Source organism: Mobula birostris, chromosome 13, assembly GCF_030028105.1.
Source record: "Mobula birostris isolate sMobBir1 chromosome 13, sMobBir1.hap1, whole genome shotgun sequence".
NCBI classification, from domain to species: Eukaryota; Metazoa; Chordata; class Chondrichthyes; order Myliobatiformes; family Myliobatidae; genus Mobula; species Mobula birostris.
In genome coordinates, this window is record NC_092382.1 from 26683417 (window position 1) to 26755505 (window position 72089).

The 72089-nt window shown below is 46.9% G+C and overlaps 1 protein-coding gene across 1 annotated transcript; it reads right to left on the bottom strand.

The window, feature by feature from the left end:
• Nucleotides 1–9251: 9251 nt before the first annotated feature.
• Nucleotides 9252–43006, bottom strand: LOC140208634 (NACHT, LRR and PYD domains-containing protein 3-like). The gene is made up of 9 exons (XM_072277467.1): nucleotides 42998–43006; nucleotides 41058–41154; nucleotides 30838–31004; nucleotides 22679–22850; nucleotides 22515–22580; nucleotides 15119–16874; nucleotides 14553–14639; nucleotides 14234–14401; nucleotides 9252–14087 (listed from the first exon to the last, which is right to left on the bottom strand). The coding sequence occupies exons 2-9, from the start codon at nucleotides 41065–41067 to the stop codon at nucleotides 14000–14002; spliced, it is 2514 nt and encodes an 837-aa protein (XP_072133568.1). The 5' UTR covers nucleotides 41068–41154; nucleotides 42998–43006; the 3' UTR covers nucleotides 9252–13999.
• Nucleotides 43007–72089: the final 29083 nt, after the last annotated feature.

Here is a 72089-nt window from a genome sequence, read left to right on the forward strand (position 1 = left end):
AACAGTTTGAATCCCTTCCCACAGTCTGAGCAGGTGAACGGCCTCTCCCCAGTGTGAACTCGCTGATGTACCTTCAGATTAAATGAGCAAGTGTATCCCTTCCCACAGTCTGAGCAGGTGAATGGTCTCTCCCTGCTGTGAACTCGCTGGTGTACCTTCAGATGAGATGACTGAATGAATCCCTTCCCACAGTCTGAGCAGGTGAATGGCCTCTCCCCAGTGTGAACTCGCTGATGTACCTTCAGTGCAGATGACAGAGTGAATCCCTTCCCACAGTCTGAGCAGGTGAATGGCCACTCCCCGGTGTGAACTGACTGGTGTCTCAGTAACTGAGATGACACAGTAAATCCCTTCCCACAGTCTGAGCAGGTAAACGGCCGCTCCCCGGTGTGAACTCGCTGGTGAGCCATTAGGTCAGATAACCGAGTGAATCCTTCCCCACAAATTCAGCAGATGACCAGCCTCTGCTCGATGTGAACTGACTGGTCTGTCCACAGGTGGAAAGACCGACTGAATCCCTTCTCACACACAGAACAGGTGAATGGCCTTGTCCCAGTGTGAACTTGCTGATGTACCTTCAGTTGAGATGACCGACTGAATCCATTCCCACTGTCTGAGCAGATGAATGGGTTTCCCCTTTGTTGACATACAGCTGGGATTTTCTTTTATCTACTGTCAATTTAAAGTGCCACAGTTTTAAAGCCATAAAAACATCTTCTGCCCAGATGAATGGTTGGTCTGCACAGCTGTTAAAATGAATTAAATAAGTATTAGTATTATTTCATGTTCTTATCACAGAGTCATAGAAAAGTACAACACAGAAACAGGCCCTTTGGCCCATCTAGTTTATGTTGATCTATTTAAACTGTCTACCCCTGTACCCCTACCATCCAGGTACCTATACAAACCTCTTACATGTTGAAATTGAGCTCGCATGCACCAGTTGGGCTGTCTGCTCATTCCACACCTGGATGACCATCTGTGTGAAGAAGTTACCCCTCATGTTCCCCTTAATGTTTCACCTTTCACCCTTAATCCATGGCCTCTGGTTGTAGTCCCACACAATCTCAGTGGAAAAAGCCAGCTTGCATTTAGCCCATCTATAACCCTCATAATTTTGGCACACCTCCATCAAATCTCCCCTCGATCTTCTACATTCCAAGCAATAAAGCCCTGACCTGTTCAATCTCTCCTTATAACCCAAGTCCTCCAGATCTGGCAACATCCTTGTGAATTTTCTCTGAACTCTTTCAACCACTTTTACATCTTTCCAGTAGGTAGGTGATAAAACTGCACACAACACTCCAAATCAGGCCTCACCAATGTCTTGTGCAGTGTGAACATAACATCCATCTCCTGCACTCAGTACTTTGGTTCATGAAGGCCAATATGCCAAAATCTTTCTTTCCGTCCCTATTTAACTGTGTCACCACTTTCAGTGACTTATGGACATGTATTCCCAGATCCCTTCCTTCTACAGCACCCCTCAGTGCCCGACCATTCACTGTGTAAGACCCAGGTCCGACCAAAATGCAACACCTCACACTTGTCTCCATTAAATTCCATTTTGCATTTCTCCAGCTGGTCCAGATCACACTGCAAGCCATTATACCCTTCCTCACTGTCCACTACACCCCCATTCTTAGTGTCACCTAGAAATCTGCTGATCCAGTTAACCACACTATCATCCAGATTACTGATCTAGATGACAAACAACAACAGATCCAGCACCGATTCCTGTGGCAAACCACTAGTCACAGTCCTCCAGTCAGAGAGGCAACCATCGGCTTCTCCCAAAACCAGTGTCTCATGCAATTTACTATCTTATCTTGAATGCTGAGTGACTGAACCTTCTTGACCAACCTCCCATATCAGACTTTGTCAAGTGCCTTGCTAAAGTCCATGTAGACAACATTCACTGCCTTGCCTTCAACCACTTTCCTGACAACTTCCTCGAGAGACTCTATTAGATTGGATAGACATGACCTAGCATGCACGAAGCCATGCTGCCTATCCTTATCTATCTATCCAAATACTTACATATCTGGTTCCTGCACATATGTTCCAATGACTTTCCCACTACTGATGTCAAGCTCATTGACGTATAATTTCCTACTTTATTTTTAGAGCCTTTCTTGAACAGCGGAACAACATTGGCTGTCCTCCAATCCTCCAGTACCTCAACTGTCACTAAGGATTATTTAAATATCTGTGCTTGTGCCCCAACAATTTCTGCACTTGTTTTCCGCAGAGTCCCAGGGAACAACTTGTCAGGCCCTGGGGATTTATCCACACTAATTTGCCTTCAGACAGCAAACACCTCCACCCCTGCAATCTGTACAGGGTCCATGAAGTTGATGCCATTTTGCCTCACTTCTATAGACTCTGTGTCCATCTCCTGAGTAAATGTGGATGCAAAAAATAATATTTAAAATCTCCCCCATATATTTTGTCTCCTCATACAGATTACCATTCTGATCGTCCAGAGTGGGCATGTTTCTGTACTGAACTGGCCAAACGTGATTGGGAGGGGAAGCTGGAAGGAATGACGATGGAGCAGCAATGGCTGGAGTTTCTGGGAGCAATTCGGGAGCTGAGTGATCGATACATCCCAAAGAAGTGGAAGCATTAGAAAGGCAGGGGGACACAACCGTGGATGAAATGAGAAGCCAAAGCCAACATAAAAAGCAAAGAGAGGGCAAACAAAAGAGCAAAATCTATTGGGAAGCTTTTAGAAAGCAACAGAAGATGACTAAAAAAGATGTCAGATGAGTTCAGGGTGTGGAATTATGATATTGTAGTCATTAATGAGTCTTTGTAGCACCCAACAGTCTGAGGCATTCGGAGGAACAAAATATCCAGGGCCTCAATATCTCTTGAAAACCAAGGTTCGCTGCACCAGTTACCTTTCAACTTTTATTTTGACAGGCACATACAAACTCTACACCCTCAAAACTTCACTTCTGAAGAACTCCCACTTACCAAGTACTCCTTTGCCAGAAAACAGCCTGTCCACACTTGTCAGATCCATTCTGATACCATTAGAATTGACCTTTCTCCAATTTAGAATCTCGACCCATGGTTCAGTCCTTTCTTTTTCCATGTTAACTTGGAATCTCATGGCAATATGATCACTAGATGCAAAGTGTTCCCATACACTAATATTCTGTCACCAGCCCTGGATTATTTTCTAATAGCTTATTGCACATTTCTATGCTGGGAATTCTATGTGCTGATTAATGGCACATCTGACAAACTCTACCCCATCTAGTCCTTTTACATCTGGGAGTCACGTCAATCTATGGAAATTTAAAATCATTTAGTATATCAAGCATTGGCATAGTCTGCGATCTCTCTTGCTAATTTGTTCCTCCAAATTCCTCAGATTGTTGGGTGCAAACAAGTCCCAGTCATGTCAACAAGATCACAATTCCCTGCCCTGAGGTCTGAACAGCATTTGCCTGGTGTCAAGAAAACAACCTCTCCCTCACTGCCACAAAAACAAAGGAGCTGATTATGGACTACAGAAGGAATGGAGACAGGCTAACCCCTATTTACACCAATGGATCTGGGGTTGAGAGGGTGAACAGCTTTAAGTTCCTCGGCATAAACATCACCGAGGATCTCACATGGTCTGTACATACCGGCTGTGTGGTGAAAAAGGCACAGCAGTGCCTCCCTCACGTCAGACGGTTGAAGAAGTCTGAAATGGGGTCCCAAATCCTAAGAACTTTCTACAGAGTCACAATTGAGAGCATCCTGACTGGCTGCATCACTGCCTGGTATGGGAACTGTACTTCCCTTAATCACAGGAACCTGCAGAGAGTGGTGCGGACAGCCCAGCGCATCTGTAGTTGTGAACTGCCCATGATTCAGGACATTTACAGGGACAGGTGTGTAAAAGGGGCCCAGAGGACCACTGGGGACCCTACTCACCCGAACCACAGACTGTTCCAAGCTGCTACCATCCGGGAGACAGTACTGCAGCATAAAAGCCAGAACCAACAGGATTCTTCCATCAGGCCATCACACTGCTTAATTCATGCTGATACAACTGTATTTCTATGTTATATTGACTGTCCTGTTCTATTATAAATTACTATAAATTGCACATTGCACATTTAGATGGAGATGCAACACAGAGTTTTACTCCTCATGCATGTGAAGGATGTAAGTAAGAAAGTCAATTCAATTCACCCTCTCTATTACCTGGCATTCTGGCTCCCATTCCCTCTACAATTTTAGTTTAACACCACCCCCCCCACCCACCATACCAGCACAAGCAAGCCTTAACACTAGGATATCAGTCCCCTTCTAGTTCTGTTGCCGTAACTAGCAAATCCCCTATCACCCCTTTGACTTTCCTCTGCCACGTAATCTCCTCCCCCCAACAGTTTCTAAAGTGGTAGAATACATAGAACATAAAAAAACATAGAAAACCTACAGCACAAAACAGGCTCTTCAGCCCACAAAGCTGTGCCAAACATGTCCCTACCTTAGAGCTACCGAGGCTTACCCAGAGCCCTTTACTTTTCTAAGCTCCATGTACCCATCCAGGAGTCTCTTAAAATACGTTATTGTTTCTGCCTCCTCCACTGCCGCCGGCAGCCCATTCCACGCACTCACCACTCTCTGCATGAATAACTTATCCCCGACATCTCCTCTGTATTTACTTCCAAGCACCTTAAACCTATGCCCTCTCGTGCTAGCCATTTCAGCCCTGGGAAAAAGCCTCAGACTATCCACAGAATCAATGCCTTTCATTATCTCATACACCTCTATCAGGTCACCTCTCATCCTCCGTCACTACAAGGAAAAAAGGCCGAGTTCACTCAACATATTCTCATAAGTCACGCTCGCCTGTCGAGGCAAAGTCCTTATAAATCTCCTCTGCACCCTATCTATGGCCTACCTGTTGTTGTGGGGGATGGCCACAACAGTATTCTGCGATGGCTATTTAATCTCATTCCCCTTCCTCACTCTCACCCAGTTTCCTGCGTCCTGCACTTTGGGTGTAACTCACCTCTCTTTATCCCACCCCCTCCGACTCCCGGATGATACGGAATTCATCCATTTCCAGCCCCAACTCCTTAAAGTGGAGACACAACATGTGCACACTGAATTTTATATATAGAGGTACTCATTTTAACAGCTAGCAAATCACTGTCAGTAATAATTTTGATCTGCAATCTCACACAACGTATGTAACAGGTCTGTAGCAGGTAATGAAGGATTTTCTCACTGGAGCAATTGCACACTGTCCATATCTGATTTGCTTGCTAAATAATGCTATAAAAAGTCAGATTTTCAAATATCACTCCACTTCTTCCCACTTGCAAATTCTCCAGCAACTTTTGCGTCACCACAATACACACAGGTAACACCAGTTTCTGTATTGTATATAAATATTTCCCCTGAACCCTCCCCCAGGTGACTGACGGTGGTGAACTCAGTGATGGCAATGCCAATGAATATGAAGGGAAGGGCAGTAGTCTGTCTCATTGGAGTCTGGCACATTTGTGATGTGAAAGCTACTTGTTGCCAAGGGCAAAGGTGTTTGATATCATTATGTACCCAGAGAGAGTGGGACAAAACATGTTCTCACGGGTAGAAAGTCCAGAACAAGAGGGGGTGGAACCAGCAACAGACACAAAATGCTGGGGGAACTCAGCAGGCCAGGCAGCATCTATGGAAAAGAGTACTAATGCTGAGTTCCTCCAGCAATTTGTGTGTGTTGCTCGGATTTCCAGCATCTGCAGATTTTCTCTGGTTTGTGACTGGAGGCAGAACAAAGGTGATTTTCACAACAGCTGATGTAAAAGATTTTGTTCCCTTTCTCCGAGTTCCCGATCCTTGCATTTAGACAGCTGGAGCTCAGCTCTGTCTGAGAGACCCATCGGTTCCCATTCCCTCATCAGCCGGAAGCTCCCCGGGGCCCGTGTACGGATGGTGGGGCTGAGAGAGAGGGAAGAGAGCAGGACTGTCCCGGGATTGCGGGTCACGGAGTCCGGAGTCACAGCAACTACCCGAAGTCGGTGTTGAAAACGCCGCCCGGTGAGACCCCCAACCCGGAGACCCCTTCTCACCTCAACCGATCATCCGGGGCCTTTTGTGCCCCGCGCGCTGGTGAGCTCGAGCTTGGTCGGTTTAACGGCTGGGCTACTGATCACGTGAGCAGCCCCTCCCCCACCGCTGTCAACAGTGGAGTCATGCGCTGTGCTATTCCCATTGGTACGAAGCAGTGTCAATCACTGCTTCCAACCAATAGAGGAGGCAGGCCAGCCGAGGGGGCGTTACCCCGCTGACACCGTCTCCCGAACTTTCCGTCACGGCGGGACAACCGTCAAAGTAAATGTCCGCTTTCTGATTTATTTCCATTTCCCTCCGAGGGAAGTTGGGGCGTTTGTGAAGCGTCTCCTGCGGCCGGAGTCTGATGTGTCGCTGAGAGGTAGGAGGAGACCGCTCGGCCCGTCGGTTTGATGCCGGTTCCCCGGGGAGGGAGAGGATGAAGACGGTGAGAGAGGGGGCGGACAGGATGTTTGTCCCGGTGGGGACAGGAGGGGCTCATCTGTGGAAATGTCTGAGCCCACGGTGGTGGCGATTCACCACATTGGGGGGCAAACACCGGCAGACTGTTACCCTGCCAGCGGGGCCAATGGTCCGGGCAAAGTGGGGACGGGAGCGGCTTTGGGGGCCCGGGTCCGATTGAATGACAGGATGTGATAGAGGGGCCGAGTGGCCGGCTGCTGTTCCCGGTGTCCGTGTGTTTGGATACGAGGAATAACCAGACCCTTCCCGGGCCCGCAGGATGTCCCGGTCGGTCCCGGAGTGACTCTCCCCACCTCTGAACACATCTCCCTCTCCCTCACCCTCACCCCGACCCCCTCAATCCGCTCCCCGTCCCTCCCCACCGTCTCTACCCAAACCTTTACCTCCATAAACAGTACCTTCCTCTTTCTGTCCGGCCTCCGACCCCCCCATCTCTCTCTCTCTCTCCCTCTGAACACATCTCCCTCTCCCTCACCCCGACCCCCTCAATCCGCTCTCCGTCCCTCCCCACCATCACTACCCAAACCTTTCACCGCCATAAACAGTACCCTCCTCTTTCTGTCCGGCCTCCGTCCCCCCCATCTCTCTCTCTCTCTGAACACATCTCCCTCTCCCTCTCCCTCACCCCGACACCCTCAATCCGCTCTCCGTCCCTCCCCACCGTCTCTACCCAAACCTTTACCTCCATAAACAGTACCCTCCTCTTTCTGTCCAGCCTCCGTCCCCCCCATCTCTCTCTCTCTCTCTCTCTCCCTCTGAACACATCTCCCTCACCCTCACCCCGACCCCCTCAATCCGCTCCCCGTCCCTCCCCACCGTCTCTACCCAAACCTTTACCACCATAAACAGTACCCTCCTCTTTCTGTCCGGCCTCCGTCCCCCCATCTCTCTCTCTCTCTCCCTCTGAACACATCTCCCTCTCCCTCTCCCTCACCCCGACCCCCTCAATCCGCTCTCCGTCCCTCCCCACCGTCTCTACCCAAACCTTTCACCGCCATAAACAGTACCCTCCTCTTTCTGTCCGGCCTCCGTCCCCCCCATCTCTCTCTCTCCCTCTGAACACATCTCCCTCTCCCTCACCCCGACCCCCTCAATCCGCTCCCCGTCCCTCCCCACCGTCTCTACCCAAACCTTTCACCGCCATAAACAGTACCCTCCTCTTTCTGTCCGGCCTCCGTCCCCCCCATCTCTCTCTCTCCCTCTGAACACATCTCCCTCACCCTCACCCTCACCCCCTCAATCCGCTCCCCGTCCCTCCCCACCGTCTCTACCCAAACCTTTACCTCCATAAACAGTACCCTCCTCTTTCTGTCCGGCCTCCGTCCCCCCCATCTCTCTCTCTCTCTCTCTCTGAACACATCTCCCTCTCCCTCACCCCGACCCCCTCAATCCGCTCTCCGTCCCTCCCCACCGTCTCTACCCAAACCTTTCACCGCCATAAACAGTACCCTCCTCTTTCTGTCCAGCCTCCGTCCTCCCATCTCTCTCTCTCTCTCCCTCTGAACACATCTCCCTCTCCCTCACCTTCACCCCGACCCCCTCAATCCGCTCTCCGTCCCTCCCCACCGTCTCTACCCAAACCTTTACCTCCATAAACAGTACCCTCCTCTTTCTGCCCGGCCTCCGTCCCCCCCATCTCTCTCTCTCTCTCCCTCTGAACACATCTCCCTCTCCCTCTCCCTCACCCCGACCCCCTCAATCCGCTCTCCATCCCTCCCCACCGTCTCTACCCAAACCTTTACCTCCATAAACAGTACCCTCCTCTTTCTGTCCGGCCTCCGTCCCCCCCATCTCTCTCTCTCTCTCCCTCTGAACACATCTCCCTCACCCTCACCCCGACCCCCTCAATCCGCTCCCCGTCCCTCCCCACCATCTCTACCCAAACCTTTCACCGCCATAAACAGTACCCTCCTCTTTCTGTCCGGCCTCCGTCCCCCCATCTCTCTCTCCCTCTGAACACATCTCCCTCTCCCTCACCCCGACCCCCTCAATCCGCTCTCCGTCCCTCCCCACCGTCTCTACCCAAACCTTTCACCGCCCTAAACGGTACCCTCCTCTTTCTGTCCGGCCTCCGTCCCCCCCCCCCATCTCTCTCTCTCTCTCCCTCTGAACACATCTCCCTCTCCCTCTCCCTCACCCCGACCCCCTCAATCCGCTCTCCGTCCCTCCCCACCGTCTCTACCCAAACCTTTACCTCCATAAACAGTACCCTCCTCTTTCTGTCCGGCCTCCGTTCCCCCCCCCCCATTTCTCTCTCTCTCTCTGTCTCTGTCTCTCTCCCCTCACTATCAAAGTGAGCTCCTCGGGTTGTCCCATCGAGGGAACTTGGGGCGTTTGGGCGTTTCCCCATCCCATTACATCCTCTCACACCCGGTCCCATTAATTTCATTCCCTCACCGTCCCATCACTCCCGCTCCCTTCCTGTCGTTTCACTGCTCCTCACCCCGACTTTATCTTCTCCATGTCGGCCACCAGTTTGTGACAGGAACTGTCTCCTCCCCTTTTCGTCCCCTATTGAGTCAGTGACTTTGCCACGGTCACCGTCTCATCAGTCCACTCCTCGTCCCGTCACTGCTCTTCCTCCCAATCCCCTCCTCCCCAGAACCCACATGTATATGTGTTTGTGTGAATATCTGAGATATATACATAAGTTTATTCAATGACAACATTATTAGAATTAAAACATATATACAATGCCTAAGACTATATAAAACACAAATTAAAATACTGTTATTACAATCAATAACACACTCGATCCCGGGATTGTATCCACGGGCACCGCATGTTCCTTCGCCATAGATTCTGTGAGCGACAGAGGCCATTGTAAGTCGGTGTCTCACTCCATCCCTGGCGGCCACATGAACCAAGGATTCGCCATTTTAAATCAGCGCGTCCCTCCCTCTCTTGTGCTCACTTCTACCAAAGCCGTCACTCCCTCCCCAGCAGACATTTCCAGTGAAGCGTCGGCCATTTGAAGTCAACGTGTCCTTCACTCCTTCTCTGCCGCTCACTTTCACCAAGGCGTCGCTCCCTCCTTGGTCCCGTTTCAACCCGGCCGAACGGGGTCTCCTTCATTCACCACATCTCCCCCATTTTCTCAACAACATTAATGATGTTTTCAATCGGAGTCTCACCCCCTCCCTTCCTGGCGCTCACTTTAAACAAGGTATCATTAACCCTAAACTGCTCCGTCAGACAGTTTAAGCGAAGCAACTGCCATTTTATGTCAGATCGTCACTCTCTCCCAGTAGATCATTTTACATCGACCCATTACCCCCTCTCTCTTCTCAATGTACCACTGTCTCCATTTCGGCCATTTTACCCGGTGCGTCTCTCCCTCCCTGTTGGCCATTTGAAGTCTGTCCATCACTCTCTCCCTGCCGGCCATTGTAACACAGGAATCAGGGACTATTTCAGGTCGGGCCCCCACTCCCTCTGACTTGTCAGTGTCTTCCTGCCCCATTAGACATTTTTTTAGCGAATCAGCGTCCATTTTAGGTCAGTGCGTCATTCCCTCCGAGTCTATCTTCTTACATATCCCCATTAACCTCTATATAACCATATAGCAATTACAGCATGGAAACAGGCCATCTCGGCCCTTCTAGTCCGTGCTGAATGCTTACTCTCACCTAGTCCCACCGACCTGCACTCAGCCCATAAGCCTCCATTCCTTTCCCGTCCATATTGCTATCAAATTTTACTTTAAATGACAATATCGAACCTGCCTCAACCACTTCTGCTGGAAGCTCATTCCACACAGCTACCTCTCTCTGAGTTAAGAAGTTCTCCCTCATGTTACGTCTAAACTTTTTCCCTTTAACTCTCAACTCATGTCCTCTTTTTTCAATCTCCCCCACTCTCAATGAAAAACCTATCCCCGTCAACTCTATCTATCCCCCTCATAATTTTAAATACCTCTCTCAAGGCCCCCCTCAACCTTCTACGCTCCAAAGAATAAAGACCTAACTTGTTCAACCTTTCTCTGTAACTGAGGTGCTGAAACCCAGGTAACATTCCAGTAAATCATCTCTGTACTCTCTCTATTTTGTTGACATCTTTCCTATAATTCAGTGACCAGAACTGTACACAATACTCCAAATCTGGCCTCACCAATGCCTTGTACAATTTCAACATTGCATCCCAAGTCCTATACTCAATGCTCTGAAAATCTTTCGTCACCACCCTATCCATATGGGATTCCACCTTCAGGGAATGATGCACCATTATTCCTAGATCCCTCTGTTCTATTGCATTCTTCAATGCCCTACCATTTACCATGTATGTCCTATTTTGATTAGTCCCACCAAAATGTAGCACCTCACATTTATCAGCAATTAAACTCCATCTGCCATCTTTCAGCCCATGCTTCTAACTGGCCTAAGTCTCTCTGCAAGCTTTGAAAACCTGCTTCATTATCCACAACGCCACCTATCTTTTTTCTCTCGCCGGCCATGAGAAACAAGGTGACCACGTCCATCTTAATTCCGCCCATCGTCCCCTCCCTGGCGCCCATTGTCACTCAGCCCGTCACTATCTCCCCGGAGACCATTTTCAGTCAACCTTTCACTCCCTCCCCAGTGACCATTCTGAATCCTTCTGTCGTTCCCTCCCTGGTCACCATTTTCAATCAGGAGCCCCTCACAGGACAGACACTCTCGACCACCCTCCACTCGATCGCGCAGACTGTTTATCACAGATAATAAATATATCGCAAACAATAGAGACCGGTCCGACATCCTCATCTCCGGATCCTGTGAGTTATTACTCCAAGTGTCGTGGAGAGAGGAGGACACAGACACCAGGAAACGTGTGCGGTAATATTGCCGGTGTCGATACAGAGACCCGACACGGTGCGCGATAAAACTCTCGGTGCGGAGACAGAGATCGGGAACCGTGCCTGGCAAAATTCCCAGTGTGGGATATGGAGACTGGGAACTTTGGTCTGTATAACTTCCTGTGTGCTATGTGGACACCGGGAACCGGGCACAATGAATCTCCCGGCGTGGGGACACGGAAACCATAAACCTCTCTCAGCCCTCACCCCCACCCACACCATTGTCAGGAAGGCGTGCAGAAGTGCCTGAAATCTGATCATATCCACCGCCTCCGCCAGAATTTAGAACATCATCAGTTTTACGAAGTCGTCAGCATCCACACGGCCCTTGGCTTTCCTTGTAACTAATAAACCCATCGGCGATCTCGTCAAATTGCCTAAACGCAACCCTGAGTTCTGTCAAACAGGAAATTCCGGTGGGGAGGGATATTCACTCTATGTCTGACCCCGGGAGTGTGTGATGGGACGGTGTGGAGGGAGATTCACTCTGTGTCTGACCCCGGGAGTGTGTGATGGGTCGGTGCGGAGGGAGATTCACTCTGTGTCTGACCCCGGGAGTGTGTGATGGGACGGTGTGGACGGAGATTCACTCTGTGTTTGACCCCGGGAGTGTGTGATGGGACGGTGTGGAGAGAGATTCACTCTGTGTCTGTCCCCGGGAGTGTGTGATGGGACGGTGCGGAGGGAGATTCACTCTGTGTCTGACCCCGGGAGTGTGTGATGGGACGGTGTGGACGGAGATTCACTCTGTGTCTGACCCCGGGTGTGTGTGATCGGACGGTGTGGAGGGAGATTCACTCTGTGTCTGACCCCGGGAGTGTGTGATCGGACGGTGTGGAGGGAGATTCACTCTGTGTCTGACCCCGAGAATGTGAGATGGGACGGTGCGGAGGGAGATTCACTCTGTGTCTGACCCCGGGAGTGTGTGATGGGACGGTGCGGAGGGAGATTCACTCTGTGTCTGACCCCGGGAGTGTGTGATGGGACGGTGTGGAGGGAGATTCACTCTGTGTCTGACTCCGGGAGTGTGTGATGGGACAGTCAGGGCCCCAGACAGTCCTTCCAGGTGAGGTGACACATCACCTGTGAGTTGTCTGGGGTGATATACTGCGTTAGTGCTACCGGTGCGGCCTTCTATATATTGGTGAGACCATCTACGCTCTGTCTGCCAGAGAAAGCAGGATCTCTCAGTGGCCACACATTTTAATTACACGTCCCATTCCCATTCTGATATGTCTATCCACGGCCTCCTCTACAGTAAAGATGAAGCCACACTCAGGTTGGAAGAATAACATCTTATGTTCTGAGTGGGTAACGTCCAACCTGATGGCATGAACATTGACTTCTCTAACTTCCGCTAATGCCCCACCTCCCCTTTGCACCCCATCCGTTATTTATTTATTTGTTTGTTTGTTTGTTTGTTTATTTCATATTTTTTATTACCTTTGATGTTTTTCCCCGTGTTATTTTCTTTCTTTTTTCTCCCTCTGTCCCTCTCACTATAACTTCTTGCCAGCTCTCCACCCTCCGGCCTCCCCGCGACCCCCCCCTTTATTTCTCGCTTGGCCTCCCATCCCATGATCCTTTCGCTTCTCCAGCCTTGTATCCATTTTGACAATCATCTTTCCAGCTCTTAGCTCCATCCCTCCCCCTCCCCTACTTAAATCTTTTTAATACAGCGTCTCTTCTTTCAGTTAGCCCTGGCGAAGGGTCTCGGCCCGAAGTGTCGACTGTACCTCTTCCTATAGATGCTGCTTTGGCCTGCTGCGTTCACCAGCAGCTTTGATGTGTGTTGCTTCCAATTTCCTTTGTCGGTTTTGTCTGCGAGAGCAAGGAGAGCGCACAGGAAGGTGCGGGTCAGGATAGTGCGAGTATCTGGGGTATGAGGAAGCGGTGGTCAGCCTGAATGGGAATGGGGAGTGAAGAGATACTGGGGACCAGGCACCAGCAGTCTGACATCCGTCAGCCTGGAGCTGAGACGCTGCTGCACCAGTGTGAGAAGCTCAGACCCATTATTGCAGTTCACCGGGTGCGGGGGGCAGCAGTAAACCCAGGTCACCGTTTCTCCTCTAATGAGACTCAAGTCCGACACCAAGCCAAGAAGTTACAGCGGTTTGTTGATTTCACCATAACAAATGTAAATTAAACAATGTGTGAGCTGCTGACGTGCGGGAATAAATAAACTGCTCCCGATTCACTCACATTCACACACAATTAACTGATCGGCGAAAACGGGTGACCGGTTGAATAATCAGTCCCGTTTCTCACCGTCACTCTGCATCGGGGAACCGATGATCTTCCTGTCTGTGTAATTCCCCGGTGTCTCACGTGGGGGAGTCTCGAACCCGCACATCCGGCAGAAGCTGCGCCGCTGGACAGGAGGTGGAAATACGTCACTGCGGGACTGGGATCGCTCCCGATGTTGCGGGGCGCCAGACTGGAGCCAGTTTTGGTAAAACCGTTGGGAATTAAACCTGACGCGCGGCCTTTAGAAGTAAGGGCGGAAGTTAAAGCGGAGGGGAGAGTTAAATGGGAGGGCGGGAGTTAAAGGGGAGGGCGGGGAATCGACCAAACTGTCCCCATCCCGCGGGCGGGGATGTTCACGCATTCAGATGTTCACACGGTCACTGACAGACCGGGTCTGAATTCCTGCAGAGATTTCAGTTCCTTCTTTCCCGTCTCACTGAACTGATTACCGTGCAGCCTGAAACGGATGAAAGAATAAAGATGAAATAAACAGATTACACAACAGTGTCAGTAACAGGGGACAACACTCACAGACAAATATCACCAGAAAATCCGCGGATCCGCTGATATTTTATCACACTGAACATTAACAGAAACACTCACCCAATCAGCTCCAGACTCGGGAGGGTCAGTATGAGGCGGCGGAGAGCGGGGACAGATCGGTCTGTCAGCGAGTTTAATGTCAGATTCAGCTCCGTCAATGATGGGTTTGTACTGAGAGCGGAGACGAGATCCTCGACACCAGAATCTGTGAGACAGACAACCCCCAGCCTGCAGATGAGAGACAGGATGAAAAACACAGAGAGATAGGGGCTGGTACAAATCCCCAGTGTTTATCAGTAACACAATTACTGATGGCGTTAATGTTCAGTGTCAGACACCCAGTGACTGTAAACACAATCTCCCACAGTCTGGTACTTACCACAGTTTCTGTATTTTACACTCCGGGTTCCTCAGAGCCGCAGACACCAGTTTCACTCCTGAATCTCCCAGGTCATTATTCCCAAGTCTAAACACAAACAGACAAATTCGTGAACAAAGTGATTCAAACCGTGGGTCTGAGGTAATTTCTCTCACTCGGATATTTGAGGAAACATTAAACCCTTCAGTAAATCACTGATCGGAGTTCCCATCACTGTCAATGTCCCTCACTGACCAGCTCCAGCACATTCACCGAATGTCAGTAATTTAGTGTGTCGGTGTGACCCTGTAAACTTCACATATTCTGTCACACTCCCCGATGGCCAATCCTGTGATTTACTACTAGTAAACCAATGGCCGTTGTTCATTGATCTGATGAAGCCTCCAACATCCCTTCACAAGTGACCACAGAACCCTCCCGTTCTTGGGCAATTATTGACCGATCTCCTGCTCATTTGTCACAATTCCTCAGATTCTGATTCACTACAGTTTTACCCAAATCCCTTTACATTGCAATAACACAATTGAACAGCTTCGCATTTCAGAGTGAGAGATAAATCAAGTTACCTCAACTCCCGGCACTTGTGCAGCCCGGGGCCCAGCCGCTGGATTCCTTCACACTGAATGTGGCAGTTCACCAGGTCGAGGTGTTTTATTGTATCACAGAGTCCGATGACATGAGACAGGACCGCGCAGTCAATCGGAGTCAGTGATATTCCACTGAATGAAAGTGTTTCCGCAGATCGCAGTGCGGCCTGAGCCAGTCCACTATTCTGAGTCTCAAACAGGTAGTGCAATGTGTTCAGGAGGCTCCTTTTACCAACCTCACTCCATGTGTTTCCAATCTGGCTTTTAACTTCCTCCTTCACCCAGTCAATCACCCGGCAGGTCGTTTCATGAGGAAATCGACCCAGAAACTCCCCCAGGCCCCAAGCTGTCATTGGGGAGGAGAGACCAGCAACAAAACGGAGAAACACCTCAAATCGCCCATCTGTCGTGCTGTGGGCTTCAGTGAGGAATTTCTGGATTTTCCCAGGATGTAGAGTCAGGAATTGTGCGAGTGCAGCTACAAACTCTTGGATGGTGAGGTGTGGGAATGTGTACACCACGCTCCGGGCAGAATCCTCTCTCTCCAAAAGCTCCATCAGGAACCCGGACAGGAACTGGGAAGGCTGCAGATTGTAGTTGATTAAATCTCCATCTGTAAACACAATCTTCTTCTCTGACACTCCTCTGAAGGCCATCTGACCAACCCTGAGTAACACATCACGGGGGTTCTCAATCTCACGGCTGTGGTTTTTCAGGATGTTGTAAATATAGTAGGAGTACAGTTGGGTGATGGTCTTGGGAACTCGCTGCGGGTCCCTGACTCTTTGTGTGAAGAAGGGGCCCAGTGCCAGAGCGAGGATCCAGCAGTAGGAGGGGTTGTAGCTCATGGTGTACAGGATCTCGTTCTCCTTCACGTGTTTGAAAACAGCTGCTGCCACCGTCTGATCTTCAAAATACTTGAAGAAATATTCCTTCCGGTCCTCACCAACAAATCCCAGGATTTCAGCCCGGACACTGATCTGAGCTTCTTCTAGTAAATGTAACGCAGTGGGACGGTAGGTAACAAGAACTGAACACCCTGGGAGCAGCTTGCTCTGGATTAAACTGTACACAATGTCAGACACCTTGCACTTGAATTCAGGATCTGTGCATGTGGACCGAGGTTCTGTGTCTCTCCGACTACTAGCAAAATCAATTCTGTCCTTGAACTCATCCAAACCATCGAATATAAATAGCAATCCCTCTGGGTTCTTCCAGACCTCTCTCAGGATATTCCCAAAGTAAGGATACTGATCCAGAATCAGTTCCTTCAGGTTTATTCTGCAGTTAATGGAGTTTAAATCCCGGAATTTGAAACTAAAGACAAACTGGAATTGCTGGTATAATTTCCCCGTGGCCCAGTCATAAACAATCTTTTGTACCATTGTTGTTTTTCCGATCCCCGGGACTCCGGCCACTGCAGCCGAGATCCCAGATTTGTTTCCAAAGTAAGATGTTCTCAATTTTTGAACAAAACTCCTTTTGAATAACTGATCGGCCCGGATTTTTTCCAGCTTTCTGCGGAGATGTTTCTCTCTCCACTCCTCGTGATCCTGACCTCTTGCCAGCAGCTCATGTTCCACCAGTCTCCGATCTCGAAAAGTCGAAATGACCGTGAGCTCAGCGTATCGATCAACCAGCTGGAAAACCTTCACCTTCTCCCTCATCAGGATCGTGTTCACTCTCAGTATTTCAGTTTGTGCCCGCAGAGTCTCCTTGTGTTTCTGTTGAACATCTGAGGACGGACAGAAATAGTTTGTCAATGCCTGATCTGATGAACATAGAACACTGAACATGTTTTCTCTAATAAAATAAAAAAAAAAACATGTTAATGACATTATTTGGCTGAAACCGGGAGGTCAGAGGTAAGAGTGTCTGAAAATGAATGATGGCCCAGTAACATTTCTGATCTGATTCAGATTCGCTGCCGAAGTCTCCACTCTCTCCTCTGTTCGTAGTTTGCGGATTCCCAGGTGTTGCAGTGAGCACCAAGTGAACACGTGATTCTGGAGAGGAGAGTGTTGTGTGGAGCGACTGGTTTCTCTGCTTTCACTGCTCAGCTTCTGCTGAACTGAGCAACACTGCGGAGGGTAACAGTGAACTGAGGCAATACCCTGATGTTGTGCGGAAGAGCAGGAAATTGAAGAGGATGACAGCAGTAATAGGGGTCTCTATAGTCAGGGGGACAGATAGGCGATTCTGTGGACACAAAAATGAAACACTGTTGGTAGTTTGCCTCCCAGGTCTCAGGGTCCGAAATGTTTTTGGACATGTCCACAATATGCTGAAAATGAAGGGCAGCAGTCAGAAGACGTGGCACATATTGGTACCAATGACATAGGAAGAAAAAAATTGGAGGAGTTCTGGAAAACAGAACATAGGGAGTTAGGAATGAAACTGAGAAGCTGAACTCAAACATAGTAATCTCGGGATTACTGCCTATTCCAAGCGACAGTGAGGTTAGGAATGGAATGAGGTGGCAGATAAATGCGTGGCTGAATAATTGCAGCACGGGGCAGCGTTTCAGGTTTCTGGATAATTGGGACCACTTCTGGGGCAGGTGGGACCTGTACAAAAGAGACAGATTTCACTTGAATCCGAGGAGGCCAATATTCCTGCGTGCAAATTTACTGTAGCAACTTGGAGTATTTTAAACTAGTATGGCAGGGGGATTGGAATTAGAATGTTAGAGCTGAGGATGAGCCAGCAGGTTTACAAGTAGATGAATGCAGGGAAGGACAAGATAATGATTGGGTTCAAATGCACACAGCAAACTGTTGAATTGCGCCACAGAGACAAAATTCAAAGCGCACAGGTGAGGAACTGAAAATGCTGTATTTAAATGAGCATAGCATTCGGAATAAGGTGAACGAACTCTTGGTGCAGTTACAGATTGGTCGGTATGATGTTGTGAGCGTCACTGGGTCGTGGCTGAAAGAACGTTATCCTTGGGAGCTTAACATCAAAGGATATAGCGAACGGTCAGGCAGGACGACAGAGGCGGTGGTGTGGCTCTGTTGGTTCGAGATGGAATTACATCTTTAGAAGGAGGTGACACAGGGTCAGAGAATATTGAATCTTTGTGCGTGGATGTAAAAAATACATTATGAGAATCATATATAGGCCTCCAAATCGTAGCCAAGATATAGGGTTGATATTGCAAGGGGAGCTGGAGAAGGCATGTAATAAGGCTAATGATACAATTGTAATAGGGAACTTCAATATGTAAGGTGAATAGGAAAATCAAGCATACTTGACATGTCGGATCGCAAGGGAGGAAATTTATTGAATGCCTACGAGATAGCTTTATAGAGCAGCTTGTGCCTGAGACTACTCGGGGAAAGGCTAACTTAGATTGGGTGTTGTGTAATAATCCAGAACTTATTGGGGAGGTTAATGTAAGGGAACCTCTAGGAGGCAGTAATCATAATATGATTGAATTCATTCTACAATTCGAGAGGGAGAAGCACAACTTACATGTATCAGTATCGCAATGGAAAAAAGCAAATTATGGAGGCATGAGAGAGGAGCTTTCCCGGGTGGATTAGAGAGGATACAAGTGGGAATGACGGCAGAGCAGAGATGGTTGAAGTTTCTGGGAATAGTTCACAAGGAGCAGGATAGATATGCCCCTCAGAGGAAGAAGTTTTCAAACAGCAGGGGTAGGCAACCGTGATTGACAAAGGATGGTAAGAACTGCATAAAAGCTAAGGGAAGGGATATAAGGTAGCAAAGGAGAAAGTGGAAAGTTGGATGAATGAAAAACCTTTAAAATCCAACACAAGGCAACTAAAAAAGCTATAAGAAGGGAAAAGATGAAATATTGGGCGGTCAAGCGAATAATATAAAGCAGGATAATAAACAATTTTTTCAGTTATATAAAGAGTAAAAGGGAGTTGAGAGTTGATATTGGATAACTGGAAAATGATGTTGTTGAGATAGTAATGGGGGAGAAAGAAATAACAGATAAACTTAGTGGGTACTTTGCATATGTCTTCACTTGGAAGATGCTAGTAGTGTGCAGTGGTCTGTAAGTGACAGGCAGTAGGAGTGAGTGCTATTGCTATTACAAAAGGAGAAGTGATCTGCATACTGAAAGGTCTTATGCTGGATAGGTCACCTGGGCCAGTTGGACCACATCCCAGAGTCCTGAGAGAGGTTGCCGAAGAAATAACTGATGTATTGGTCATTATCTTCCAAAAATCACTTGATTCTGGCGTGGTCCCGGAGGACAGGAGGATTGCAAATATCACTCCAAACTTTAAGAAAGGAGGAAGGCAAATGAAAGGAAATTATAGGCCAGTGAGTCTTACTTCAGTGGTAGGTAGGATGGTGAAATAATCCTGCGAGGCAGGATTTATGAACATTTGGAGAGGCAGAATATGATTAGAATTCGTCAGCAATTGTCAAAGGCAGGTAGTGCCTTACGAACCTGACTGAATTTTTTTGAGGATGTGACTAAACATGTTGATGAAGGTAGAGCAGTAGATATAGTGCATATGGATTTCAGCAAAGCGTTTGATAAGGTACACCATGCAAGGCTTATTGAGAAAGTATGGAGGCATGGGATCTAAGGAGACATTACTTTGTGGATAAGGAATTGGCCTGCCCACAGAAGGCAAGGAGTGTTTGTAGACGGGTCATATTCTGCATGCAGTTCGGTGACAAATGGCGTGCCTCAGGAATCGGTTCCGGGATTACATCTCTTCCTGAATTTTTATAAATGACCTAGAAGAGCAAGTGGAGGGGTGGGTTAGTAAATTGCCGATGAAACAAAGGTTGGGGGTGTTGTGAATAGTGTGGAGAGTTGTCCGAGGTTACAGCAGGACATCGATAGGATGCAAAACTGGGCTGAAAAGTGACAGATGAAATTCAAACCAGATATGTGTGAGGTGGCCCATTTGGTAGGTCAAATATGATGGCAGCATATATTATTAATGGTAAGAATCTTGGCAGTGTGGAGAATCAGAGGGATCTTGTGGTCCGAGTCCATAGGTCACTCAAAACTGCTGCTCAGGTTGACTCTGTGGTTAAAAAATCATACGGTGTATTGTCCTTTATCTATCTTGGGATTGAGTTCAGGAGCTGAGAGGTAACGTTGCAGCTATATAGGACCCTGGTCAGACCCCACTTGGAGTACTGTGCACAGTTCTGGTCGCCTCACTACAGGGAGGATGTGGAAACCATAGAAAGGGTGCAGAAGAGATTTACAAGGATGTTGCCTGGATTGGGAAGCATGCCTTATGAGAATAGGTTGAGTGAACATGGCCTTTTCTCCTTTGAGTGACGGAGGATGAGAAGTGATCTGATAGAGGTGAGTAAGATGATGAGAGGCATTGTTCGTGTGGATAGTCAGAGGCTTTTTCCCAGGGCTGAAATGGCTTGCACGAGAGGGCATAGTTTTCAGGTGCTTGGAAGTAGGTACAGAGGAGATGTCGGGGTATTTTTTTTTTACGCAGAGAATGGTGAGTGCGTGGAATATTCTGCCGGCAACAGTGAAGGAGGCAGATGCGATAGAGTCTTTTAAGAGACTCCTGAATAGGTATATGGAGCTCAGAAAAATAGAAAGCTATACGTAATTTTAGGTAATTTCTATAATAAGGACATGTTCGGTACAGTTTTGTGGACCGAAGGGCCTGTACTGTGCTATAGACTTTCCTGTGTTTCAATGGTTGGAAAAGTGTTGGACTCTCTTATTAACGTTGCGGTTTCCAGGTCCTTGGAGACTAATGACAAAATAAATCAAAGTTAGTATGGTTTCTGTAAAGGGAAATCATGCCTGACAAGTCTGTTTTACGAGGAAGCAACAAGCAGGGTAGGCAAAGGAGCGTCAGTGGATGCTATTTACTTGGAATTTCGGAAGGCATTTTATAAGGTGCCACTTATCAGACTGCTGATCAAAAAGGAAGATACTGGCATGGATAGTGGAATGGCTGACAGGCAGGAGGCAGCGAGTGGGAATAAAAGAGCACTTTTCTGGTTGGCTGCCTGTGACTTATTGTGTTCCGCAGGTGTCAGTTTCGGGATCGCTGCTTTTCACATTGTTTGTCAATCATTGAGATAATGGAACTGATGCCTTTGTGGCAAAGTCTGCGGATGATACAAAGATAAGTGGAGGCACAGGTTTTGCGGAGGAAGCAATGCAATTGCAGCAGGACTGAGACAAATTGGAAGGATGGGGAAAAACGTGGCAGATGGAATGCAGTGTTGGGAAATGTATGATTATCTATTTTGGTCAAAGGAATAATAGTGCAGACCATAAATGGGAAGAGGGTTCAAACATTAGAGGTGCAGGAGGACTTAGGAGACCTCGTGCAAGACTCCCAGAAGGTTAATTTATAGGTTGAGTCTGTGGTAAAGCAGGCTAATGCAATGTTGGCATATATTTCAGGGGCAATCGAATATAAAATCAATTAGATAACGCTGAGCCTTTATAAAACTGTAGTCAGGTCGCACAAGGAGTATGTTCAACAGTATTAGGCCCCATACTCAGAAAAGATGTGTCGTCATTGAAGAGACTCCAGAGGAGATTCAGGAGGATGATTCCGGGAATGTAGAGGTTAACATATGAGAAGCCCTTTTAGTAAATTTGGGTCTGTACTCATTGGAATTTAGAGGAATCCAGTGGGTTCTCTTTGAAACCTACTGAATGTTGGAGTGGATGTGGAGAGGATGTTTTCTATGGTGGGGTATTCAGAACTAGAGGGCACTGCCTCAGAATTGAGGGTCAATCCTTTAGAACAGGTAAAGAGGATTGTTTTTAAGCAGAGAGTAGTGAATCTCTGGAATGCTCTGTCACAGACTGCAGTGGAGGCCGGGTCCATGGGTATATTTAAGGCGGAAGTTCCTGATTGGTCAGGGCATCAAAGGATATAGCAAGAAGGCGGCTGTATGGTGTTGAGTGGGATCCGGGATCAGCCATGATGGAATAGCAGAGCAGACTCGATGGGCTGAATGGCCGAATGCTGCTCCCATGTCTTGTGGTCTTATGGAGGAATAACAGCAAATCCCGGCTCCACTTTGGATCCGAGGGTTGTGACTTCCTTTACCGGAGTTGGATGTTCCAATCGGAACGGTTTGGCTTCAGTTTTGTCCATTCTCGGGATATTCGGCGCTAATGAAAGGGGAACGCCGAGGCTTCCACTATGACCGACGGGAACGCCTGTTTTTAAAACTGATAAAGGCCTGTGAGCGCACAGCCCGAGACCGGGAAGGTGCCCGGTGTTGTGACAAATGCAAATAATTTCCTGTCCTCCAGCCACAACAGCAACAACCTGTCTCCAGACTCTGACAGTATCTCGACAGGCCTCTAAAGACAAGCGTTCAGACTCACAGAGTGAAATAAAGATTGAGACATTTCCGTTCCATCGCTTACCTTTCAGATGCGCGGGCACGTCAGATAAATCCCGCTCGCTGTCCATGTAGGCGAACTGGGCATCACCTGTTCAAACAGATTAACCTGCATGAAGTCTGTTCTGTGTAATACTGTAAATTCATCAGCATTTACATCTGTAACACACAGTGTATTGTTCACCGTACCACGTTCCCGTATTTCATTCAATATTCTGCTCAGCTTCGGTAAATGGTGGTGTAGTTTCACAAAGGATTCCCACATCACCCTCCGGGCCCCGGAGCCCTTCTCCATCACCAGATCCAGGAGGAGTTTGGAAGCGCCCGCTCGGTTTCCCTTCTCCACCAGCTCAGTCACGCTCTGTAATGAACAATGGGGAATATATTGGGGAGCAGAGGGATGGGTACAAATCTACCCTGAACATGGACTGACCCAGCATATTCTGCTCGCCGCAGATCACTAAGAGCAATTGAAGTGTTCATAGCGGGGGAAAGGTTTTTAAAGAAGCAAGCGGGGTCAGTCAGACTTTTTGAACGCCACAGATTGCGGGGAATTATCCATTTGGCAATGTTTAAGCGGAGCAGACATAGCGTGAGTGAGCCAGAGATAGAGAGGGGAGCTGAGTCTTTGTGTCAGAGAGGGTACAGTGAGGAGACGTAGAGGCTATAGGTAGATTTTGGATAACATTTCCCGTTCTATTTTTCACGGTTAGAACAGCGGGAATGCCAGAGAGAATAGTGGAATGCTCTTCCTATAGGGTGTGGCAAGTTAGGGAGACATCCAGTGTCCCCGACAACTACACCTTCAGGAATTTCATCCAGCTGCAGCTTCTTACAGACTGTGCTCCGGAATTGGAGGTGGAGCTGGATGAACTGAAGATCACTCGGATGCTGAGAGGTTGACTGAGAGGCTATACAGGGAGGGAGCTATACCCAAGGCGCAGGACACAGGTAACTGGGTGACCGTCACGACGGGAAAATCGGAATGCCTCAATGCAAGAAACCCCTCTATAACAGGTACTTTTGTGGGGTTTGAGCTAACAGAGCAGATACACAGCGATTATGCCTCTAGCACTCAGTTTGGTTTTGTGACTCGGAAGGGGTGAGAAGAGGTGAGCTGCATTGACAGTGGGAATTCAGTGGATAGGAGAACAGTCTGGAGATTCTGTTGACGAGAGCAAGGTCTCTCGATAGGGTGTTGTTGAGGGCAGGGATATCTCTCATCGAGTCTGAAACTATCTTAGGAGCAGGGTGAGCAGCCAGAGGTTGTGGTCCACGTCGGTACCAATGTCAAGTGTAGGAAGGGTGATGAGGTCCTGCAAAGTGAGTTCATGGAGCTAGATGCTAAGCTGAAGGGCACGACCTCCAGGGCTGTACCATGTGCTAGTGAGGCCTGAAATAGGACGATAATACAGTCTAACAGTGTGACTGATGAGGTGGTGCATTATTGAGGGCTTCAGATATTTGGATGATTGGGCGCTTTTCCAAAGAAAATGGGACCTGGACAGACGTGGTCGTTTTGCACCTGAACTGGAGGGGGACTGATGGACTTGCGTGATGGGTTGTTAGCGCTTCATGGGGAGGGGGAGATGTTAAACTTGAGTTGCAGGGGTCAACAGACCAGAGTGGATAGTGGAGTAGCTGTGTGGGAAAAAAAAACTTTGTTAATCCAACATAGAAAGTAAGGAAACTACAGGATGAACATGATGAAACTAATGTTCCGAAATGTGTATTATTGCAGTGCAAGCAGTATTGTAGGAAAGGCAGATGATCTTAGACCATGGATCAGCACATTGAATTACAGCATTGTAACCATTAATGTGATTTGGTTGGAGGAGGCGCAGGACTGGCAGCTCAGTCTTCCAGAGTTCCGTTGCGTTAGACACGATTCGATAGAGCGGGAATAATTAAAAAGGCGGGGTGGTATGACTAGTCAGACAAAGTGCCACTACATTGCTCAGACAGGACAAACTGGAAATCTCATCCACTGAGTCTATATGGGTGAAACTCAGCAATACGAACAGGATATCCACGTTGATGGGATTATATTATATGCAACCCAATAGTCAATGGGATTTAGAGAATCAGATCACCGGCAGTTGTAAGATCGTTTTGAACCCGAACTGGAGGGGGCTGATAACCTTGCGGAAAGGGTTGTTAGTGTTGCACGGGGGGAGGTGTTATACGAGACTTGCGGGGCGTGGGGCGAAGAATCGAAGTGATCAGTTGTGTGGTTCTGATGGAAAGGTGTTATAAAGCCGACATGCATGGTCAGGACACTAAATAATGTACATAGTGAAACTGATATTCCGAGTTGCCTATTATTTCAATGCAAGGACTATAGTACGAAAGACAGATGAGCTTAGAGCACGGATCAACACATTTAATTACAGCATTGTAACCATTGATGTGATCTGGTTGGAAGAGGTGCTGGATTGCCAGCTCAGTCTACAAGGATTCCGTTGCGTTAGACACGATTCGATAGAGCATTCCTCAGACAGGACAAACTGAATAGATGATCTAATGAGCCTACATAGGAGAAACTACGGATTGGGAAAGGGATGAATACGTTAATGGGATTATATTACAGAGCACCCAATAGTCAATTTGATTTATCTGATCATATTTAGTATTATATAGAAACATAGAAACATAGAAAATAGGTGCAGGAGTAGGCCATTCGGCCCTTCGAGCCTGCACCGCCATTTATTATGATCATGGCTGATCATCCAACTCAGAACCCTACACCAGCCTTCCCTCCATACCCGCTGATCCCCGTAGCCAGAAGGGCCATATCTAACTCCCTCTTAAATATAGCCAATGAACCGGCCTCAACTGTTTCCTGTGGCAGAGAATTCCACAGATTCACCACTCTCTGTGTGAAGAAGTTTTACTTAATCTCAGTCCTAAAAGGCTTCCCTTTTATCCTCAAACTGTGACCCCTCGTTCTGGACTTCCCCAACATCGGGAACAATCTTCCTGCATCTAGCCTGTCCAGTCCCTTTAGGATTTTATACGTTTCAATCAGATCCCTCCTCAATCTTCTAAATTCCAACGAGTACAAGCCTAGTTCATCCAGTCTTTCCTCATATGAAAGTCCTGCCATCCCAGGAATCAATCTGGTGAAGCTTCTTTGTACTCCCTCTATGGCAAGGATGTCTTTCCTCAGATTAGGGGACCAAAACTGCACACAATACTCCAGGTGTGGTCTCACCAAGGCCTTGTACAACTGCAGTAGTACCTCCCTGCTCCTGTACTCAAATCTTCTCGCTATAAATGCCAGCATACCATTCGCCTTTTTCACCGCCTGCTGTACCTGCATGCCCACTTTCAATGACTGGTGTATAATGACACCCAGGTCTCGTTGCACCTCCCCTTTTCCTAATCGGCCACCATTCAGATAATAATCTGTTTTCCTATTTTTGCCACCAAAGTGGATAACTTCACATTTATCCACATTAAATTGCATCTGCCATGAATTTGCCCACTCACCCAACCTATCCAAGTCAGCCTGCATCCTCTTAGCATCCTCCTCACAGCTAACACTGCCGCCCAGCTTCGTGTCATCCGCAAACTTGGAGATGTTGCATTTAATTCCCTCATCCAAATCATTAATATATATTGTAAACAACTGGTGTCCCAGCACTGTGCCTTGCGGTACCCCACTAGTCACCGCCTGCCATTCTGAAAAGGTCCCGTTTATTCCCACTCTTTGCTTCCTGTCTGCCAACCAATTCTCTATCCACATCAATACCTTACCCCCAATACCGTGTGCTTTAAGTTTGCACACTAATCTCCTGTGTGGGACCTTGTCAAAAGCCTTTTGAAAATCCAAATATACCACATCCACTGGTTCTCCCCTATCCACTCTACTAGTTACATCCTCAAAAAATTCTATGAGATTCGTCAGACATGATTTTCCTTTCACAAATCCATGCTGACTTTGTCCGATGATTTCACCGCTTTCCAAATGTGCTGTTATCACATCTTTGATAACTGACTCCAGCAGTTTCCCCACCACCAACGTTAGGCTAACGGGTCTATAATTCCCCGGTTTCTCTCTCCCTCCTTTTTAAAAAAGTGAGGTTACATTAGCCACCCTCCAATCCTCAGGAACTAGTCCAGAATCTAACGAGTTTTAAAAAATTATCACTAATGCATTCACTATTTCTTGGGCTACTTCCTTAAACACTCTGTGATGCAGACCATCTGGCCCTGGGGATTTATCTGCCTTTAATCCCTTCAATTTACCTAACACCACTTCCCTACTAACATGTATTTCGCTCAGCTCCTCCATCTCACTGGACCCTCTGTCCCCTACTATTTCTGGAAGATTATTTATGTCCTCCTTAGTGAAGACAGAACCAAAGTAATTATTCAATTGGTCCGCCATGTCCTTGCTCCCCATAATCAATTTACCTGTTTCTGTCTGTAGGGGACCTACATTTGTCTTTACCCATGTTTTTTGCTTTTTACATATCTATAAAAGCTTTTACAGTCAGTTTTTAATGTTCCCTGCCAGTTTTCTCTCATAATCTTTTTTCCCCTTCCTAATTACGCCCTTTGTCCTCCTCTGCTGAACTCTGAATTTCTCCCAGTCCTCAGGTGAGCCACTTTTTCTGGCTAATTTGTATGCTTCTTCTTTGGAATTGATACTATCCCTAATTTCACTTGTCAGCCACGGGTGCACTACCTTCCTTGATTTATTCTTTTGCCAAACTGGGATGAACAATTGTTGTAGTTCATCCATGCAATCTTTAAATGCTTGCCATTGCATATCCACCGTCAATCCTTTAAGTGTCATTTGCCAGTCTATCTTAGCTAATTCACGACTCATACCTTCAAAGTTACCCCTCTTCAAGTTCAGAACCTTTGTTACTGAATTAACTATGTCACTCTGCATCTTAGTGAAGAATTCCACCATATTATGGTCACTCTTACCCAAGCGGCCTCTCACGACAAGATTGCTAATTAACCCTTCCTCATTGCTCAATACCCAGTCCAGAATAGCCTGCTCTCTAGCTGGTTCCTCGACATGTTGGTTCAAAAAACCATCCCGCATACATTCCAAGAAATCCTCTTCCTCAGCACCTTTACCAATTTGGTTCACCCAATCTACATATAGGTTTGAAGTCACCCATTATAACTGCTGTTTCTTTATTGCACAGATTTCTAATTTCCTGTTTAATACCATCTCCGACCTCACTACTACTGTTAGGTGGCCTGTACACAACTCCCACCAGCGTTTTCTGCCCCTTTGTGTTATATCATATATCATATTATCACAGACAGTTGCACTAAACACAAGGTTCTGATGGTAGATAATTTTAATTTTCCATTTACTGACTGGGCACCCATAATTTAAAGGGTTGGATGGAATGATGCCATTCAAATGTGATCAGGGACATCTCCAGAATCACTATTTTCGGGTAACAACTATAGACCGTACGTACTGGAATTCCTATTAGGTAAAAATACAGAACAGGTAACAGAGGTGTGCGCAGGAGGACACTTTGGATCTGGTGATCATAATACCATTAGTTTAAGGATCATTATGGAAACAGGTAGGTCTGGTCCTCGGGTTATGATTATAAATTGGAGAAAGCCCATTTCTAATGGTATCGGAAAAGATCTGACGAAAATGGATTGGGACAAGTTGCTTTCAAGCAAAGATGTGCTTGTTAAGTGTGAGGGCTCCAAATCTGATATTTTGAGAGTCGAGTTTGACTGCTTTACTGCGGAGTGTAACTGAAGAGCTTGAAAGTTCCTGACAGTATAAAACACAAGGATAACAAGTTTAGGGAGCCTTGGATTTTGTGGCCCTGGGCGCGTAGCAAGTGGAAGCAGGAAGGAACAAATAAGATATTTGATGAGTATAAGAAACGCAAGAGTTACTAAAGGAGGAAATTAGCAGGGCTAAGGTACGGCATCAGTTTCCTCTAGTAGACAAGGAGAAAGAGGACCCCAAAATCTTCATCAAATATATTCAGAGCAAAAGTATACCAACGGACAAAACCTGGTCCTCTTGAAGTTCAATGTGGCCATTCATGTATTATATTCATTTATATTTACTCTGGGAGCATACAGAGTCTTTAGAGTGAGGCAAAACAGCAGAGACATCATGGACCCTATACAGATTAGAGAAGAGGAGGTTTTTGCTCCCTTGAGGCAGATTAGGGAGGATAAATCCTCCGGGTTTCCCTTCGTACCTTGTCTGAAGCGAGAGCAGAGATTGCAGGAGCTCCAGCACAAATATTTACAACGTGAGATGCGGGAGGATTGTAGGATAGCCAATGTTGTTCTGCTGTTCGAAAACGCTGTTAGAATAAGACATGAAATTATAGGGTGGTGAGCTTAGCACCAGTCGTGGTAAAATTATTAACAGGTACTCTAAAGGACTGGATATCAGTGTTTGGATAGACAATGACTGATTAGGATAGTTTGTGCCTGGTAAATCCTCTCTAAGGATCTTATAGTTTCTCGAGGACGTTACCAGGAAAGTAATGAAGGCAAGGCACTGGATGTTGTCTGCAGGGGCCTCAGCAAGGCCTTTGACAAGGTCCCTCATGAGAGCTCGTTAAGGAAAATTCAGTCACTTGGTAGTAAGTTGGTTTGGATATTCGATTCGGTAGAGAAGCTAGGAGAGGTGGTAGATATTTGACTCTCTGACTGGAGGTCGATAACTAGTCGTGTGCCGCAGGAATCAGCACTAGTTCGGGTTTTGTTTGTCATATATAACGACGTTATCAATGATAATGTCGTAACCTGGAACAGCAAATTATTGGATGAAACCAGGGTAGCTGACAGCGAGGATGGTTATCAAAGCTTGCAGTGCGACCTGGAAGAGCTGGAAATAATAGGCTGTAAATGGTAAATAGAATTTAATGAAGACAAGTGTGAGGTGTTGCACCTACATATAGATACAATTGAAGGAGCGCAGAGTAAATTTACAAGAATGTTGCCAGGACCTGAGGACATGAGATATAGGGAAAGTTTGAATAGGTTAAGACTTTATTTCCTGGAGTGTGAGACGATCAAGAGAGATTTGATAGCAGTATACAAGTTTATAAAATATATAGAGTCAGTCTGAACAGACGTTTAGAACTGAGGTTGGGTGAGTTAATCAATAGAGAGCATGTGTTGAGGAGGAAATTGGAAGGGAACAGAAGGGTGAATTTCTTCATTCAGAGGTTGGTGAGAGTGTGGAGCGTGCTGCCATTGGAAGTGGTTGATGTAAATTCCATTTCAACATTTAAGAGCAATTTGGGTAAGTACATGGATGGGAGAGGTATGGACGTCTCTGGTCAGGGTGCACGTCAATGGGGCTAAGCAGATTAATACGTCGATGCAGATTAGATGGGCCAAAAAGTCTGTTGCTGTACTGTAGTGTTCGATGACTATGACTAGAACGGATCATGGATGGGTCACCGTCGATTTTCCCGGGGTAACTGCTTGGTGAACTGCAGGAGATTCACACTTCACTGCTAGGCTCCATGAGGGTTCCAGTGTCAGCATTCAGCAATTTCAGGACTTCTATGCATGTGTGACAGACCACAGTGCTAGTAATGCCGAGAAGAGAGGTCAGAGTGAAACTGTCAGCTGTCTCATGGCAACTGTTATATTCAGTTACAGTTTGTGGTTCTTCGTTATAATTTCATCTGTGAATGTGCCACAGAAAGACCGGGACACTTGGAAAGATGTCTAGAGGTAATTTTGTGATATCTGCAGATGTTTGGAATGTTTTCAATGCTAATTTTCCAATTCTGAGTGTTACCATTTAATGCTGGTAATTACAAACTCAAAATGCAAAAGTCACAAAGAACAGAAGGTAACTGGTAACATGCGGCATGATGGGATATTTGCTTAAATTCAAGAGGGTCAGTAGCTCATAGGAGAGACAACAGCCAAATTCTATCTGTTTAAGTGATTGCGGGTGGGGGCGGAGGTGTCCCATGATGGTGAAGGAAGACCCCAGATGGTTGGAGAAAGAAGTCACAATCTAGATGAATTATGGGATCCAAACAGTGCTGTGTGACAGCTGAGGTTAAGCAATGGAAACATGTTTGGAAGACTGAAAGATGAATATAAAGTCATTATCTGTCAATTGGCTGTACCAATCACATGTTACATTACTGACAGTCAATCACTGTTCTTATCGCAACTCTTTGAATCGATACAATGTCTTCGGTTACTTGGCAGATTCCAGTCAGAACATCAATCTGCTGAATAAAGGTTCAATGTGACTGCAGCCCCGCGCTGCCTTGTTGACCCACACAGAGCTGTTCCGTCACATCGGTTCAGTCAGTCTGTTGAAGAATCTGCTGTCAATCTGTATCTTTTCCACTTACGTGATACTCTCTCCCAGTGAAGAGATCATCGCCTGTTAATATGAGGCCGAATCCCTCCACACCCTCTTCAATCGCCTGCTCCAGTCGCTCCATGTAGAATATCGTCAACCGGAACAGTTGGTGATCGTCACAATTTGACAGGAAGGTGGAAAAAGCGGAATTCAGATCTGTGGGCAGGCATAGAACATGGAACAGTAGAGCACAGGAACAATAGACAATAGACAATAGGTGCAAGAGTAGGCCATTCAGCCCTTCGAGCCAGCACCGCCATTCACTGTGATCATGGCTGATAATCCACAATCAGTACCCCGTTCCTGCCTTCTCCCCATATCCCTTCACTCTGCTATATTTAAGAGCTCTAGCTAACTCTTTCTTGAAAGAATCCAGAGAATTGGCCTCCACTGCCTTCTGAGGCAGAGCATTCTACAGAACCACAACCCTCTGGGTGAAAAAGTTTTTCCTCAACTCCGTTCTAAATGGTCTACCCCTTATTATTATACTGTGGCCTCCGTTTCTGGACTCCCCCAACATCGGGAACATGTTTCCTGCCTCTAGCGTGTGCAATCCCTTAATAATCTTATATGTTTCTCAATCAGATCCTCTCTCATCCTAAATTCCTGTGTGTACAAGGTTATTCGATCCAATCTTTCAACATATGACAGTCCCGCCATCCCGCGAATTAACCTCGTGAACCTACGCTGCACTCCTCAATACCTAGAATGTCCTTCCTCAAATTTGGAGACCAAAACTGTACACAATACTCCAGGTGTGGTCTCACCAGGGCCCTGTACAACTACAGAAGGACATCTTTGCTCCTATACTCAACTCCCGTTGTTAGGAAGGCCAACATGTCATTAGCTTTCTTCGCTGCCTGCTGTATCTGCATGCTTACTTTCAGTGACTGATGAACGAGGACACCGAGATCTCGTTGTACTTCCCCTTTTCCTAACTTGACATCATTCAGATAGTAATCTGCCTTCCTGTTCTTGCCACCAAAGTGGATAACCTCACCTTTATCCACATTAAACTGCATCTGCCATGCATCTGCCCACTCACCCAACCTGTCCAAGTCACCCTGCATTCTCATAACATCCTCCTCACATTTCACACTGTCACCCAACTTTGTGTCATCTGCAAATTTGCTAATGTTACTTTTAATCCCTTCATCTAAATCTTTAATGTATATTGTAAATAGCTGCGGTCCCAGCACCGAGCCTTGCGGTACCCCACTAGTCACTGCCTGCCATTCTGAAAAGGATCCATTAATCCCTACTCTTTGTTTTATCTGCCAATCAATTTTCTATCCATGTCAGTACCCTACCCCCAATACCAGTTGCTCTAATTTTGCACACTAACCTCCTATGTGGGACTTTATCAAAGGCTTTCTGAAAGTCCAGGTACACTACATCCACTGGCTTTCCCATGTCCATTTTCATAGTTAAATTCTCAAAGAATTCCAGAAGTTTAGTCAAGCATGATTTCCCCTTCGTAAATCCATGCTGACTCGGATCTATCCTGCCACTGCTATCCAAATATGCCGCTATTTCATCTTTTATAATTGACTCCAGCATCTTCCCCACCACTAATGTCAGACTAACTGGTCTATAATTGCCTGTTTTCTCTCTCCCTCCTTTCTTAAAAAGTGGGATAACATTAGCTACCCTCCAATCCGCAGGAACTGATCCTGAATCTATAGAGCATTGGAAAATGATTACAATACGTCCACGATTTCCAGAGCCACCTCCTTAAGTACCCTTGGATGCAGACCATCAGGCCTTGGGGATTTATCAGCCTTCAGTCCCATCAGTTTACCCAACACCATTTTCTGCCGGATGCGAATTTCCTTCAGTTCCTCTATTAAGCTAGGTCCTTTGGCCACTATTATATCTGGGAGATTGTTTGTGTCTTTTCTAGTGAAGGCGGATCGAAAGTACCTGTTCAGCTCGTCTGCCATTTCCTTGTTCCCCACAACAATATCACCCGTTTCTGTCTTCAAGGGCCCAAATTAGGTCTTAACTATTTTTTTCCTCTTCACATACCTAAAGAAGCTTTTATTATCCTCCGTTATATTCTTGGCTAGTTTACCTTCGTACCTCATCTTCCTCCGCCCGCCCCCGCCCCCACCACCACCGTATTGCCTTTTTAGTTATCTTCTGTTACTCCTTGAAAGTCTCCCAATCCCCTGGCTTCCCGCTCATCCTTGCTATGTTATACTTCTTCTCTTTTATTTTTACACTGTCCCTGACTTCCCTTGTCATCCACGGTCGCTCCTTACTCCCGTTAGAAATTTTCTTCCTCTTTGGAATGAACTGATCCTGCACCCTCTGTATTATTCCCAGAAACAGAACATTCGTGACACCATGTCTGTGTCGACCATGATGTCATTGTGAAACCATCCTGTCTACATCCTCATGGTCTATTTCTCTCCAGTCCCTGTCTGTCCATGTGGCCATTTAAATGTCTCTTAAACGCTGTAATCGTATCACCTCTTTGGCAGCCCGTTCCAGGCACTGTTTACTCTCAGTGGAAAACCTGCATCGTAAATGTTCTTGGCACAATCACCCCTCTCCCATGAAATCATGCCCTCTCATTTTCACATTTCAACACCGAGTAAGTGACTGAGTGTCTGTGTAATCTCTGCCTCAGGTAATTTGATATACTTTATCAAAGTACGAAGGGGATATCATGCCTCTGACACCAAAAGAAAAGCCTATCCCTAATTTCCCGTTATATCTAATAATCTGTAATTCATGCAGCAGTCTTCTGCATATTCTCCGGAGACTCCACATTCTTCCTGTAACGTACAGACCAGAACTGCACGCAACCCGCAACTACGCCCTGATCAAAGATCCCTACAGTTACTGCACTGACTTTGGAGAGGGTTCAGGGAAGATTCACGGGAATGATTCTGAGAATGATAGGGTTACCGTATGAAGAACGTCTGGCAACTCTTAGTCTGTATTCCCTGGAGCTCAGGAGGACGAAGGGGGAATCTTATAGTAACATTCCGAATGTTAAAAGGCCTGGACAGATTAGATATGGCTAATTCCTTTCCATAGTAGAGAAGCCTAGGACAAGTGAGCACGTCTTCAGGATTGAACGACATCCTTTTAGAACTGAGATGTGGAGAAATTAGGCAGAGGGTGGTAAATCTGGGAAATTTGTTGCCACGGGCGGCTGTGGAGGCCAAGTCATTGGGTGTATTTAAACAGAAATAGATTAGCCAGGGCACCAAAGGATATGCGGTGGAAACAGGGGAGTGAGGATGACTGGATGAATTGGATCAGCTCATGGTTGAATGAAGGAGCAGACTCGGTGGGTCTTATAGACTTTTCCACATTTGGATTCAACCCTGGACCGATGTCGTAGATTGATTTTACGATCCGACTACATGTGTTGCCTTTTTCATGGAGATACGCCCTTGTTCACCAAAATTCCTCTGTATATCAATTCTCATCAAGGTCTTGTGCTTTACTGTCTTGTACTTACCTCGTATATTTGACTATTAAATGTGCAACTCCTTACACCTTCCTATATTAAACTCCAGCTGCCATCTCTCTGCCCATGCCTTTCGCTGATCAATAATCTACACTATACTTTAGCAAACATTCCGAACATCCACAACTCCACCGAGTTCTGCATTTTCTGCAAATTTGTGCATCAGCGACAAGAGTTTTCCCAAGTCATTTATAAACATCACAGATTACAGAGCGTTCAACACTGAACCTCTGCGGAGCACCTCTGCTCAAAGCCGTTGCCAGCAGTACCTGTTTTGTTTGGGCAAAATAATGTTGCATGTCTCCAAGGATCGAATTTGCCTTACACATTTGTCTATCTTAAGGGGCCATTGTGAAAACTTTACTAATATCCGTGTATGAAAATTTCACTGTCCTTCCCTCATCAGTCCTCCTCCTAATGCAGAACATAGTCTGGTGCGCTAAACCCATGATGACCATCTCTAATAATGCTATACAATTTCTATACGATTTCAGATACAAACACAATGTATCACTCAGCATACTCCCCACTAATTTCTCCACAGCCGATGATTTACTGGAATTCCTCTTTTCTCAACCTGAGAAACAACACTGACTATTCCAGTGGTGACAGAGGAGATGTTGTTCCTGAACCGTTGTGCATGTGTCCCTAACTCCTCATTGATGGAAGCGAGTCGAGGACATGTCCTAGGTGATGGGAGTAACTTAAGAATGGAGAAGGTATTTTTTATGGTTACATAGGTATCATCTTTTGAAGGTGCGCTTGATGCTGGGGAGGACAGTGTCCATGATGGAACTGGCTGAGTTTACAAATTTCTGCAGCTTTCGCCCTGATCCTATGCAGTGGCCCCTCCAGACCAGATGTTGACGCAACCAGTCAGCAGGCTCATCAGGTACAAAATTTGCGAGCATCTTTTCCTCATATTTTTAAACAGCTACACGGACTTAGCAATGTTTTCAGTTTACTTATTAATTGTCAGTATGGTTGCCTAAAGGGAAAATCTCTGCTGTAAAATCTGTTGGAATTCTTTGAGGGAATAATAAGCAGGGCAGACAAAGGAGAATTGGTGGATGTTGTGCGCTTTAACTTTCAGAAGGAAAGCTGCCGTACATGAGGCACCTTAACAAGATGAGCCCCTGGTATTATGAGACTGATGCTAACATAGATAGAGGATTGGTTGATTGGCAGGAGACAAAGAGTAGATATAACGGGGAGTCTTTTCTAGCTGGCTGCCAGAGATCGGTGGTGTATCGCAGGGATCTGTGTTGGGACTGATTGAGTTTATATATCCATGTTTTTGAATATGTAATTGATAGCTTTATGGCCAAGTTTGCAGAGGATACGAAGGTAAATAAAGGGACAGCTGGTCTGTGGAAGCAGGGAGACTGGAGATGGACTGACTTTAGAGATATTAGGAGATTAGGTAAAGAAGTAACGGATGAAATACAGAGTTGCAGAAGTGCATGGTTATGCACTTTATTAGAAGGAAAAAAAGTGTAGTCTATTTTGTAAACGGCCGTAAAATTCAATAATCGGAGGCACAGAAGGACTTGGACGTCCTTGTGTAGATTGGATCCGTGGTGAGGAAGGAAATGCAATATTAGCATTCAGGTGAAGAGAACTAGAGCATAAAAGCAAGGATATAATGAGAAGGCTTTGAAATGCACTGGTAAGGCCTCTCTTGGAGTATTGCGAACAGATTTGGTAACGTTGTCTAAGAAAGGACGTGATTCAGAGGAGGTTCATGAGATTGATCCCATGAATGAAAGTATTATAATATGAGATTGGCCTGGGCAGTACTCATAGGAGTTTAGAAGAATGAGGGGTGGATATGAATGAACCCTATCGAATATTGAAAGGCCTATATGGAGTGGGTTTTGAGAGGATGTTTCCCATAGTTGGGGGAGTCTAGGACTGAGTGCATAGCCTCAGAATAAACGCATGCCCACTTAGAGCAGAGATGAGGAAGAATTTCTTTAGCCAAGGGGTGGTGAATCTAACGAATTCCCTGCCACAGGCAGCTATTGAGGCCAGGCCATTGGTTTTATTTACAGTAGATGGTGACATGCTTTTGATATGCCAGGGTGTGAAAGATTACAGGGAGAAAGCAGGAGAATAGGATTGAGAGAGAAAGTGAATCGGGCATGATGAAATGACGGAGGAGACCTGACAGGCCGATGCCCAAATTCTGCTCCCATTTCGTATGGTGTATTGGTCTTATCTCGCCATAGGACCATAAGACCTGGGATCAGAATTAGGCCATTTGGCCAATCAAATGTGCTCCACCATTTCACCATGGCAGATTGATTGTCCCTCTCAGCCCCAATCGCATGCCCTCTCCCCATCTCACATCATGCCATGACCAATCAAGAATGTATTAACCTCTTCCTGAAATATATAAAAGACTTGGCTCCACAGTCACCTGAGACAACGATGTCCACAGGCTCGCCACTCTCTGTCTGAAGAAACCGCTCCTGATCTCCGTTGTAAAAGGACTCACCTCTACTTTGAGGCTGTGTCCATTGGTCTTAGACTCTCCCACCATTAAAAACATCCTCTCTGCGCCCACTTTGTCGAGGCCTTTCAACATTCGGTAAGTTTCATTGAGGTCTCCTCTCATCCGTCTGAATTCCAGTGGATAGAGCCCCACAGCCATCATACACTCCTCATACGACAAGCAGGACAATTCTGCACTCTGTTTCGGGAACATCCTTTGAAACCTTTCCAGTGTCAGCACATCTTTTCTATGATAAAGGGTTTAGGTCTGCTCTCAATACTCCAAGTAAGGGCTCACCTTTAAAGGGATTCAACATCGCATCCTTGCTTTTATATTCCCGTCTTCTTGAAATGAATGCTAACATCGTATTTCCATTTCTCACCACAGACTAAATCTACAAATTAACCTTTACGGATTCCCGCACAAAGAATGCCAAGCACATTAGATTTTTGAATTTTCTCTCCATTTAGAAAATAGTCTACCCTTCTATTTCTTCTACCAAAGTGCATGGCCATACACTTATTGAACTGGATTTCATTTGCCACTTCTTTGCCCATTCTCCTAATCTGTAAGTCCTCCTGCAGCCTCTCTAATTCCTCACAACTACCGACGCCTCCACCTATCTTCGTATCGTCCGAAAATTTTCGAACAAAGCCATCAATTAAGTCGTCCAAGTCATTTACATATAATGTAAAAATAAGCGGTCGCAACACAGACCCCTGTGGAACAGCGCTAGTCACTGGCTGTCAACCAGAAAAGGCTCCCTTTATCCCCAATCTTTGACTCCTGCCAATCAGCCACTGTATTATCCATGCTAGTATCTTTCCGGTAATACCATGGGCTCTTACCGTGTTAAGTAGCCTCATGTTTGGCAGCTTGTCAAAGACCATCATAACGTCAGCCGATTTTCCTCAAGGAAAGGCAGGATTTTCGGTTGAGGAAACCATGCTGATTACGGTTTATTTTATCATATGCCCCCAGGTACTCTGAAACAACATCCTTAACAATAATCTCCAGCATCTTTCCAACCATTAAGGTCAGACTAAAAGCTCTATAATTTCCTTTTTTCTATCTCCCTCCCATCTTGAAAGGTGGAGTAACATTTGCAATTTTCCAGTCTTCTGGCAGTATTCCAAAATCTAGTGATTCTTGAAATATCATTACTGTTCCCTCCACAATCTCTTCAGCCTCCTAATTCAGAACCCCGGGATGCCGTCCAACTGGTTCAGATAACTTATCTACATACAGACCAATCAGTTGCCCAAGAACATTCTGCCCGGTAATTTTGCACACTTCTGACCTCTGACACTCAAGAACTTCCAGCATACTACCAGTATCTTCCACAGTGAAGACTGATGCAAAATACGTACTGTATTTTGTTCGTCCGCCATATCCATGAGCCCATTATTGCCTCTCCAGCATTGTTTTCCAGCGGTTTGAGATCCAATCTCAACTTTTGTTTATACTTTAAGAATCTGAAGAGAATTTCTGTTTCCTCTTTAATATCACTGGCTAGCTTATTTTTGTATTCCATCTTTTCAATCTTAATGACTTTTTAAATGCCTTCTGTTTTTTAAAGCTTCCCAATCCTCGATCTTCCACGAATTTTACTCTTTAATATGTCCTCTCTTTGGCTATCATTTAAGCTTTGACTTCTCTTGTTAGCCTCGGTTGTGTTACTGCACTTTTAAAATACATGTTCCTCTTGGGATGCATATATCCTGTGTTTTCAGAATTGCTTCCAGAAATTCCAGGCCTTGCTACTTTACCATCATCCCTGCCAATGTTCTTTTACAAAAATTGGCCAAAACTTCTTTGATTCCTCTATAATTCTATTTCCTCTGCTGTCATACTGATACATTTGAACAGACACTTGAAATCCAAGCAACACACACAAAATTCTGGAGGAATTCAGCGGGCCTTCAGCATTTTGTATGTGCTGAACATCTTATTTAGCTTCTCTTTCTCAAATTTTGGGGTGAATTTGCTCATATTATGATCACTTGCCCCAAAGGGCTCTTTTTCCTTAAGCTCTCTAACCAATTACGGTTCATTGTACAACACCCAATCCAGAATAGCTAATCCTCTACTGTGCTCAACCACGAGCTGCTTAAAAATGCCTCCTCTTTGTCACTCTAGAAATTCCCACACCTGGGATCCAGCACCAACATGACCCAGTCGATCTGCATTGAAATCCCCCATGACGATTGTAACATTGCCCTTTTGTCACACATTTTCTTTTCCCGATCTGATGTGTAGATCAGATTCGTTCCTCTGTTTGGGGTCTGCATACTGCCCATCAACGTCTTTTTACCCTTGCAGATTCTTAGATCTACCCACAACAATTCAACACCTACCGACCCTATGACACCACTTTTTAATGATTTCATTTATTGCTTTAGCAACAGAGGCATGCCACCCCATCTGCCTACTTGCTGGTATTTTCATGCACAGCCTATCGGTTGATGTTAAGCTCACAGCTATAATCTCCTTACAGCTATGATTCAGTGATGCCGACAACATTATACATGCTAATCTGGAACTGTTGCACGTTCATGTACATGTGTACTGCGCGTATTCAAATATAAAATCATCAGTCCTGTATTCACACTTCTCGATTTTGCCCGCCTTTTAAGTTGCAATTCATCCTGTTTACTGCAATTTTGCACTTTCATCAATGTCTCCCTGATGGGAATCGCTCTACACACTGCCTCTGTTTGTAAACCAAATATGCTATCCTTATCCTCAGCACTATCACTCTGGTTCCCAGCACCCAGCCCCCAACCCCACCCCGCTAAATTAGTTTAAAGCCTCCTACACTACTCTAACAAACATGACCAGAATGGCATTGCTCCCTCTCTTCTGGTTCACGTGTAACCCGTCCCCAGAAGAGATCTACCACATTCTACAGAGGTTGTATTGAGAGCATCCTGAGCAGCTGCATCACGGCCTGGTTCAGAAATTCTACCATCTCGGATCGCAAGACCCTTCAGCAGATAGCGAGGTCAGCTGACAAGATGATCGGGGTCTCTCTTCCCGCCATCACAGACATTTGCACCACACGCTGCATCCGCAAAGCAAACAGCATTATGATGGACTCCACGCACCCCTCATATAAACTCTTCTCCCTCCGGCCATCTGGAAAAAGGCACCAAAGCACACGACCAGACTATGTAACAGTTTCTTCCCCCAAGCCATCAGACTCCTCAATACCCAGAGCCTGGCTTGACACCCTCTACTGTGCTTACTGTCTTGTTTATTATTTATTATTATTTATTGTAGTGCCTGCACTGTTTTGTACACTTTATGCAGTCCTGGATATGTCCGTAGTCTAGTGTAGTTTTTGTGTTTTTTTCTTGCATAGTTCTTACATAGTTCAGTGTAGTTTTTTTATTGTTTAATGTAGAACCATGGTCCTGGAAAACGTCTCATGTTTACAATGTTCTGTACCAGCAGCTATGGTTGAAATGACAATGAAAAGTGACTTGATTTGACTCAAATGATACATAATTCTGAACCCCCTGCTCAATTCCTCAGCCATGCATTCACGCATTCAAATCATCCTATTCTTAAACCCCACTGGTGCGTGGCACAGGCATCACTCCAGAGATTATTACCCTGGAAATCATGTATTTTCATCTTTATACCTAACTCCCTAAAATCGCTGTTCAGGACTTCCTCAGCTTGTCTATCTGTGTCATTGGTGACAATATGAACCAAGACTTTTGGCTGTTCACCCTTGACGTTGTGAATGTCTTGGACCTGATCCGAGAGATCAGGCACTGGTAACTCACACAACATGACCGAAACATCGACTGTTTAGATGCTGTCTGGCCTGCTGAGTTATTCCAACGTTTTATGTGATTTCCAGCATCTGCAGATTTATCTCCTGTTTCAGATCTGACCCTGGTACCTAGGAGGCAACATACAATCTGGGTGATTAGCTTGCCCACATAATTTTGTCTCTGTTCCTCTGTGAACACCGTCTGAGCTAACAGCATCATATTCAGTTGCAGAGACCCGGTCACCGGTGTCAGGTCCCTGCCCTGGAACTGTTGGATTGACCTATAACTCAAGTCTGTTTTACTACTGGTAGCAATGACCACATTTGATGAAATCTTCTGTGCCCTGTTAGCGCCTGTATAATTTTTTTCATTTGAACTATTGTACACCATGAGGACCGAAGTTTAATTAAAATAATTAGAATGATTAATTATAATCATACCTGTGTCCATTCTGATTGTGACTGACGATTGATGATTGTCGTCTTCTTGTTTAAACTTTGGTCGCGGTGCCGGAAAGCTCCACCTGCTGGTGACGCTCTGCATTACATACAAGGAGACAATGAGTCAGAGAGATTATGATGAATGTGTAAATATGACAGTATCCCCCTCCCCTGTATCAGAGCAGCAGTTGTCTTAGGCACCAAACATTCCCCGTTAACATCAACTTCCGCACCACCTATGTACGCCTGTTCAGTAATATCTGGTGCATCCTACTGATAGAGACACAGAGCAATGCAGCATGGAAACAAATCGTTCGGCCCGACGAATTCATGCCGAACACAGTGCCTACTGAGATGGTCCCGATTTCCTATGACGTGTCAATATCCCTTTTGGTCACTTCACTCCATCCACTCATTGCAACTGCTCCTTCAATAATAATCTTGTCCCCGCCTTATTCACTTCCTTTGGTAGCACACTGCAAATAATCACCATCCTCTGCTTGAGAACGTTGCTGCTCATGTCCCTTTTAAAACTTCCTCTCACTTGCAAAATCAATTTCCCTGCAATTGGTCTCCCCTGCCCTCAGGAAAACACTTGACACTGACCTTATTTCTGACTCTCATAATTGTAAACATTTCTGAAAAGTCACTGCTCATTCTCAGGCCTTTAGTCTTGGCAACATCATCGAAAATCATCTCTAAACTCATTCTAGTTTAATCACAACTTTTCTATAACGGCGCAACAAACTCTGCGGTGGTACTCCAAGCACAGCCTCAACTGCACATGATGCCGCAAACTCTGTACTCTATATACTGACTGATAATGGCCGGTGAGCAAAACTCTTTCAACCCGCCCTGTACTCCTAGAGGCCGCTGTTCCATTACACTACCTACTTCCCTACTACACATGCAATCAGTTTGTTGATTTCATTTCCAGAACTTCCAATACGTATTTTTGGTAAAATGTGGATATCTGTGCTTGCAATCGCAAATACAGGGACAATAATTTGACGGGATGAAACACCATAATAGTGGACAGTATGCTACGAGTCCTTACTTTGGGCTGTGGGGAGAATTCCCGTTCAATCCTGATCCTGACAGTGAGAAAGCACACCCTGGTATAGATCAGTTCACACTGTCATAAAATATACTTACACTCTGCCCAGTATCATCCCTCCACCTGATCCCTGACACGGAAATATTCCAAATAAACACACACACAAAAAAAAAAACTCATTTTGCATGAGTATGCCTTTCTAACGTGTAAACTGCTTGAGAATCAATACATCGGTGCTGATAGCGATGCTTCTCCAGAAATGTTCATCTGCACCAGAGAGGAATCACAACCTGCAAGTTGCATGCCATCTTGGACAATGTCTCCCATCCACTACATAATGTACTGGTGGGCACAGGAGTACATTCAGCCAGAGACTCATTCCACCGAGATGCAGCACAGAGCATCATAGGAAGTCATTCCTGCCTGTGGCCATCAAACTTTACAACTCTTCCCTTGGAGGGTCAGACACCCTGAGTCAATAGGCTGGTCCTGGATTTATTTCATAATTTACTGGCATAATTTACATATTACTATTTAACTATTTATGGTTCTATTACTATTTATTATTTATGGTGCAAATGCAACGAAAACCAATTTTCCCCCGGGATCAGTAAAGTATAACTATGACAATGACTATGACTAAGTGCCCGCTGTGTCGACATCGATATTTTAATCAACAGCCAGTGAGATTCAGGAAGTTTTATTTGAAATATCTCTGCCAGCTGTACCTAGTCTTTGATTAAAAAAAACATACAGAAAAGCAAAACAGACACACATACAGATCCGTAAAACAGAGCGATTTCAAAAGCGAATATTGAACTGGTAGATATGCGCGTATTAAAACCCCACAACATTGTCCATTCAGTACAGTCTCTGTCCTTACCTTGTGCTTATCTTGATTCTGTGTCCAGCGAGTCCAAACACCTGGATTTCATGGGTTCAAGCAGTAAGTGAACACACCCTGAGAAATGTTCACCTGATAATACACCGATAAACCTGGGCTTCACCCTAATCAGCAAGTCACGTCCCACCCAATACTCATAATGCTTCTATTGTCCAACACAAAGCACACTGAAGCAAATATTTCCGGAAATTTCCAAATGTTCGAGCCAGAATTACTACTTCAGCGTCCGGGACCAATGATCACATTTCTCTCCAAATGTTTAATCTGCTCCAGAGAGGAATCACAACTCACAACCTGGTTCGGTCCGGTTGGTGCTGTCGTTTTGATTTACTATTCACCATGAGACCAGTTCACTGTTAGATTCTAAACGCCAGCGACAACTCAGAACAACGTTGGCTGTGGTTATATTGAACAGAGACAGCAGAAGTAAAGACGCGTATGTCCACACCCTACCCCCCAACGCTTGTATTGAACCACAAAAATACTAATTCAAACAAATAGTGGCGAGAATGCCTTTTTGATATTTATTGTTCAGTATATCCTGGTTCCTACCTTTCAGAGCGCCTCCAGGTCCTGTTCTCACACTGACCTATGCGAGACTGAGCTAGTGGCTCAGCAGGTAAAGATTAATCAGCCCCGGTTAAAGATTAATCAATTCCGAGTGAACCCACGACTTTATCATTGGATCTCTCCGTGACCTGGTCCTTAGTACAGGGCTTGTTCTCTGTCACACACACATTTTGTTTTACAAACAGAACAACTCGGACAAGTTACCGCTATTACGTTGGTGCCAGTAACAAACGAGACTGTCGCCATTAACCCTCCTATCCGCGCATCAGAGCAAAGGCCGTGACCTGCAGCTCAGTGAGTTATCAGGTCGCAGGTTTAGTTGAATGTGCCATTATGCATGTCAGAATAGACAATGTTTGTCTGATGTTTCGGAAGGGAAGTACAGGCAAGTCAGGAATGAAAATGCACTTTCCTCCATGGCATATAAATTGTGGGGGGCGGGGGGGGGGGAATCTAAGGGATACATTTCATTCGCTTCTGGAAAAGACAGTGAAAGTCACAAAAAGAAAGGAAAAGAGAGACAAAGACAGAGAGCGACAGAGAGAAACAGCCAGGCAGAAATACACACACACACACACACACACACACACACACACACACACACACAGAGGGACAGACGGAGAGAGGGAAATACACAAATGGAAAGGGATAGTGGGAGAATGACAGACAGGCAGACACTGACGGGACCTTAAGTGACCCTCAAATAGAGACCCTAAGTGACTCCGGGGCCTCTCATTCATCCAAGGACGGGCAGTGGGGTTCAACTGCGGGCTGTATATGGGGCTGAGTGAGGGAGGGGCAGGAGAGGGGAAGATGCTTCAGAAGAGTAGGAAGTACTTGGCGAGAAGCAGTGGTAGGGCCAAGAGAGACGAGGAGGGGGACTGGGCGACTGGATCCCGACCCTGAGATGTCATAAACTCGATGGGCCAAGAGAGATGAGGAGGGGGACTGGGCGACTGGGATCCCGACCCTGAGATGCCATAAACTCGACGGGCCAAGAGAGACGAGGAGGGGGACTGGGTGACTGGGTCCCGACCCTGAGATGTCATAAGCTCGACGGGCCAAGAGAGACGAGGAGGGGGACTGGGCGACTGGATCCCGACCCTGAGATGTCATAAACTCGACGGGCCAAGAGAGACGAGGAGGGGGACTGGGCGACTGGATCCCGACCCTGAGATATCATAAACTCGACGGGCCAAGAGAGACGAGGAGGGGGACTGGGCGACTGGATCCCGACCCTGAGATGTCATAAACTCGACGGGCCAAGAGAGACGAGGAGGGGGACTGGGCGACTGGGATCCCGACCCTGAGATGCCATAAACTCGATGGGCCAAGTTGCCTCCTTCAGCTTCTCGCCAATAATTCTGTCAACTCATCTGCACCAACCGCATGAAGCTCATTCACCCGTCAGTGGGGAACCCCATTCTCAAACACCCCCTCCCCCAACTTCCCCCAGATGGGGAATCCGATTCTGTTTATCTGATTCGGTCTCTAACTTTAGTCAGAATTATTTATATACTCTTAAAATTGTTTTCCGCAGGCCATACCTGGATTTATTGTATAGCTCCGGATTACTGGTCTTGAAGGCCACAGGTTTAGTCCTCAGCAGACTGCCAGTGTCCTGGTTCATCCACGGCATTTGATTTGGTTAGTGTCCAGCAAGATCTCCAAGACCCACACTAATCTACACAGGTCTTGGTAACAACTGCGACCTTCTTGGTCCTCAGCACTGGGGCTGTGGTCTTTAGTCTCTGCCCCTGTGCCGGGAATAGAAATCCAGTCAAGTTACCAGGCTTTCAAAAGTGTGGGTGTAGGATGGTATTGCAAGCGTTCATGAACATGGTACAACAGTAGTTACATGCGTTGCCTCCTATGGGTTCACGAGTGATATGTTGTTGGTAGTTGGTCAGAGACTTAGTCAAGCTGGCCTGGTTGTACACAACCCTTACTCTCAACCCCAAACTACAACCCCCGGCAATGAGAGGGAAAGCATCAGGTTGTGCGGTTTCTAGCTTGCTGATCATGGAGCTTTGCTCCTCCAGTGCCTGGCTGATGTTCGCTTGAGTTCGAATGTACACCACTACTAGCATGATGGCGAGAAACTCCCTCAGCTGATAAAATGGACTGCATTTGGCCGCTAAATGTTCTAGTTCAGGTGGACAGGATAGAGACAGAACTGATACATCTGTGCATCAAGATGAGTTAATCATAAACATGCTCCACTTCCTCTATCTGCCCGGTCTTTGCGGAGAATGGTGTGGCCATTAGGCTGCAGTTCTGCGTCCAAAACAGCGGAGATGAGCCAAGTCACCGTAAGGTAAAGTATACAGCAGCCCTAATGACCATCTGATAGCGCTGTCTTGCTCTAGAGTCTTCAGGTGCATTTTCCAGAGACCGTATACTAGACAGCAGGATGCTGAGAGTGAGGTCTCAGGCCTCTGCGTTTCAATCATATCAGCAGACCAGGCCCGTAGCCGCACTTCCAGTTATTTACAGAGAATCTTCTTTCGCAAAAATGACTGCAGTGAGGGATTCTCCGATATCGTTAGACTTTTTCAGTTATAAAACGATGTCCCTGCAGTACCCGATTGCCTTGTGATCTGTCTCAAAGCCAGACCTCAGATCCTTTTTCAAGAAGTTGAACTCTCGCAAGGCATCAGACCCTGCTGGGTTACTGGGTAGGGCATTGAAATCCTGTGCCAATCAACTAGCACAAGTGTTCTGGTGACCTATCTGAACAAATATCATCCAGTTCAACTCACATCTATGTCAGGAAGTGTTTGGAGTGATTGGTCATGGCGAAAATCAACTTCTGTCTGAGCAACGACCTAGATGTGCTGCAATATGATACCGCTGTGATGGGTCAGCAGTGGATGCAGTCTTAATGGCTACTCACTCGTCCTTGGATCACATGGACAATGTCAATACCTACATCAGGCTGTCTTTTATTGATTACAGATAGGCGTTCAATATAATCATGCCAATATTTCAAATAACAATCTTCAAAATCTGGCTCTCTGTACCTCGTTGTCTGACTGACCGTGAGAACATAGGCAGTGCCCTTCGGAAATAACAACTCATTATTGATGATCAACACTGGTCCACCTCAGAGATGCATGGATAGCCCACTGCTCTGTTCTTTCTGTTCCCAAATAAAATATTTAAAAAAAATAAGTTTTCTTCACTTGTCTCATCGTGAGCCCAGGAGCGCGAGGCTAACGAGCTCCGCGAGAGCGCGCGTGTCGGGCAGTGGGCGGGGCGGGGCGGTGAGCTGGAGCACGAGAGCCCCAGGGAATCTGCAGCGGGATTAACAGGGAACGGGGAGCGTGTCTCTCGGTCCGATACCGTGATGTTCAGCTCACCGAGTTAGTCATAAATCCGACCCCCTAACGCAGCTGGGGCACATAAATAACCCACAAAGCTGGACATAGATAATTAGTGTCTGATTTCAGTTCAAATACAAAATAAAATCATGCCTCCCTTCGCATGCAGTCATACCAATTTACGCTAATTAAACTGTCAGAGTATTTCTAGTAACATAGCAACACGCATAACTGGACCACACCACCCCTCGAAACTGCTGCAGCAGATCATGAAATCATGGCTGATCAGATCTAAAATTTCATTACGTATTCCCTCATGTCCATCCCTGTAATACTTCAAACCCACTGTTTATGAAGGATCTTGGCCTTAAACAGTCTTTGCTTACACTGGCTGTTGAGAGGAAGAGTTTAAATTGCTCACAATCGACACAGGAACAATAAATGTATTCGTCTGATATAAGAAACTCTGAAAACGGAAGATGTGTTTGCTGTACCGCTCCCGCACCCTTGCTTTGTAACAGGAGGCCATTGTTCTAGAGTTGATCTTAATCTTTACCTAACCCGTGGTAAACGTAAGCCATGCAACCAGGCAACAGTTGGAACACAAAAGGCACCACAGCCAGAAGTAGCTTAATAACAAATATCTCCTTGATCGCTGATCCAATGCACAGACAACTGGTTGTTTGGAAATAAAGTTCCGAAATAAATATCAGAAGCTGAATTATTCTCAACATAATTCCCCAGAATATTCTGACAGTGTTGATGCCGTGTATCTTTTCTTACAAATAATCTCTCCCACCGCCCCACACGGATCTCCCGTAACCATGGCAACACACAACACTGGAGGAACTCAGCAGGTCAGGCTGCTCTATGGATGGGTGTAAACAGAAGACGTTGCGGACCGAGTCCCTTCATCAGGACTGGACTGGAAAGGGGAAGCGGGCAGATGATTGACTGATTTGGAAGGTGCGACTTGTTGTTCTGTGAGACTCGGTGATCAGGGTCTGCGAGCAAGCAGATGCCTGTCCCTCCGCATTCCTCAGAGCAGGGAGCGGCCGTTCCGCTGAAATCAAATCCAAACCAGTTCGGCAAAACACTGTCATTCAAGCGTGAAGAAAGTTCAACTCTTTCCGCTACAGGGAAGAGCGATAGAACCAATGAGGCGATGTAAAGTATACTAGCTGGGGTCTCGAAGGCCGACTGTACTCTTTTCCATAGATGCTGCCTGGCTTGTAGAGTTCTTCTGGCATTTTATGTGTGTTGATCGGATTTCCAGCATTTGCTGATTTTCTCTTGTTTCAGAGAGCTCAGTGACGGGTCACTGTCCCATGGGATGTTTCTCTGCCACAGGAAACAGTTGAGGCCAGTTCATTGGCTATATTTAAGAGGGAGTTAGATATGGCCCTTGTGGCCACGGGGGTCAGGGGGTATGGAGGGAAGGCTGGGGCGGGGTTCTGACTTGGATGATCAGCCATGATCATAATAAATGGCGGTGCAGGCTCGAAGGGCCGAATGGCCTACTCCTGCACCTATTTTCTATGTTTCTATATGTCACTACCGGGGTGAAAGATGCCTTCTGCTCGCACTCAGTAGAAATCACCCTGGAGTATATTTCTGGTTGACGGAAACGATGTCGTTTCTCTTAATCCATTTGGACAGTAGTTGACTCGTTAACATGAACATGTCAGGACTCCCTTCTCCCACTAAATTCACTCTCGATCCCGACCAAAGCCGAGCATTGCTGTCAACACTGAATAGTCGTTTAGAATCATAGACAACACTTACCTCTGATGTTGTAACCCGACGGCGTTCAGTGTGGTCCCGGGAAATCACAGTCTGACTACCCGGGTGATCGACAATGTTCCTGCACCGGTGTTCTCACCCTGTACGGAGAGTTGAGTCTGAGCTGCTGCTCCCGAGCCCACTCGGCTGTGATGTGTCCGTCGCTCATTACAGATGGACAGGGCCGGGTGAGCCGGGGTAGAGCGGGACTGCCGTAGTCCGGGTCACACTAACTCTCACCGGCCCAGGACGGGTCTGACAGCGGGAGGAGGCGGGAGTGGGATCAATGTAGCAACCATAAAGAGGACAACAAACCGGCTGCGTTAACCTTTCTGTCCGGATTTCCGGGTAGATCTCTCCTTTTTCTTTCATCGTGACCAGTGGGGCGGAGTTTCTCTGTTTAACTCAGCGAGTCCCAGGCTGCGAATTTGATCCAGCCCGGGGTCTGGGAGGGTCTGATCGCGTAGTTATATTTTCAGCTCAAACGTCCCTCACCCGTTCAGGTACAGAGAGCTGTCTTTCAGCTGAAATTAAACCAAACAAGTTCGGCTGTATGTATTCACACTCAACTGGTCAAGGATTTTCTCAGCACTTCTCAATTCAGGGGAATTTAGTAACATACGTGTACTAAGGATTATTGCATTTCCATCCGGACAACTATTGTCACAAGAACCTCCCTCGCCCACGGTTAACAGTGGGTTTCATTTCATAAGCAGTGATTTTTGAAACGCAACCCGCCGGAAATACTTGTGGAATTTGTTTCTCTTAAAAGTCATCTGTTCCAAATGGCCAGAAGTTTTGTGGGTTTTTGAAAATGGGCGCTGTCGAGGAAGTGATGCAATAACTTAAGTAGGAACTGTTGTCAGAATGGCCGCCTGGGAGAGAGTGAGGCACTGATCGAGAATGAGCGCCAGGGAGAGAATTGTCTGCTGATTTAAAAATCGGAGTGTCACTCCCCTCCATCCCCTCACCTAACCCTCACTCTCCCCATCCCTCTACGCCATCCACCCTATCTATATCCCTCATGATTGTGTAGACCTCGATCAAATCTCCCCCAAATCTTCTGCGTTCCAAGGAACAAAGTCGTAACCTATTCAATCTTCCTTTATAACTCAAGTTTTCGAATCACGGCAACATCCTTGTAAATGTTCACTGTACTCTGTTAACCTTATTTAAATCTTTCCCGTGGGTAGGTGACGCAAACTGCACTCAATACTCCGAAATAGGCCTCATAAACTTATGCAAATTTAACATAACATGCAATCTCCTGTACTGAATAACTTATGAAGGTCAATGTGCCAGAAGATTTATTTACTACCGAATCAAGGTTTGCCGCCACTTTCAATGAAATATGGAGCTGTATTCCATTCGCCTTTGCTCCATCGCACACCTCAGTGCCCGACCGCTCACTGTGTAAGAACTACCCTGGCTGATCCTACCGAAGAGCAACACCTCAGACTTGTCAGCATTAAATTCAATCCGCCATTTTCAGCCGACTTTTCCTGCTGGTCCAGATCCCACTGCAAGCTAATAGGCTTCTTCGGTGTAATCTATACCCCCAATCTTGGTGTCATCCGCAAACGTGCTATTTCAATTAACCATACTGTCGACCAAATCATTGATATCCATGACAAACAGCAATGGACCAGCAGCGATCCCTGTGGTATTCCACTAGACACAGGCCGACATAGGAGAGACAGCCATCAATTATCACTCTCTGCCTTCTCCCACAATGTCAATGTCTACTGTCATTTATTACCTCACTCTGAATGCCAAGCGAATTAATCTTCCTGATCGATCAACCTCTCACGCAGGAACTTGTCAAATGCAAAGTAGACAACATCGACTGCCTTGCCTTCATTAACTGTTCTGGTAACATTCCTCGTAACTTCCTCGAGCAAATCTGTAAGGTGGCCTGGAAAACACAAAGTATTGCTGACAATTCCTGATCTGTCCTCAAGTACTCATATAGCCGCTCCTATCAATAACTTTCCCACTACTGATGTCAGGCGCACCGACCTAAAATTTCCTGCTTAATATTTTGGAAGATTTCTTAAATAGCGGATCAAAAGTTAGCTATCGTCCAATCCTCTGGTACCTCACCCGTCGCTGAACATAATTTTAATATATTGGCTACGTCCCTGCAATTTCCACACTTGCCTCTCTTGGGGTCTGGCGTCCCCAGCCGCTGGGGATTTATCCACTCTAATTTGCCTCAAGTTAGCAATCACGTCCGCCTTTGTAAACTCTATCACGTCCATGACCTACTGTTGCTTTGTCTCACCTGTCCAGATTCTATCCATTTCCCGAGGAAATACAAATGTAAAAACTCAATTTAAGAATCCCCCTATCTTTTTTGCCTCCACGCCTTACTTGCCATACTGAAAATTCAGAAGGTGAATTTTGTCCCTTGCAATCCCGCTGTTCTTAAAATACCTGTGGAATCCCTTAGGATTCTCCGTCACCTAGTCTGCTAGGGAAACTTCGTACCTTCTTATAGCCGTCCTCGTTTCTTTCTTAAGTGTTCTCTGGAATTTTCTGTACTCCATAAGTATCTTATTTATTCCCGCCTGCCTCTACATGCCAGACACCTCAATTTTTCTCTTTAACATGATTCAATATCCATTAAAAATGAATATTCTCCCAAAACTGGGGGAATCATACTTAACCTTATGATTCCTCACTCTCTCCCTACTCCTTACTCCCTCCCCTCTGCCCCTTTTACTCTACTTCTCTCTCTACTATTCCACTTCTAGGCTCTCTACCTCTCTCACTCACCCTCTCACCATCCTTCAGTACCTTTCTCTCACAATCTGCTCCTCTAACAGTCTCTCCCCATCTCGTCCTTTTCCCTTTCCCTCTCCTCACCTCTCATTCTCTGCTCTCTTTCCATCTCTCTCTAGCTCTCTCTCTCGCTTTCGCCCCCCCACTCTTCCTTACTCTACCTGCCCCAAACAGTGAAACACATCTTCAGCTTTCCCCTCTCCAAATTGCACACCCAGACCCTGGCCTTCCCCTCACCCTGCTCACCCCCTGACCATCCACATCACTGTGCACCTTCCCCTCACACTGCTCACCCCCTGACCATCCACATCACTGTGCACCTTCACCTCACCCTGCTCACCCCCTGACCATCCACATCACTGTGCACCTTCCCCTCACTCTGCTCACCCCCTGACCATCCACATCACTGATTACCTTCCCCTCCCCCTGCTCACCCCCTGACCATCCACATCACTGTGCACCTTCCCCTCCCCCTGCTCACCCCCTGACCATCCACATCACTGTGCACCTTCCCCTCCCCCGCTCACCCCCTGACCATCCACATCACTGTGCCCCTTCCCCTCCCCCTGCTCACCCCTGACCATACACATCACTGTGCCCCTTCCCCTCACACTGCTCACCCCCTGACCATCCACATCACTGTGCACCTTCCCCTCACCCTGCTCACCCCCTCACCATCCATATCACTGTGCACCTTCCCCTTCCCCTGCTCATCCCCTCACCATCCACATCACTGTGCACCTTCCCCTCACTCTGCTCACCCCCTGACCATCCACATCACTGTGCACCTTCCCCTCCCCCTGCTCACCCCCTGACCATCCACATCACTGTGCACCTTCCCCTCCCCCTGCTCACCCCCTGACCATACACATCACTGTGCCCCTTCCCCTCACACTGCTCACCCCCTGACCATCCACATCACTGTGCACCTTCCCCTCCCCCTGCTCACCCCCTGACCATCCACATCACTGTGCCCCTTCCCCTCACCCTGCTCACACCCTGACCATCCACATCACTGTGCACCTTCCCCTCCCCCTGCTCACCCCCTGACCATCCACATCACTGTGCACCTTCACCTCCCCCTGCTCATCCCCTCACCATCCACATCACTGTGCACCTTACCCTCCCCCTGCTCACCCCCTGACCATCCACATCACTGTGCACCTTCCCCTCCCCCTGCTCACCCCCTGACCATCCACATCACTGTGCACCTTCCCCTCCCCCTGCTCACCCCCTGACCATCCACATCACTGTGCACCTTCCCCTCACCCTGCTCACCCCCTCACCATCCACATCACTGTGCCCCTTCCCCTCCCCCTGCTCACCCCCTGACCATCCACATCACTGTGCCCCTTCCCCTCCTCCTGCTCACCCCCTGACCATCCACATCACTGTGCACCTTCCCCTCACACTGCTCACCCCCTGACCATCCACATCACTGTGCACCTTCCCCTGCCCCTGCTCACCCCCTGACCATCCACATCACTGTGCACCTTCCCCTCCCCCTGCTCACCCCCTGACCATCCACATCACTGTGCACCTTCCCCTCCCCCTGACCATTCACATCACTGTGCCCCTTCCTCTCACCCTGCTCACACCCTGACCATCCACATCACTGTGCACCTTCCCCTCCCCCTGCTCACCTCCTGACCATCCACATCACTGTGCATCTTCCCCTCCCCCTGACCAGCCACATCACTGTGCCCCTTCCCCTCACCCTGCTCACACCCTGACCATCCACATCACTGTGCACCTTCCCCTCCCCTGCTCACCCCCTGACTATCCACATCACTGTGCACCTTCACCTCCCCCTGCTCATCCCCTCACCATCCACATCACTGTGCACCTTACCCTCCCCCTGCTCACCCCCTGACCATCCACATCACTGTGCACCTTCCCCTCCCCCTGCTCACCCCCTGACCATCCACATCACTGTGCATCTTCCCCTCCCCCTGCTCACCCCCTGACCATCCACATCACTGTGCACCTTCCCCTCACCCTGCTCACCCCCTGACCATCCACATCACTGTGCCCCTTCCCCTCCCCCTGCTCACCCCCTGACCATCCACATCACTGTGCCCCTTCCCCTCCTCCTGCTCACCCCCTGACCATCCACATCACTGTGCACCTTCCCCTCACACTGCTCACCCCCTGACCATCCACATCACTGTGCACCTTCCCCTGCCCCTGCTCACCCCCTGACCATCCACATCACTGTGCACCTTCCCCTCACACTGCTCACCCCCTGACCATCCACATCACTGTGCACCTTCCCCTCCCCCTGCTCACCCCCTGACCATCCACATCACTGTGCACCTTCCCCTCCCCCTGCTCACCCCCTGACCGTCCACATCACTGTGCACCTTCCCCTTCCCCTGCTCACCCCCTGACCATCCACATCACTGTGCACCTTCCCCTCCCCCTGCTCACCCCCTGACCATCCACATCACTGTGCACCTTCCCCTCCCCCTGCTCACCCCCTGACCATCCACATCACTCTGCCCCTTCCCCTCCCCCTGCTCACCCCCTGACCATCCACATCACTGTGCCCTTTCCCCTCCCATTGCTCACCCCCTGACCAACCGCATCACTGTGCACCTTCCCCTCCCCCTGCTCATCCCCTCACCATCCACATCACTGTGCACCTTCCCCTCCCCCTGCTCACCCCCTGACCATCCACATCACTGTGCCCTTTCCCCTCACTCTGCTCACCCCCTGACCATCCACATCACTGTGCACCTTCCCCTGCCCCTGCTCACCCCCTGACCAACCACAATACTGTGCACCTTCCCATCCCCCTGCTCACCCCCTGACCATCCACATCACTGTGCACCTTCCCCTCCCCCTGCTCACCCCCTGACAATCCGCATCACTGTGCCCCTTCCCCTCCCCCTGCTCACCCCCTGAACATCCATATCACTGTGCACCTTCCCCTGCCCCTGCTCACCCCCTGACCATCCACATCACTGTGCACCTTCCCCTCACCCTGCTCACCCCCTGACCTTCCACATCACTGTGCACCTTCCCCTCCCCCTGCTCACCCCCTGACCATCCACATCACTGTGCACCTTCCCCTCCCCCTGCCCCCTGACCATCCACATCACTGTGCACCTTTCCCTCCCCCTGCTCACCCCCTGACCATCCACATTACTCTGCCCCTTCCCCTCCCCCTGCTCACCCCGTGACCATCCACATCACTGTGCACCTTCCCCTCCCCCTGCTCACCCCCTGACCATCCACATCACTGTGCACCTTCCCCTCCCCCTGCTCACCCCCTGACCATCCACATTACTCTGCCCCTTCCCCTCCCCCTGCTCACCCCCTGACCATCCACATCACTGTGCACCTTCCCCTTCCCCTGCTCACCCCCTGACCATCCACATCACTGTGCACCTTACCCTCCCCCTGCTCACCCCCTGACCATCCACATCACTGTGCACCTTCCCCTCCCCCTGCTCACCCCCTGACCATCCACATCACTGTGCACCTTCCCCTCCCCCTGCTCACCCCCTGACCATCCTCATCACTGTGCACCTTCCCCTCCCCCTGCTCACCCCCTGACCATCCACATCACTGTGCACCTTCCCCTCACTCTGCTCACCCCCTGACCATCCAGATCACTGTGCACCTTCCCCTCCCCCGCTCACCCCCTGACCATCCACATCACTGTGCACCTTCCCCTCCCCCTGCTCACCCCCTGACCATCCACATCACTGTGCCCATTCCCCTCCCCCGCTCACCCCCTGACCATCCACATCACTGTGCACCTTCCCCTCCCCCTGCTCACCCCCTGACCATCCACATCACTGTGCACCTTCCCCTCCCCCTGCTCACCCCCTGACCATCCACATCACTGTGCCCATTCCCCTCACTCTGCGCACCCCCTGACCATCCACATCACTGTGCCCATTCCCCTCACTCTGCGCACCCCCTGACCATCCACATCACTGTGCCCATTCCCCTCACTGTGCGCACCCCCTGACCATCCACATCACTGTGCCCATTCCCCTCACTCTCTCCTGTACATTAACCCCATTTAAAAGTTTATTGACAACTGATTTGGAATAGTCCAGGTTCCAGATACCTGATAATGTTCTTTATGATGGGGAATGTCTTATTTAGTTTGATTTATTCATAGGCATCGTGAAAAGTAATTTTTAAAACAGCAGCAGATGATGCGAGCTTGAGGTGAACATAAAATGCTGTAAACTCGCAGCAAATGTTGTGGGTTCACGACGCTGGGTAATTTTCTTTAAATCATGTTAAAGATTCTGTCGCATTACCGTGCAGCAGAGATAGTCAAATAAAATACTGATGTGACTTCTTATTTCAAACCCGCATGAGAGTGAATTGTCAAGCTGATTAAAGGACGCTCCCTGTTCTGGGGAATGTGCGCGGACTGGCAGCTGCTGGCACGCAGACCCGGAGCTCAGAGCCAAACAGAACAACAGCCCGCATCTTCCAAATGGATTATCTGGCCTCTTCCTCATTCCTTTCCAATACCACTGAGGTGTCTCAGCACGAAACGTCCATTTATTATTCAGTTCCATAGATGCTGCCGAAGCGGCTGAGTTCATCCGGCACCTTGTTTGTTACCGTGGTTATGAAAGATCTGCGAGAGGAAACGTGTGGGGCAGCGGGCAATGCAATGTGAAACGGCTTCAAACCTATCTACACTGTTGGAATATTCTTGGGGAATTAAGGTGTTGAATAGTTCAACTGATATTTATTTCGCATCTTTATTTAATCAACGCGTTGTCAGTGTTATGAATCAGTGACGAATAAGTCATAGGGTCATGGAAACAATACCAGACTGTTGCAGGAATCAGCAGGCGCCGCAACATCTATGGAAAAGAGCACAGTCGACGTTTTGTGCCGAGACCCTTCAGCAGTCCATTCACAAAAACAGGGCCTACGGCCGAGCACTTAACCAGCCTACTCCCATCGACCAGCCCAGGGGTAATGGCCCACCATACACCTACCATCCAAACTTCTCTTAAACATTGAAATCGAGCTCGCATGTAACATTTGTAGCTGCCAGCTCGTTCCACACTCTCACGACCTTCTGTGTAAAGAATATTTCCCTCACATTTCACTTAAACTTTTCACCTTAACTTTCAACCTTAACCCGTAACCCATGATCTCTACTTGCATTCATCTCATCTCTACCCCCCATAATGTTGTATACCTGGTTCAAATCTCATCTCAACTGTCTACTTTCCGAGGAATAAAGTCCTAAACTCTTCAATCTCTCCTCATAACTCAGTCTGTCCAGACCCAGCAACAACCTTACATCTTTTTTCTGTATTTGTTCAACACTATTTACATCTTATCTGTACGTAGGTGACCAGAACATAGAACATAGAACATAGAATAGTACAGCACATTACAAGCCCTTCGGCCCACAATGTTGTGCCGACCCTCAAACCCTACCTGCCATATAACCTCCCAATTTAAATTCCTCCATGTACCTGGTTAGTAGTCTCTTAAACTTCACCAGTGTATCTGCCACCACCACTGACTCAGGCAGTGCATTCCACGCACCAACCATTCTCTGAGTTAAAAACCTTCCTCTAATATCCCCCTTGAACTTCCCACCCCTTACCTTAAAGATATATTCTCTTGTATTGCCCTGGGGAAGAGGCGCTGTCTATCCAATCTGTCTATTCCTCTTAATAGCTTGTATACATCTATCATGTCTCCTCTCATCCTCCTTCTCTCCAAAGAGTAAAGCCCCAGCTCCCTTAATCTTTGATCATAATCCATACTCTCTAAACCAGTCAGTATCCTGGTAAGTCTCCTCTGTACCCTTTCCAATGCCTCCACATCCTTCCTATGGTGAGGCGACCATAACTGCGCACAGTACTCCAAGTTTGGTCTAACCAGAGTTTTATAGAGCTGCATCATTACATCGCGACTCTTAAACTCTATCCCTCGACTTATGAAAGCTAACATCTCATAAGGTTTCTTAACTACCCAATATACCTGTGAGGCAACTTTCAGGGATCTGTGGACATGTACCCCCAGATCTCTCTGCTCCTCCAAACTACCAAGTATCCTGACACTTACTTTGTACTCTGCCTTGGAGTTTGTCCTTCCAACGTGTACCACCTCACACTTCTCCAGGTTGAACTCCATCTGCCACTTCTCAGCCCACTTCTGCATCCTATCAATGTCTCTCTGCAATCTTCGACAATCCTCTACACTATCTACAATACCACCAACCTTTGTGTCGCCTGCAAACTTGCAAACCCACTCTTCTTAAACACAAAATAATCTGCAGATGCTGGGGTCAAACCCGCCCTTCTACACCAACTCAAGGTCGTTAATAAAAATCTGGAAAAATACAGGTCCCAGAACAGATCCTTGTGGGACACCACTAGTCACAACCCTTCAGTCCGAATGTACTCCTTCCACCACGTCCCTCTGCCTTCTGCTGGTAAGTCAATTTTGCATCCACCTAGCCAAATTTCCCTGGGTCCCATGCATTCAGACATTCTGAATAAGCTTACCATGTGGAACCTTGTCAAATGCTTTACTAAAATCCATGTAGATCACATCCACTGCACTGCTCTCATCTATATGCCTGGTCACCTCCTCAAAGAACTCTATCAGGCTTGTTAGACACGATCTGCCCTTCACAAAGCCATGCTGACTGTCCCTGATGAGACCATAATTCTCCAAATGCCCATAGATCCTATCTCTAAGAATATTTTCCAACAACTTTCCCACCACAGACGTAATTCTCACTGGTCTATAATTACCTGGACTATCCCTGCTAACTTTTTTGAACAAAGAGACAACATTCGCCTCCCTCCAATCCTCCGGTTCCATTCCCGTAGACAACGAGGACATAAAGTTCCTGGCCAGAGGCTCAGCAATCTCTTCCCTCGCTTCGTGGAGCAGCCTGGGGAATATCCCGTCAGGCCCCGGGGATTTATCCGACCTAATGTATTTTAACAACTCCAACAACTCCTCTCCCTTAATATCAACATGCTCCAGAACATCAACCTCACTGATATTGTCCTCACTGTCATCAAGTTCCCTCTCATTGGTGAATACTGAAGAGTGCTCTCTTCCACAGCCTCCAGGTACATCTTCCCACCTTTATCTCTAATCGGTCCTACCTTCATTCCTGTCATCCTTTTGTTCTTCACATAATTGAAGAATGACTTGGGGTTTTCCTTTACCCTACTCGCCAAGGCCTTCTCATGCCCCCTTCTTGCTCTTCTCAGCCCCTTCTTAAGCTCCTTTCTTGCTACCCTATATTCCTCAATAGACCCATCTGATCCTTGCCTCCCAAAACTCATTTATGCTACCTTCTTCAACCTGGCTAGATTATCCACCTCACTTGTCACCCATGGTTCCTTCACCCGACCATTATTTATCTTCCTCACCGGGACAAATTTATCTCTAACATCCAGCAAGAGATCCCAAAACATCGACCACATGTCCATAGTACATTTCCCTGCTAAAACATCATCCCAATTCACACCCACATTTCTGGCCTTATAGCCTCATAATTTGCCCTTCCCAATTAAAAAAAAAATTCCTGTCCTCTCTGATTCTATCCTTTTCCATGATAATGCTAAAGGCCAGGGAGCGGTGGTCACTGTCCGCCAGACGCTCACCCATTGAGAGATCTGTGACCAGACCCGTTTCGTTATCTAATACTAGATCTAGTATGGAATCCCCCCTAGTTGGCCTGTCAATATACTGTGACAGGAATCCGTCCTGGACACACTTAACAAACTCTGCCCCATTTAAATCCTTGTGTGAAATACACACAAATCAGCAAACTCGGCCAATCCAATGTCTTATACAATTTCAGAGTTACATTCCATCTCCTGTCCTCAGTGCAGTCATTTATAAAAGCCAATGTGCCAAAAGCTTTCTTTACTACCCCAACAACCTGTGATGATAGATTCAATAAATAATGGGCCAGTATTCCTCGGACCCTTTATTCTACCGCACTCCTCAGTGCCCTACTGTTCACTGTGTAAGATTTACCCTGTTTTGTCCCACCGAACTACATATCATGCCTGCCTGCATTACATTCCATCTGCCATCTTAAGCTCATTTTCCCAGCCGGTCCAAATTGCACGGAAAGCTCTGATAGTTTTCCTCACTGCCAACTATATCCCAATCTTGGTGCCATCCGCAAATCTGGTAATCCACTTAACTACATTACGACCCAGATCATTGATTCAGATGACCAACAACAATGGACCCAGCACCGATCTCTGCGGCTCTCCACCGGTGACAGGCCTCCAGCCAGAGAGGCAACGATGTACGACCATGCCCTGCCTTCTCCCACAGCGCCAATGTCTACTCCAGTTTTCTACCTCAATTTAAATGCCAAGCAATTGATTTTTTTTTTATCAACCTCGCACATGGGATCTTCGCAAATGCCTTGCTGAGCTTCATGTAAACAGCATCTACTGTCTTTCATTCATCAACATTCCTCGTAACCTCATGGAAAAGCTGTGAGATTGCTCAGATCGCACAGTCATGCTGAACAATCCTAATCAGTCCTGTCTGTTCAAATACTTTGAAATCCGGACTTCCAGTAACTTTACCACTATTGATATCATGCACACCTGATTTCCTGACTTATTTTTGATCCTTTATTAAATAGTGGAAGAACACTAGCTAACCTGTATTTCTCTGGTACCTGACCTGCTGCTCAGCATTATTTAAATGTACCTGCTACGACCCCTGCAATTACCGCAATGGCCTCCCTCTCGGTCCGAGGGAACGACTTGTCAGCCGTTGGAGATTTATCTACCCTAAGTTCCCTCAAGTCGGCAAGCACCTCATCCCCTGAAATCTCTATAGGCTACATGACCTTACTTCTGCTTTGGCTAACTTCAATAGGTTCTGTGTCCGTAAACACGGATGCAAAAAAAAAAATATATCCATTTAAGATTTGTACCATAATTATTTGTCTCCAGGCATAAATTACCATTCTGATAATCCAGAGGGTCAAATCTGTCCCATGTAATAATTTTGCTCTGAGCGTATTGTGAACAAATACACTCAAAAAACTCCTATAGTTGCACCGTGAAGAACATTCTGACAGGCTACATCACTGTCCGGTATGGAGGGGCTACTGCACACGACCGAAAAAAGCTGCAAAAACTTGTAAATATAGTGAACTCTATCCTGGGTACTAGCCTACAAAGTGCCCAGGACATCTTCAGGGAGCGGTGTCTCAGAAAGGCAGCGTCCATTATTAAGGACCTCCAGTACCCAGTTTCTCACTGTTACCGTCAGGTAGGAGGTACAGAAGCCTGAAGACACACACTCAGTGATTCAGGAACAGCTCGTCCCCTCTGCCATCCGATTCCTAAATGGACGTTGAATCTTTGGACACTGCCTCACTTATCAATGGACACTGAACCTTTGGACACTACCTCACCTTTTACAGTATTTCTGTTTCTGCACGGTTTTACAATCTTTTTCAATATATTATACTGTAATTGTAATACTTGTTTATTTATTATGTTTACTATTTTATTTATTATTTTTTCCCTGATAGATTATGTATTGTATTGAACTGCTGCTGCTAAGTTAACAGATTTCACGTCACATGTCGGTGATAATAAACGTGATTCGGATTCAGATTCTTTTAAAATATCTGTGTTATTTCACAGACTCTCCATCACCTTGTCTGCAAGGGCAACCTGTTGCCGTCTTAAAACCATCTTGGTTTCTTTCTTAAGTGTTGTCTTGCATTTCATCGACTCCATAAATACCTCATTTGTTTCCACCCATCTACACCTGCTGTGCTTTTCTTTACTACAGCCTCAGTATCTCTTGAAAACCAACTTTCCCAAAAACTGGTACACTGACCTTTCATTCCGAGAGGCACGTATAAGCTTTGAACTCTCATAATTTCCCCTTTGAAGGTCTCCCATTTACCATGTACACCTTTGCCAGAAAACAGCCTGTCCCAATCCACAGTTGCCAGATCCTTTCTGATACCATGAACATTGGTCTTTCTCCAATTTAGAATCTCAACCCATGAAACAGAGTTATGCTTTTCCATATTTCCTTTGAATCTAATGGCATTGTCATCACTAGATGCAAAGAATTCCCCTAAACAAAACTTTTATCATGTGCAAAAAGACCATAAGATATAGGAGCAGAATTTAGGCCGTTTGGCCCGTCAGGCCTGATGCACCATTTCATGGTGTCTGATCCATTTTTCCTGTCAGCTCCAAATCCACTGTCCTCCCCTTCATGCCCCGTCCAGTCAAGAAACTACCAATCTCTGCCTTAAATATATATAGAGTGGTATGCAAAAGGTTGGGCACCCCGGTCAAAATTTCTGTTACTGTGAACAGCTAAGCGAGTAAAGGATGAACTGATTTCCAAAAGGCATAAAGTTAAAGATGACACATTTCGTTAATATTTTAATCAAGAAAATTTTCTTATTTCCGTGTTTTACAGTTTCAAAATAACAAAAAAGGAAAAAGGCCGAAGGAAAAGTTTGGGCACCTTGCATGGCAGTACTTAGTGACACCCCATTTGGCAAGTATCACAGTCTGTAACCGCTTTTTGTAGCCAGCTAAGAGCCCTTCCATTCTTGTTTGGGGGATTTTCGCCCATTCTTCCTTGCAAAATCCTTCTAGTTCTGTGAGATTCTTGGGCCGTCTTGCACGCACTGCTCTTTTGAGGTCTATCCACAGATTCTCGATGATGTTTAGCTCAGAGTACTGTGAGGGCCGTGCAAAACCTTCAGCTTGCCCTTCGTGAGGTAGTCCATTGTGGAATTTGAGGCGTGTTTAGGATCAATATCCTGTTGTAGAAGCCACCTTGTTTTCATCTTCAGCTTTTCTACAGATGGTGTGATGTTTGCTTCCAGAATTTGCTGGTATTTAATTGAATTCATTCTTCCCTCTACCAATAAATGTTTCCCGTGCCACTGGCTACAACACAAGCCCAAAGCATGATCGATCCACCCCCATGCTTAACAGTTGGAGAGGTGTTCTTTTCGTGAACTTCTGCACCCTTTTTTCTCCAAACGTACCTTTGCTCTTTGCAACCAAGAAGTTCTATTTTAACTTCATCAGTCCACATGACTTGTTTTCAAAATGCATCAGGCTTGTTTAGATGTTTCTTTGAACTTTTTAAATAGAACTTGGTATGATCAGCCATAACGAGCTTCCTTGCCACTGCGGTTGAATAAATCGTTAGTCTCATAGTTCTGGCCAGACTCAGCGCCTCTCTCACTCACCCATGACTCCTTCACTCTGCTCTCTTCTCTATTGCTCTCACCCTGCCCTACCAACTCGCCCCATCTCCTCGCCACCCATCACCTTCGGCCCTCCTTTCTCACCACCCCCTTGTAGTCACATCACTATCAACACCACAGACCTTCACTCCGCCATCAAACCCTTTCCCTCACCTCTCTCTTATTGACGCCATTCTCACTCATCCGTCTTTCCTCACAAACCACGTACGTCGCCAAGCTGACTATCCATATTCAGTGATTGTGTATCAAATAATCCATATATCCTATCCCTTAGAATCGCTCCCAATATCTTTCCCACTACTGATATCAGACTCACCTGCTTATAACTCTCACAGAGTTTTAGACCCTTCCTGAAACAAAGGATCCTCTCTAATCCGCATAGGATCCAGGACCTCACTGCTTATACAGAGGCTGTATCTATATCCTGATTTAATTCAGATGCAGAAAATCCATCTCTTCCATCTCGCCATCTCCCCCATCTCTGTTGGCACCATGTATGGTTTACTGTGCTGGTCTTTCAGAGGAGCAATGTTATCCCTTGCAATCCTTTTGTTCTAACCTGTATAATCCGTTAGTACTGGCCTTCACCCAAAGCATTCATTTAGCAGGCTTGATTTCTTCCTAAGTGTTACCTTGCATTTCGTTTACTCAATAATTACCTACCTGCCTATACCTACTATGGAACTCCTTTTATCTCGTAGCCAGAGCCTGAACATCTCTAAAAATAAAATCAAAAACAAAACAAAACCAAAAAAAAAAACAAGTTTCCATAAACCTGTTATCCTTGCCTTTTATACTGACAGGCACATACAAACTTTATACTCTCAAAATTTCACCTTTGAATGTCTCCCGCTTATTAGAACGCCTTTGCCAGAAAACAGCCTGTCCCATTCCACAGTGGCCAGGTCATTTCTGATACCATCAAAATTGTTCTTTCCAAATTTTAATCTCATGCAGACACCCTTTTCCATATTTCCTTTGAATCTGGGGGCGCTGTGATCACGAGATGCAAAGCGTACCCCTACACACCCCTCTCTCCTTGCCGCCCACCTCACTCATTCCTCTCTCCTATGCTTCCCGGTCACTCACCGTTCTTGCTCACTGCACTTCACTCTCCACTCCTCCCACTCGCCTCCTGGCGCACACCCCTTCCTCTCTCTCACCCAACCCTCCTCGCACCCCTCTCCATCATCGTCTCTCCCATTCTGTTGAATCCTCTCCCCGCACTCTCTCCCTTCTCCCCCCTTTTCCCACCTCTCTCTCCTATCCTATTCCCCTTCTTACCCGTGACTCACTCTCTCTCCAACTCCTTCTCATCTCTCCCAGCCGCGCTCGCTACCCCTCTCACTTACCTTCTCCCGATGCCTCACACCCTTTACTCAAACTCTCCCTCTCTCTCCGCCCTTTATTTGTCCCTTCCTTTCTCTCCCCTTTCCCTCCAGCTGTTTCACTGCCCCCGCTTTCTCCGCCTTCCCCTCTCTCTCGCTCTCTCCATGTCTCCCATCTCTTTAACTCTCTCCCACTCCGCCTGCTCCCGTCGTAACTTCATCTTCTCCCTCTCCAATTTCCACACACTGATCCTGCCCTTCCTCCGTCTGCTCACCCTTCAAACCGCACTCTCCTCCTTTCCAACAGCCTCTCCCTCCCCCTCACCCTCACGGTTACAGCAAACATTTAAAAAATTACTGGCAACGGTAACTGGGAACATAACCAAGTTAATGCTGCAGCTAGGAATGACACGGACTGATTATTTGCAGGAATCCTGAAAATACTTGTAGAATAATTGCGGATGATGCGAGTCCGAGGAGAACATAAAATGCTGGAAACTCGCAGTTAACACTCGCAGCTCTGTAACAGGTAATGTTGCGGATTCGAGACCCCAGGTAAATTTCCTAAAGACACATTAATGGTTCTATCGGTCTTCCCTGCAGCAGAAATTGTTAAACACATTATAAAAGTGAATGATTTCACACTTGAACGACAGTGAATTGTCGAACCGGTTGGATTTGATTTCAGCAGAAAGGCCGTTCCCTGTTCCGAGGAATGTGCGGGTCCAGCAGATGCTTCCACACAGACCCTGAGCTCCAAGTTTCACAGAACAACCATCCTCATCTTCCAAATCAATCCATGATCTGAGCTATTCACCCTTCCTTTCCAGTTCCACTGAAGAGTTTGGCACGAAAGCTCGACTTATTTCTCCGTTCCATAGATGCTGCCGGTCCTGCTGAGCTCCTCCAGCATTTTGTGTGTTACCATGGTTACGACAGACCAACGCGTGGGGCAGAGAGAAAGGGCCGCTTGAAAAGTCTGCAGAACATATCCTTCTTGTTAGAATTTTGTTGGGGAATTAAGCTGTGAAAAATTAAACTTCTGAAAATTATTTCTGATCTTCGTTTAATCAACTCGTTGTCGCTGTTCTGCATCAGAGATCAAGGTGACATGGAAAAGTACAACACAAAAACAGGCCTTTCGGCTGAGCCATTTAAACTGTCTCATCCCTTCGAGCTGTACCAGGGCCAAAGCCCTCCGCACCCCTCCCATCCAAACTATCTCTTAATGGTTGAAATCGAACTGGCTTGTTACATGTGCAGCCGGCAGCTCGTTCCACACTCTCACGACCCTCTGAGTAAAGAAGTTTCCCCTCATGTTCCCCTTAAACTTTTCATCTTCAACCCTTAACCCATGACCTCTGGTTGTAGCTCCACCCAACCTCAGTGGAAAAGGCCTACTTGCGTTTACACTATCTATACCCCTCATCATTCTGTCTGCCTCTCCATCCTCTTCGTTCAAAGGAATACAGTTCGAAGCTATTCAATCTTCCCTTACAACTTAATTTTTCTAAAATTTGTTTTTTTTAAATTAAAAAAATATTTTTAAAAACTGCAGATGACGCGAGTCTGGAGTAAAAATAAAACGCTGGAAACTCGCTTCAAACAGGGCAGCAACTATGACTGGTAAAGTTGCGAGTTCGAGACCCCAGGTAGTTTACTTTGAATCACGTTAAAGATCCGGTCACTCTTCCCTGGAGCAGAAATGGTTAAATACAATATTAAAGATCCGGTCACTCTTCCCTGGAGCAGAAATGGTTAAATACAATATTAAAGCGATGTTGTTCACACCTGAATGAGAGTGAATCGTCCAACCGATAGGATTTGGTTTCAGCAGAAAGGCCGCTCCCTGTTCTGAGGAATGCGGGCTGACAGGTCGCTGCTAACACACATACCTGAGCTCCGAGTCTCTCAGAACAACAACCCGAACCTTCCGAATCAATCAGTAATCCGGCCACTTCTCAGACTGGCGAGAGGGAGCGTTTGGTGTAGTGGGCGGGGCAGCTTCAACGACCTCAAAACATATCCACGAATATTGGCGAATATACTTGGTGAATTTAGGAGTGAGTAATACAACTTCTGATATTTACTTCGGATCTTTGTGTAGTCAACCCGTGGACTATTATGAATCAGCGACCAAGGAGTCGCAGAGTCACAGAGTTAAAGTGTCAGAGAAAAGTACAGCACAGAAACAGTCCCTTCGGCCGAGCTATTTAAACTGCCTGCTCCCATCGGCCTGCACCAGGGCGGTATCTACCACACCCCTACCTTCTAAACTATCTCCTAAACGTTGAACTGGGAGACCACTTTGCTGAACATCTACGCTCTGTCCGCCAGAGAATTCTAAGTTTGGCATCATCGGAAAATGCCCTGACGGATTTATTCACATTATCATTCAGATCGTTGATAGAGATGAAAACAACAGAAGACGATCCCTGATTTATCCCCCTAATTTGCCTCAATGCAGCAAATAACTCCTCTGTAATTTGTACAGTCCTTGAAGTTGATGTCGTTTTGCCTTATCTCTATAGACTCTTCCTCCTTCTCCTGAGTAAATACAGATGCACATTAAATGCATCTCTCTGGTTGCACACACAGTTTACCATTCTGCTCTCCCAGAGGACCAAGTCAGTCTCTTGCAATCTGTTTTCTCTTAACGTATCTGCAGCACCCCTGAGGAATCTTCTCCACCTTGTCTGCTAAGGCAACATTGTGCCTTCTTTTGACCCTTCTGCCTTCTTTCGTAAGTGTTATCTGGCATTCCTTACGGTTCTTAAGCACCTCGTTGCAGCAGCAGTTTCCTGCGGCTCTCTGTCTCCGGGTCTCTGGCACCCTTCCCCACGTCTTTACACCGGAGTCTCCTGCGACCTCTGCTGGTGACTAAAACGTGTCCTGCGGTTAATCCATTCGTCAGGAGAACCGACAGGGAAGGGATTTACAGAGGAGAGGATGCAGTTAAATAAGTTCATTGGCATCGCGAAAGATAAGGACAAATAATATACAGAAGGCAAACAAATAAGTGGAGCAAACATCATTATACTGTGAGAAACGAAAATACCAGTAATTTATTATTAACCAGCTGATCATAGTCACTGTCTCCAGAATCATTGCCGCTCTTTTTGTGGTGCAATATTTTGCTTTCATATTTTTGGCAACAAATGGATCAAAAGTGAAGGATACTCTGTAGCAGACCCAACGAAGAGGATTTTACACAACCGGAGTACACTCAGACCAGAAGAAAATTTCGATTGGCATGTAAGTATTCGGAATCCTGCTGAATATCTGGTGCAGGACACTGATCAGCAGATCCCCCGCTTCCAAGGCAACCAGATATAGAGAGTGACAACTCCGGAGAGAATACAAAATGCAGACATGCAAAGGGTCTTGGAGTTCCTTGTGCAGGAAACCCTAAAGGGTAACCTTCAGGTTGAGTCGGTGGTGCAGAGGGTGGATGCAACGTTGGTATTCATTTCTAGAGGTATAGAATATACGAGCAGGGATGCGATGTCGAGGCTCTATAAGGGTCTCGTCAGACCACGCGGAATATTGTGTGCAGTTTTGGGCTACTTATTTTAGAAAGGATCTACTGATATTCCAGAGGGTTCACAGAATAATCATGAGAATGAAAGGTTCACCGTATGACGAACGCCTGGCCGCTCTTCGGCTGTATTCCCTGGATTTCAGGAGAATGAGGGGGATCTCATAGAAACATTCCGAATGTTAAAAGACCTGAACAGATTAGATATGGCGAAAATTAGATAATTCTGCTCCTATATCTTATGCCTTTATGCTGTACTGGAGCCGCAGCGCAAGATTAAAATCTTCACGAGGTTCGCTGCGAGGAACATAAAAAAAATGAATGGTTACACATCAGGAAACGTGTTCCTTTAATTTCATGAAGCACAGTGTACAATAACAGAGATATTTATTACAAGTGTACTTGGCTCGCTCCACCTTCGACTGAAGCGCTACACGCAGCTATCAACGGCACAAAGAGAAAAGGATCCAGCACAAATGTGCTGAAGAGTCTCGCCAGCATGTTCCTGGGATGGAAATTTCCCTAACAGGGACACATAAAGAGATTCAGTTTCACACGTACAGGGGCGCATTGTGGCTCGGTACTGCAGCTGCCCTGCATCTGACCACAGAGAACTGGAGAGTTGTGGAACCAGCTCTGCTCGGTAAAGCAGCCACCGTAATCAAAGGCCGACCCACGGCGTTAATTCTCTTTCCCCCACCACCCTCACCGCCACCGTCCACCGGGCCGGTTATACAAAAGCCGGAAAGCCCCAGCCACCAGGTTCAATAACAGATTCTGACCCGCTCACATAAGACAATTACATGTTTCCATAGTCCGACCTGATTAAATTTTCGCCACACAATCTACCTTCTTATGAACTTCCACCTATTTGTTTACATTACCTGTTCTGTAAATGTTACATTTTTATTGTTATCTATTTATCTTATTTTAACCAATAACTGACAAGAGTCGGCTGTTATTAACCGACTCCACATTGCATAAGACCTGAGAACGGCCACGCTTGAAATTCAGCGTATGCAAGCGCGGGGGAGAGGCAGGGGGAACTATAGCTGCAAAAGACAGATAAAGATGAAACAACTGTCAGAATATTTCTTCCTTTACCCATCTGCAGGGACATGAAATAGCCATGCCGGGTCATACACATGCAAATCCCGCGGCATACCTGTCCTCGGAGTCCCCTGCGGCGAAGTTGAGGCTAAAATACCGAGAGCAACTACACCATGTATTCCGCATTGGCATTCTCATCCCCACAGCACGAACATCGAATTTACAACTTTCCGTTCTCAGTGCGATTGCCCGGTACATCTGGAATCGTTGATATAGTCACAGCGGAACTGGGGACAGAGGCTTATTTCCGGTTTTCATCTGCGAACTGGGTGAACTGATCCTTTAAACTGGAGTGGATCCGGGAGCAACGAGTCGAATTGAATTGAACAACAAGGCGGAACGGTGCAGCTGAACCAAGCCGACTGAGGGGCATGCAGGGCGTGCAGTTCATGCAGTTCTGATCTGCAGGAGTAAACGTGGATTGCAGAGCTGGAGAAGGGAGGGGGATAGAAACCGGCGAATGCAGAAAACAATAGCGTTTGCAAGGATCATCGGTGAGGCGGAGTGAGGAATCTTGCGCGATAGTAACACGGGTGAGTAATGAGGTGAACAAGGAATACACCGGGCTCCATTGGTACAAACGCGCGAAGAATTGCTCGGGACCGGCCGAGAGACATCAGTGATTTAAGCCATCCTCGCAGAAATGACGACCAAGGGATATTCTGACGCTCACAAGGAAAACTACAAGGAGGGCAATCAGCGGGGAGGGAAGAATGGACAAGGGAGTCGCGTAGGGAGCGGAAAGTGTTGGGGTGGTGGGGGTGTTGAGGGAAAGATATGTTTGGTGCTAGGATCCGGTTTGAGCTGGCGAAAGTTACGGAGAATAACGTGCTGGAGGCAGAAGCTGCTGGTGTGGTAGGTAAGGGCCCGAGTAAACCTCCCCCTTGTGGGGCCGCGGGTGGGTGGGCTGAGGGCAGACGCAAGATGGGTGGAAGAAGTACGGATTAGGGCAGCATAGCTGGAGAAGAAAGAGAAGGAGGACATCTCATTAGTTCTGGAATGAAAAGCCTCATCCTGAGAGCAGATGCGGCGGAGACGGAGGAACTGAGAGAAGGGATGGAATAGGCATGGTCCAGGTAGCTGTGAGAATCAATGGGTTTACACAAGATGTCAGTGGGATAAACGCCCTCCCGAGATGAAGAAAGATAGATGGAGAAAGGAGTTAGGCCTGTCAGTAAATGGACTGAGTAAATTTGACCGCGGGTGCAGGAAGCAGCACCAATGCAGTCGTCAGTGTACTGTCAGAGGAGTTGGGGAGCGATACCGGTGTAGGCTTGGAGCATGGACCGTCCCACATTCCCGGCAGTGGGAAGGGGGTAAGTCCAAGGTGCATTGTGCTTATTGCAAATGTTATGGTGTACAGGAGTGACATGACTTCAACACTTCTTTGGGCTTTGCTGAGATGATACCTGGAATATGGTGTAAAATCCCGCTCCCTATACTAACACAGGATGAATAGACCAAAGAACAAACTGCCGGAGGAACTCAGTGCGTCGAGCAGCATCTGTGGAGGGAAATGGACATTTCGGGCTGAGAACCTCCCTCTGGACTGAGAGTAGACCGGAAATAGAGAAAAGAGGTGAGGGGTGGGTATAGGGTAGTGCCGGGAAGGGAGAGGTTGATCAGTTTGGGGTGAGGCGGTGGGGCAGAAATGGCGACAGGGGTTGGAAGGTGCGTGGTGAGGTCAGCACAGAGCCTCAAATGATGGTGTCGATCCATTGTCTCCTCTTCTCCCAAAATGAGGCCACCGTCGCGGTGGAGATGCAGCTCCTTAACTTCCGGCGGGGTGCCCGCACCTTATGGTATGAATATTGTTTTCTCATTCCGGTGATCAAAATTTGTAATCCTCACACTTGTCCAATTCACCAGTCTGACCTTTTAATTCTTCGTACCTGCCCTTTACTTCCTCCTGGATCCCCTCCAACTTTTCTTCAGTCCTGAAGAAGCGTCGCGGCCAGAAATATCGGCTGCTTACTCTTTCCCGGAGATGCTACCTGACCTATTGAGTGTCTTCATCATTTTCAGAGAATCATTTTCATAGAGGATTAACAAAGAGGTTAGAGAGTATATGTTACCGAGAGTGCGATGAAGATTCACCAGACTGATCCCTAAAGTGTTGGGATCACTGTATAAAGGAAGATCAAATGCGAAAACCCTTTCAAATGGAGATCGAAGACGGAGAGGTGAACTGCGGTCTACTGTTCGAGACTGAGATGAGGGGAAAAGTCTCCACACCGAGGGTGGTGAATGTCTGTAAATCCCCACCTCAGAGGGCGGTGAAGAATCGGCGATCGTCGTCACATAAAACAGAGGCCGGCAGATGTGTGGAGACCGAAGGGATCGAGGAAATGAGGATCGGGCAGAAACATGTGGCTGAGATGGGAGAGCAGCCGACATCTTGTTGATGGTTCGAGGGGCTGAATGGCCACTTCCTGCTGTTTCTCACTTGATGTTTCAGTATTGCTGTCCAGTGAGGCCGTAGGAATATGAAGATAAATTAGTGTTTATAATATAGAACTGATTTAAATAAAACCCGCACATCTCCGTTCTGGGTATAAATTCTATATCAGACCGGCATGGGGACTGAGCTCTTGACTATATGACCAGGGAGAGCAGAAGGGAGAAGTATACAGAGCAAAGAGTTGAAATGTAGCTGCTGTCACTATGAAATAATACTGTGGAAAATGCAGCCTGTGGGTCGGGCAGCATGTGAGGGTCGAGCAGCGGAGTCATCGGTTCAGGTGGGAGAACCTCCATCAGCCACCTGATCCCCTTTCCCGCGTCTATTTTGTCACAGATCTTCAGCATCTGCGATTTTCCCCGTGTATGTGTGGTTTAATTTTCCGTCGATTCAGACAAGAAAATGGGATCCAGATCTGTGACGTCCACTCATTGAAGGCTGGCTTTTTTTTTCTTGACTCTATTCCACTGCTACGACCTGCGAAGCGAAACCAATTTTTCCCGATGACTGATCGTTTTTATCAGAGAATTAAGCTTTTTCCAGTTATCTGGGTTTCTCAAAATTCTGTAAACTTCTGTTAAGCCTCCCTCTAGAAGTTCCAAAGCAGTAACCCAGGCTGTCTAACATTTTCACACAATTAAAATGGGCTATCGGTTTATTAGGTTTGTATTTCTATTTTTGCGCTACTTATTTAATTTAAATATGTAGTGAATTAAATATATATACACACACACACATATTACAATATATATGCATACACACACACACACACACACACACACACACACACACATATATATACTTCCTGCAATTTTTTTTCGATATTGTGATGTATTGCATTCTAGTGCTGCCAAAGATTTATTTATATGCATTTCTCAGAAAATGAAGTTTCTCTCCAGAATTTCCAAAGGAAGG

What these genes read in the sequence shown, in the direction of transcription:
- LOC140208634 (XM_072277467.1), bottom strand. An exon ending in TCACTGGGAGAGAGTATCAC is followed by an intron (nt 22,851 to 30,837) that starts GTAAGTGGAAAA and finishes TGTTCATTACAG; the next exon opens with AGCGTGACTGAGCTGGTGGA. An exon ending in CGTGCCCGCGCATCTGAAAG is followed by an intron (nt 16,875 to 22,514) that starts GTAAGCGATGGA and finishes GTCCGTCCTCAG; the next exon opens with ATGTTCAACAGAAACACAAG.